General features: G+C 43.4%; 1 long non-coding RNA gene across 1 annotated transcript; it reads left to right on the top strand.

Annotated features, from left to right (window-relative positions):
* The first annotated feature begins 46,162 nt into the window (after window positions 1-46,162).
* LOC131921921 (uncharacterized) lies at window positions 46,163-49,310 on the top strand. The gene is made up of 2 exons (XR_009382148.1): window positions 46,163-46,275; window positions 49,100-49,310. It is a non-coding gene; the product is annotated as an uncharacterized LOC131921921 (long non-coding RNA).
* The last annotated feature ends 22,779 nt before the right edge of the window (window positions 49,311-72,089 follow it).

Raw genomic sequence — 72,089 nt, 5'->3', positions numbered from 1 at the left:
GGACTCAGGTCCTCTGTTAAGAGCGGCAAGTAACCTTAACTGAATCATCTCCAACTCCAAACTGGCCACTTCGGAGCACATCACAGGTCAAGCAGAAAGGGGTCCACACACCTTGATAATCTAACCATAGAAATGATTATATGTCATTGTCCCAGCAGGGGAGGGGTCATGTATGCTAGGAGACTAATGATCCAACATAGACCTTCTCTCACTGTCTAAAGGGAGCTTGATTCATGTCTCGCTGTGACTAATACCAGGCAGATCTATATTCTGCTAGCCAGCTCTGTGATCTTCGGATAATAATGTCACCTCTCCTAAACTATGGCCCCAAGATAAAAGCAGATGCTCTTTCCCAACCTCAGAACCCCCAGCTCCTCCTCCTCCTCCACTCTCTGTTCCCAGGGAGAAAGCCCTCCTGCAGGCTGTTCTAAAGCCAGAATCTAATCCACAGGTCAGACAACGTAGCTTAATTTTTCCACCAGTAAGGGGGATAAAAAGATAATGAAGGCAAAAAGCAAAATCTAGCCGACCGCTGCCCCAGACGTTTTCAGGCAAAGAAGCTTAGTCATACAACTTCCAGAAAGAGAAGTTTCCACACTTTTGGAATGACAACACAGAAAGTTTTTCATGATGAAAATCTGAGACCTGGGATTCCAAGCTGATGTCTCAGCTGCCTGACATTCCTGTGACCTAGTGAGTCATTCAACTGTCAGCACAATGTTTAAGTCACCTTGTAAGGGAGAACATGAAGGGGAGAACCTTGACGGGCAGGCCTTTCCCCATAGCTAGGACAGCCAAGCTCTCCATCCCTCTTCTGCTCCAGTCTCCCAGGGCAGACAGATCGCCTGCACACACTGCCCTGGAGTGAGAAGCACAGTTCACAGAGGGAAAGCTCCTGTGTTGGATGTTCACATCCGGCACATGCATGGTGATGCAGATGTCATGAGAAGCAGCAAGAAAAAAAGCAACTCAAAATATCCCAAAATACCATGACTGATAAATGGAAGAGATAGTAAGAAAATTCCCTGCAGGCATGCGCATTTGATAAAACAACACCAGCTAGGCTGAAAGTTCCCAGCTGGAGAAGGTCAGAGGTGAAAGGCCCTGGAGTTATTGCAAACTGGCTGTGGGTGGAGCCAAGGGAACTTCCCAAAAGAAGGAAGGGTGTGTAGCTTGGCAGACAGCAGAAAGGCAGAGAGAGGGAGGCAGGAGGATGCTTGGAGGGAGCTCATGGGAAAGGAGGCCTAACTCAACATGACCACACACTCAGACAGATGAGGCTCCCTGGAGAATCTGCCTGCAAAGGAGATCCAACCCAGAAAGCTCCAGGGAATCTAATATGAGGCAAAGTCTGGAGCTCAAGGTTTCAAAAGAGCAAGGTGAAGAGAGGAAGTGCCAGCCACCAGGGGAAGACATCTGATGGAATTGGCTATCCCCAGAACCTATAAGAACATTCTAGAATGAGCTGAAGAGCAAGGCCATTCAAGGAAGAAGGAAAATATCTGTTTATTTTCATGGACGATTACAGGCTTAAAAAGCAATCTTGGAGATTTTTAGCCTTAAATAGATAAATAGCATACTATTTTCTAGTCAACCACCAAATATAACCTGGTGTCTGGAGTACAATTTAATATGCAATTCCCAGAATAAATTATATTGCCCTAGCTATATATTTCCAGCCCTGTGAAATGCTGTGTGCCTCCTTCTCGCAGAAGTACATTTAAAGTTTCACTCACTTGTAGTGCCCAGCTTCTCCCCAGGCTGCCTGGGGTCAGGTGATGTCTCCATAGTCCCCCAGTGTAGATCTGGGATCCCATATTCGGGGCCTCACTGTGCTTCCTGGCCGAGTGCTGCCTTCCCATCAACTCGATTCTTCCAGGCCTGGATCTGGTCCCCGTACATGGCTAGTTTTCTTAGCACCTCATGGAAGCTGAACTCTCCCCAACGACCAACACAAAGCACAGTCTACACGAATTCAAGATGGAGCAAAAGCAGAAAAACTCTCAATTTCAGAGACTTCATAATTAAGTTCAAGTTACTGTATGCCTTAATTCTACTGAAAATCACTAATAAAAAGCTTCCTGCTTCAAAAAACAACAAAGGAGCTCTTTATTTCTTCAAACCCGCATTTTTAGCTCTCCCACAGGTTTGCCTTGATGCTTGATAAGAAACCAATACATCAGAGTGATACCTTGTTGTGTTTATCATCATTATCTTTATGAGCTGGCATTAACCCTTGCCCTTTGAGATAATGGAATCCGTTGTCCTCAGATCAAACAAAGCAAACTCCCAACGGCTGAGTCTGAGAAGTTTGTCTCTGAGAAGTCGGTATTTAGCATCCTATGCAGCTTTGCAAAACTCCCCACCTCCACCCCTAAGGCGTTCAGAAACAATGTTATTTGCTTGTATTCACTAGCAAATGAAAAGTAGCAGACCCCAGAACCAATGACTATTCATCCTACCCCACGATAACCCTGACCCTAGTAAAGCCAACATCTGTCTTGTGTTTGAGGTGGCTGACAGCCAACACAGGGATCAGAAAACAATAATTTCCCTGGTCAGATGTAAACCTTGCCCAGCATGTTGACTTTATAAACCACCCTGTAAGCTCGGTAAATTTAATTGGTAGATAGGGTTGTCTTTCCTTGGCTCATTTCCCAGCGATTAATATTACCAGCATGAGTACCCACATGATCAGACAAACACTAACAAGGCTCTGTCTAGACAGAGAAGGCAGAAAGGGCTGGAGGTTTCCTCTCTCTCTCTCTCTCTCTCTCTCTCTCTCTCTCTCTCTCTCTCTCTCTCTCTTCTCTCCCTCCATCTCTCCCTCCCTCCCTCAGAGAATTAAGCATTAATGTTTATATAATCCATGCTAGTAAATAAACACTGTTCTCACATACTTCCAGAGTAGATGCTTCAGTTAGGATTGGTCGAGCATAGGAGCCTACCATCATTGTTCATTTCCTATGAACTTCAAAGTTGGAGGAGCTAACAGGAGGGAGGGTACCACAGTATGTAAGAAATGTGGGCAGAAGACTCATAAATCAACACCTTTAGCAGGTTAAGTCCAGTTTCCCTGCTTTAACCAACACTCTACCTTAATTTACAGCAGAGACGGTCATCAACCATGGTCAACAGTGCTGAGAAAACAGTGTTGGATATCCCCCAATGTATGAAAAACTAGTAAAGGCACTTTTTAAAAATACCTTGAATAGTAATATGTTCATTGTAGAAATACCTATCATCCAAAATCTAAGATTTTTATTGTTCTCTAAAGAGTTTTACTTTGTTTCAGTTTATTTTTACTTTGTTTTTGAGACAAGATCTCAGCATGTGGTTCTTGGCTGGCCTGAAATTCACTGTGTAGACCAGGCTGGCCTGAAACTCACTATGTAGACCAGGCTGGCCTTGAGAGTGCTGGAAATAAAGTCATGAGTATCCTTCCCAGAAAGAAAGGCAACTAATATATATATTATATAATAATATACATACTAATATATATATACATAATATATATATTATGTATATATATACTAATATATATATATATATATTATGTACAGGGCAACTAATTTTCTCCCAACTATCATTTAAATAGCTCACCCACAGCTTCCTCTAATTCCCCTCTTAATGTTGCTTATACTGAACAAATTATTAAACTAAATCTGCCATAGAAAATTAAATTCACATGGTTTAGGGTGAGTAAACTCTAGTACTATTATCGGTTATTAATAAGATGAATCCATCCACTGTCAGAAAGGATCTAACCGAGTCAATACTCAGTGCCTTTTCAAATTTCCCTAAGAGCAGAGGATGAAGAAGTGTGGTAACCTATGGTTTCTGCTCTCAGTGACTTCAGTCGGTTTATCCATTCGAGCCTAATAAGTAAGATTATAGCTGTAGGAAGCAGAAGCCAAGTAAATGTCATCATGAGGGTGTTCATGGAAGGGAGATGTCGTTAGTTGAGTGAACAATATTAATATTTTCCTTAAAGAAAAGCTCACTGCCCTCTCAACACAAGATTCTGTCAGGATTATAAGTCCTAGCCTACATTTCCTCTGGGACATAGAAGGGGACTTGGCGCCAGGTCCTGTCCAAGTCCAGCTCTGAGGGTGTTTTGTTTTGTTTTCTGTTAGTTTGTTTGGTTTTGTTGACACTGGCTCTTTTTATGTAGCTCCAGCTGCCCTCAAGCTTTTCAACTCTCTGTCTCCCAGTGTGAGCCTTCCGGAGCCGACATTACAGGTGTGTGCCCCAATACCCGCACCCTCCCATGGGTAGTGGTGGATGTGGAATGTCTTGGGTGACAAGTTTTGAGAGCCATGATACTGAACAAATAGATCCTGAGCAAATGGAGACAAGACACTGGAAGAAGCAGAGAAGAGACTCTGTAGCACAATGGCTAGTGCTAGACTCCTGAGGCTCACTGGAGCCATGCCCTCCACACATCTGGGCTCTGTTGGCCAAAGACTACATGTTGAGCAAGATAGTTGGAGTTAGAATTCTCTCACAACAAAACCATGTCTTTTCACTTTGTCTGTCTAATTTTGCCTACTGTTTTTGCCGAGTTCTATGTTCTTGGCTAGCTTGTTTTTGAGATGAGATTTTGTAGTTCAGGTTGACCTCAAGTTCACTGTATAACCGAGTGTGACCTTGAATTCCTCATCCTCCTGGGATTACAGGTATGTGTCACACAAAACGTCCTTGACACCCAATGTCTTCCCCTTCCAAGACACTTAATAACAGAGATAGCCTCAAATATAATAATTACATGATGTGGCTAAGACATATTACATATGAATTGTGCTCAAACATTATACATGGTACATCATGTGTATAGGGAACTGTCCTTTATTTTCAAATTATCTCAAACAGTGTCTGGAATAACTTTATATCCAAAACAGAGCCTAGACTAGATGGTTGAAATGATCCGGAGACAACCTGTACGATTCAACAGTATCACTTCCTGTTGCTGCTTCCTAACTTGAAGCACCTTCTCCTTCCTACTTCTGCAGCTCTGTACACAAATATTGTACATAACACACACGTGTGCACACACACGTACACACACTCACACATGTACACATGCATGCACACACACACATGTGCATATACACAAATATACACACGCACATAAGCACCCACCCATGTGCTCATGTGCACACACACACAAACACACACACACACACACACACACACACACACACACACACACTCCTAGACGCAGTCATTCACAAACATAGTGTATTCTGGTGTCATCCACACATTCTCAGCCTTGTCACCAAAGCCTCATTTAGTCTCCATTCTCCGTCCTGGCCATCTGGAAGCCACATCAGTTATACCTCCAGCCCTTCTCTGTCCTGTACTGCTCCATCTCAGACAAGCCCTGGTGTCCCCGAGGCTCACCTTCTACATTGGACAGAAGGACCTTCTAACACCACAATGTCTTTGCACGATAGCACTAACTTTCCTTTCTCTTTTTTTTTGGGGGGAGGAGCAGTTGAGGGGCAGTTTGGAAGCTTCCCTTCTTTATCCTACTGTTACATAAAACAAAAACATGGGCAGTACATGAACCTCAACCAGGAACATTGGTTTTGGGAGCTGCTTCCCTTGGACCTTGGGATTCCCGGATGGAAATGGAGGGGCAGAAGAATTAAGCATGATGCTTGAGAAATTGATTCCTAATAGTTTGTAAGGTGTAAGGTATTTGTCATTTCACCCACTTTTCAAACGTTTCCTCATGGTTTGCTCCCTAGAGAAAAGGGTTCTTGGGAGGCAAATCTGTCTGGAACTATTTTCTCAAAGGCTAACACTATAAAATCAGAAAGACATCAATTGGCCTAATAGTAAAAAGTCAGTGGGTTTCCAAATGCCCTCGGATCATGGAGGTTTTCAGATGCTGAAGAGGCAAGAAGGGCTTACAAATGAATTGTCCTTACAGGAGGAGTGCTGAGCCCCACCCACACTGATGTTTCCTTGTTTCCTTGGCTCTCTCTCAGGGCATCAAATGATTCAAACACAGTGGAGTTTGGGCTTTCCATTCATATTTCCATGGTGTGCCACTCAGGCTGTGGCCCACCCTGCTGTTTCAGAATGATGAATTACTCTGTCTCCAAAGGCTTGGGAAGTCGTATTTCATTGGGGAATAAGCATAATGTCTGCGAGACACATGATACAATCGCCATGCCAGTTTACTGGCATGCCACTCTCCTGAGAGTATTTCATGGTTTAAAAAAAAAAAATGTTCAATAAAATTTTGGAACGACTGGGATAAGATCACTTTCTCCAAATATCCTATTTCCTTGGTGACTGCACGTATCATTAAAATGCAAGTAGTCACAAGGCCAAATGCTGACAAGAAGTGACCATAGTGCAGATGTGCCATGAAGCATGGACCGCTCTCTCTAAGCAAGGCAGGCACCCGTCTCCCCCTTCCATGCCCCACACCTCTCCATCCCAACAAGATTCGTTTTGTTATTCATTGGGGAAACACATGAGGTGGCATCAATTTGTTTGAAAAAAAAAAATCAGAATCCACTTCCAAGAACGAAAGTCTTTGAAGAAGTTAGCTCACATGACGTCCAAGTGCAAAACAGCACAGGGTGAACGAAGTTCTATGTGATAGAAACAAGCTCAGAAAGAATTCAGAAAAATAAGCAAAAAAAAACAAACAAACAAATGCAGGATTACCTACACTTGCCCATCAGGATGTAACTCTACAAAAAGAAAAAAAAATTGTGTATCTGAACTTCAGATTCAACTGGATGGCCTGAAGTTATATTGTTGGCATCCTACTCAGATGGGAAATTGTAACAGTAAGAACATACACACATACACAGGAGCCTAGAGTAGCAAGGTGTGATCACATGGATTATTCCCACAGTGTTGGTTTCAGCCTCTGGGAGCAGAGTATTCTGGCAAGTTCTTTTTCTTTTTTTTGAAGTTGGCTGAGGCTGAGCAGCCATTTCTGACCAAACATCCTATGTAAATATGATGTGTCAACTCTGAGCTGGAATAGTTCACTGTCTGTGTCTGATGTTCCTGTGCTCTCCTCCCTTAATATGACAATCAAGATCCTGGAGTGAGGACTCGACTCGGGGTTGTAGCTCCTCTACAAACAAAATAGACATTTAATACCCCTGCCCCAAAAGAAAAGAAATCCTTATTCTTTTTAGTCACTGAGCCTGAGGAGTTGGGGTGGGGTGGGACCCTAACACTGGCTCTCCTAACCAACTAACCAGGATGATATCATGAAAGTGGGTTAGTTACTTCTTGTTGCTATGGGAAAATGCCTGCTGAAAACAATGTAAGGAAAGAAAAGCTTCCTTGGGCTCACAGTTGGAGAGGATAGCACACCGTGGTAAATAAGGCAGGACAGCAGGAGTGTGAGCTAGCTGTTCACATCGAGTCCACAGGTAAGGAAGCAGAGAGAGAGGAGTCGGGATAGCAGCCCATGGAGCAGCACTGTTCACATAGGGTATCGTCTTCCCACCTCAGTTAGGCTCATCTAGAAACCCCTTCATTAAGCCGGGCGGTGGTGGCGCACGCCTTTAATCCCAGCACTCGGGAGGCAGAGCCAGGTGGATCTCTGTGAGTTCGAGGCCAGCCTGGGCTACCAAGTGAGTTCCAGGAGAGGTGCAAAGCTACACAGAGAAACCCTGTCTCGAAAAACCAAAAAAAAAAAAAAAATCTATATAGAAACCCCTTCACAGATATACCCAGAGATTTGTCCCTTACATAACTCTAGATTCTGTTGACAATTCAGATTAACCATCAGAGCAGGTGAAACACAACTGTGCAGTGGGGAGAAGAGAGAAAAAAGAATAAGGAGAGCCCAGATATACAGACTAGTCTAGAAAAGAAGCCTCCTCGAGTGTGTGACTAGGCGTCAGAGGGTTCTAAAGTCTTTCAGCTGATTAGCATCCTGGGGTTGAAGGCTGAGAACCTTTGGTCTAAAAAAAGCAGAACAGAGTATGAGCGAATGGACGGCCATAGAGGACATAGAGAACTTCGGTAGTTTCCATGTGTTCGGCATGCTCCACATCAGCTTCCAACAACCTCAGCAAAGATACAAAACATTCTAGGTGCCTGCAAGGTAGCTCAGCACTTGCCACATGAGCCTGACAACCTGAATTCAATCCCTGGAAGCCGCATAATTGTCCTCTGACCTTCACTCAAGCTCTATGGCATGCCACCCCCACCCCCACAGCATAGTACTAATAACTAAAAAAAAATAGTCTTGTCAACTTTGGCATATTCAAGAGAAAAATAGTTATCCTTCATGAGATGGTTAGTTAATAAATACCAAGTGTCATTGCTGTGTTGATTTTTCAAAAGTATAAAAATCCTTTTTATTTCAAAGAAAATAGGAATTTTAAGGGCCTACACAAAAATGTATGACCTGGTGATTTAAATGTTAGTCTCTCATACTTATGTGTCCATTCACTATCCACAAAACCAATAAAATTGTAACTAATCTTATGAGTAGCTAGCATTTACTAAATTTATAGTATAAACAAGGGCTGTGATAAGTAATTGCAGTCATAATCTCTGTTAGTCCCTACAGCAACCCTCTTGAATTAGTGGCGATGATTACAGTTTGTAAATGAAAGAACTCAGAGTCAGAAAAGAAGTAAATTTATCAAGAAAATATAGTATCAAAGGAAGGAGATTTTATGAGTCCCAAACCTGCTACTTTGTAACTACTACATCAGACTGATTCACTAAAATTTCACTCCATCATTTCACTGAATAGCTTTCACAAAATGGAATCTGCTTACATTTTGAAGCAGGGGGTATTTGGTAAAGGAAAAGATTACTTATCAAGAAATGCTGTTTCTTCTTGGGAAATAAACACCATGCCCTAAGTAGCACCACTGTTATAAAACAGAATTGGCTGAGAGGGGGAAATTGCTTACCCACACAGTGCCAGCGTGGAAATTCAGATGAGTTCAAACTCAAGGCTAAGTTCCATGTTCTCCACATCACAGAAGTAGACGCACAGGTCACACTCCCATTCCACACTGCACAGGTAACAAATAGGAAATTGTTATAGTGAGGAAACATTTATATTTTGGGAATATTTGGTTTTAGATAAAATCAAGAAACTTTTAGCTCAAGGTGGCTAATATATTTGTGGGAAACCTGAGTGTCTTAGATGATTTTTGTGTCAGTGTGATGAAATTCCTGACAATTACAGCTTAATACTGGCCCACACAGTCCAAGGGTCTGTGGTGGTGGAGACGGTGCAGAACAGGAGTTTGAAGCAGCAGGCCACAAAGAATCTGCAGCCAAGAAGCAGAAAATATTTAGTGCTTGCATTCGGCTTCCTTTGTCTTTTTTATTCAGTCCAAGATCATAACATGTGGAATAGCACCAATAGAGTAGGCCTTCCCAAGTCAATTAACCTAAAATAGAAAACACCTCACAGACCTCTAGAGACGTATTTCCACTGTGATTCTAAATTCTGTCAAGTTGATAAGATAAACCATCACATTACCGATTAATCTGCATATCAAAAGAACACAATAAAATATAACCTACAGAGCCGTGTGTGCACTTCGTGGCTAGTAGGTGAGGTTGGACAGAAACCAGAACACTGCCAATGACCTCTCTCTTTGGAAACCCATGGAGACATCTGAATCCATGCCTTTGTAAACATCATCTGTGCACATTTTCCAGGAATAAAAGGCCACACTAGCCTAGTTACTAAAAAGCTATTTGGACCAGAGCAGTGGTTCTCAACCTGTGGGCCTCGACTCCTTCAGGGGTGGAATGACCCTTTCACATCGGGTTGCATACCACATATTTACATTATGATTCAAAACAGTAGCAAAATTACTATTATGTAGTAGCAACAAAATTAATTTTATGGTTGGGGGTTACTACAATGTGAGGAAACTGTATTAAAGGATCTCAGCTTTAGGAAGGTTGAGAACCACTGGCCCAGAGAGTGAGTGAGAACACATATAAACATATTAGCAAACTAATTCACTTCAAACTGTTTTTCACAGGTCAATCACTCACTAAACAACATGAGTACGAACCATAAAATCCTGGAACCTCTTTAGACCCAACCTTAGAGCAATGTTGCACTCAAGAAATTAAAGTCAAGACACCAAAAGTAATTTTTTTTATTTATTTTTTAAGTCTTTCCATTCCCTCTATTTTTTTCTTTTATTGAAAATAGGGGTTTTTTTCTCACATAATATACCCTGGTTACAACTCATTAGAAAACAAACAGGCTTCTAAGGGAAGAGAGATGGATGGATGGATGGATGAATGGATGGATGGATGGATGACTGGATGGATGGATAGAAAAAAAACTAACACGTCAGAATAGGGCAAAACAAACAGACAGAAGGAAAAAAACATAAATTCCCTGGGAGGAAAATAAATTTTCATTTCAAATGATTATCAATTGGAGATTGTTTATGGATTATGGATGGGGTGTGTGTCCGCTTCTCCTTTCTTCTCTAGGACCCCATCTGGTGCAGACCTGTGCCGGCCCTGTGCATGCTGCCTCAGTCCCTGGGAGTTCATATCTGTGTCTATCTCGTTGATTTAGTGGACCTTGTTTTCTTGAAGTCCTCCGTCCCCTCTGGTTTTCTCTATCTCCTCTTCCAAAGGTTCCCTGAGACCTAAGGGTAGGGATTTGATGGAGACAGTCAGTTTAGGGCTGAATGTCCCAGGTCTCTCACTCTCTACATAACGTCTGGCTATGGGTCTCTGTGTTTGTTCCCATCTGCTACAGGAAGAAGCTTCTCTGATGATGGCTGAGCAAGGCACTGATCTATGATTATAGCAAAATGTCATTAGGAGTTATTTTATTGATTTTTTTGTTGTTGTTTTATTTTTTATTTTAATTATTTTTTTAGAACAGTAGTATTTGGTTTTACCCTAGGTCCATAGGCTCTCTGGTATCTGGTGTGTGGTCACCCTAGCAGTGTTAGGTATGGGTTCCATCTTGTGGAGTGAGCCTTAAGTCAAATGAGATACTGGGTAGCTGCTCCCACAAGCCTTGTGCCGCCACTGCACTAGCCAACCTCGCCTGGGACACCATTGTAGATGAAAGGGTTAGTGGGTGGTTTGGTGTTTGCGTTTCTCCTTTGGTGGTGTGATAAATACACTGCTGCCTCGTAGGGATAAACACTCTATGCAGGCATCAGTTCCATATTCAACCAACTCTGTAGGTGTTCTCTTCAACAACGGGACCTTGCCGTCACTTTGTGGAGAGCATCCCGGAGTCTTGGCAACAGTGTGGGCTGTTTGGGCTTTGACCAATATCTCAATCACATGTAATCAACTCCTGGTAATGGAAGCTTCATTTAGTGACAAGACATGGCCAGCTAGGGCTCTGTCTCTCTTATTATTTAGTAATTTCATTTAGATCACCTTCATGCATGTATACATTATAGGACGCTTCTACTGTATTAGATTTCTGTACTGCTCCTCAAATGAACCTTAACAATTCTATTTCCTTTCCTAGGGAGATCTGTCTGCCTGCCCCCTAGTCCATTACTCTATACCTAACCTCTGTGGGTCTATGCATTATAGCTTGCTTATTGACTTAAAAGCTAATATCCAGAAATAAGAAAATAAATACCATATTTGTTTTTCTGGGTCTGGGTTACCTCACTGTTGTGAGATATTTGATCAGTTCATTCATTTACCTTTGTATTTCATGATTTTGGTTTTTTAATGGATTAATACCTCCAATGCACCACAATCTCTTTATCCATTCATCTCTTGAGAGACATCTAGGTGGTTAGCAATTTCTGGCTGTTAGGAATAGAGCAGCAATGAACATGGTTGAGCAACTGTCTCTGTAGTTGGAAGAAATGTCCTTTGGGTGTATGCCCAGTAGTGGTATAGCTTGATCATGAGGTAGATCATTCCCATCTTCCTGAGGAACTGCCACACTGACTTCCATAGTGACCGCACCAGTTTGCAGTCCCACCAGCAAAGAGTGAGACTTCCCCTTGCTCCCCATCCTCACTAGCATAAGCTGTCATTTGTTTTATTCATCTTTGTCATTCAGACAGGTAGAAGATGAAATCTCAAAGTAATTTAGATTTGCATTTTCCTGATGACTAAGGATGTTGAACATTTCTTTACCTGATTCTCAACCATTTGAGCTTCTTCTTTTAAGAATTCTTTGTTTTGAACTAGACCCCATTTTTCAACAGGGTTATTTGTTTCTTGATATCTAGGATTTTCCCTTATTAGCCCCTCTCTCAGATGTGTAGTTGGTTAAAAAACAAACAAACAAACAAACAAACAAACTTTATCCATTCTGCAGGCTGCCACTTTGTTCAAATGATCGTGTCTTTTGCCATAATGAAGCTTTTTCTATTTCTTAATTGTTGATCTTAGTGTCTGTGCTAATAGTGTTCTATTCAGAAAGTTCTCTTTTCCTATGCCAATGAGTTCAATACTATTCCCCACTTTCTCTTTTGTGAGGTTTAGTGTATTTGGTTTTATGCTGAGGTCTTTGATCAAGTTAAGTTTTGTGCAGGGTCATAAGTATGGATCTATTTGCATTCTTCTACATGTTACACCCAGTTAGACCAGTAGCATTTGTTGAAGATGCTGTCTTTTTCCAAGTGTGTATTTCTGGCTTCAAAATTTAGGCATTGCCTGGCGGTGGTGGCACACATCTTTGATCCCAGCACTAGGGAGGCAAAAGCAGATGAATCTCTGTGAATTTGAGGCCAGCCTGGTCTACAGAGTGAGTTCCGGGACAGTCAGGGCTATACAGAGAAACCCTGTCTCTAAAAGCAAAATTTAAAAAAAAAAAAAAAAAAAAAAGGTACTCATAGGTGTGTGTGTTTATGTCTGGGTCTTCAATTGGAGTTCATTGATCAAGTATCAGTTTATGTGCCAATACCATACTGTGCTTTGTAGCACATTTTGATATCTGGTATGTTGTTATTTCTGGAAGTCCTTTTATTATGCAGGATTGTTTTAGCTATCGTGTGTGTGTGTGTGTGTGTGTGTGTGTGTGTGTGTGTGTGTGTGTTTCCATATGAAACTGAAAAATTGTCCTCTCAAGATCCGTGAAGAATTGTGTTGGAATTCTGATGGGGATTGCATTGAATCTGTAGAATGCTTTTTGTAGGATGGACATTTTTACTATATTAATTCTAATGATCCATGTGCATGGGAGATCTTCCCATTTTCTGATATATTTTTCAGTTCCTTTCTCCAGCATTTGAAAGTGCTTATTATGCAAGTCTTTTACTTTCTTGGTTAGCATTGTCCAAATATGTTATATACTATTTGAGGCTATTGTAGAAGATATTATTTTATTGATTTCCTTCTTAGTCCTTTTGTCATTTGTATATAGGAGGGCTACTGATTTTTGTGAGTTAATTTTGCATCCTTCTACTTTGCTGACAAAGTTTATCAGCTATAGGAGTTTCCTGGTTGGTCACTTATTTATATAATAATATCATCTGCAAATAAAGGTACTTGAACTTTTTCCTTTCTGATTTGTGTATCTTTGATCTCCTACAGTTTTCTTATTGCTCTAGCTGAGACTTTAAGTACTGTGTTGGATAGGTATGAAGAGAGTGAACAACCTTGTCTTATTCCTGATTTTAGTGGAAATGTTTTGAGTTTCTCTCCATTTAAGTTAATGTTAGCTATGGGCTTGCTGTGTACTGCCTTTATTATGTTTGGGTATGTCTCTTGTATCCCTAATGTCTCCAGGACTTTTATCCAGAAGGTGTGTTAGATTTTGTCAAAGGCTTTTCTTCATCTAATGAGATGATCATGTAGCTTCTGTCTTTCAGTTTGTTTATACGGTGGATTACATTTATTGATTTATGTATGTTGAACCATATCTGCATCTCTGGGATGAACGCTACTTGCTCATGGTGAATGATCTTTTAGATGTATTCTTCAATTTGGTTTGCAAGTATTTATTGAGAATTTTTGCATTCATGTTCATAAGAGAAATTATTCTGTACTTATCTTCCCTTGTTGGATCTTTATGTGATTTATGTATCAAGGTAACTGTAGCTATATAAAATGAATTTGGTAATGTTCCTTCTGATTCTATTTTGTGGAACAATTTGAGGAGTATTAGCATTAACTCTTCTTTGAATGTCTAGTATAATTCTACAATAAAACCATCTGGCCATGGGACTTTTTTGGTTGGGAGACTTTTAATGACTGCTTCTATATTACTAGGGGTTATAGGGCTGTTTAAATTGCTTATCTGATATTGATTTAACTTCAGTAAGTGGTATGTATCAAAGAAATTATCCATTTCTTTTAGATATTCCAGTTTGGTGTAACACAGGATTTTAGAGTATGTTCTTATGGTTCCCTGGATTCCCTCAGTGTTTGTTTTTATCCCCCCTCCTTTAAATTCTAATTTTGTTAATTTGGATGTTCTCTCCATCTTTTACTTAATCTGGATTAGGATCTGTCATTGGATTGATTTTCTCAAAGAACCAACTCTTTGTCTTGATCCTTTGTATTGTTTGCTTGCTTCTTCTTTATTGATTTCAACCCTGAGATTATTTCTTGCTATCTACTCCTTTGGGGTGTGATTTCTTCTTTTTTTCTAGATCTTTCAGGTGTGCTGTTAAGTCATGAGTATGAGATCTCCCCTGTTGTCTTATGTAGTTAGCTCATGCTATGAACTTTCCTCTTAGAACCGCCTTCTACATAGCCCATAGGTTTGGTATGTTACATATTCATTGTCATTAATTCTAGAAGGTTTATAATTTCTTCCTTAATTTCTGTCTTAGCCCATTTTTCATTCAGTAGAGTTTGGTTTCCATGAGTTTGTAAGCTTTCTGTTGTTTCTATTATTGTTGATATCCAGCTTTGATCTATGGTGGCCAAACAGGGTGCAGGGTGTTATTTCTATTTTCTTTTTTCTGTCGTGACTTGCTTTATTTCCAAGTGTGTGGTCAATTTTGGACAAGGTTTCATGAGGTGCTGAGAAGAAAGTATATTCCTTCATGTTTGGGTGAACAGTTCTGTAAGTATGTATTAGGTATATTTGGTTTACACTGTCAGTTTGCTCCAGGATTTCTCTGTTTGGTCTTTGTCTGCATGAGCTCTCTAGTGGCAAGAGTGGGGTGTTGAAGTCCCCCACTATCAGTTTTGTGATTTAAACTGAAGCAGTGTTTCTTTTACAAACTTGGGTGATCTTGTGTTTGGTACAAAAATGTTAAGAATTGCAATGTCCTCTTGGCGAATTTTTTTCTGATAACTATGTAGTGTCCTTCCTTATCTTTTCTGATTAGTTTTGGTTTGAAGTCTATATTGTTAGATATTAAAATGACTACATCAGCTTGCTTCATTGGTCCGTTTGCTTGGAATATCTTCTTCCAACCCTTTTCCCTAAGGTGGTATCTATCCTTGATGCAAAGGTTTGTTTCTTGGATGCAGCAGAATGATGGATCCTATTTTCACACCCATTCTGTTAGACTGTGTCCTTTTATTGGGGAATCAATAATATTAATGTTAAGAGATATCAATGGTCAATGTTCGTTGCTTCCTGTTATGGTGGTGGTGTTGGTCATGTATGAGTGTGTGCTAGTGTGTGTGTGTGTGTGTGTGTGTGTGTGTGTGTGTGTGTGTGTGTGTGTATTCCTCTCTTTTGATTTCCTGGCCTAGGATTATTTATTCCTTGTGTTTTCTTAGCTATGGTTAACCTGTTCTGGTTGAAGTTTTTCTTCTAGAGTCTCTGTACAGCTAGATTTATGGATAGATATTGCTTAAATTTGTTTTTTATCATGAAATATCTTATTTTCTCCATCTATTGTGGTTGAAAGTTTTACTGAGAATAATTGTCTGAGCTGGCATCTGTGATCTCTAAGAGACTGTAGAACATTTGTGCAGGTCTTTCTGGCTTTTAGAGTCTTCATTGAGAAGCCAGGCATTATTCTAACAGGTCTGCCTTTATGTTATTTGGTCTTTTTCCCTTACAGGTTTTTAATGTTCTTACTTTGTTCTGTATGGTTAATGTTTTGTTTTGTTTTGTTTTGTTTTCTGAGACAGGGTTTCTCTGTAGCTTTGGTGCCTGTCCTGGACTAGCTCTGTAGACCAGGCTGGCCTCGAACTCACAGAGATCTACCTGCCTCTGCCTCCCGAGTGCTGGGATTACAGGCGTGCGCCACCACCGCCCGGCCTAATGTTTTTATTAATATGTACCAAGGAGAATTTTTTACTGTTCCAGTTGGTGCTTTTGTATGCTTCTTGTATATTGACAAGTACAAGGGAAATTTTCTCCTATGGTTCTGTTGAAAATATTTTCTGAGCCTTTGACCTCAGTTTCTTCTTCTTCTATTCCTATTATTTGTAGATTTTGTTCTTTTCATAGTATCCCAGATTTCCTGGATGTTTTGTGACACAAATTCTTTAGATTTAACATTTTTTTGACCAAACTATCCATTTCTTCTATCATGTCTTCAGTGCCTGAGAATCTCTCTTCCTTCTCTTGTATTCTCCTGGTGTGGCTTGCTTCTGAGGTCCTGTTCAAGTTCCTACAGTTTTCAGTTCCAGATTCTCTTCAGTTCAGGTTTTCTTTATTGAATCTATTTCCACTTTCAGGTTTTGAACTGTTTTGTTCATTTCCTTGCAGGGTTTTGTAGATGTAATCAACCGTCTTATTAAATAAGAAACACAGAACCAATGCAAAGAAAGCCAAGAGATCAGAGCTAAGAGCCTTACCCGCCTGCTACAGCTAGCCTCTTCAGCCAAGAGACCTCTCTGAAAGAGACCTACTTCCTGTCTGTTTGTCTTTATATAGACTTTCTGTTCTGCCTTCTCATTGGTTGTAAAACCAACCACATGACTGCCTCGTCACTGTCTGTTGGCTGTATTCTTGAACACACAGAGATCTAACTAGCTCTGCCTACCAAGTGCTGGGATTAAAGGCGTGCACCACCACCGCCCAGCTTTTGCTATGGCTCTAATAGCTCTGACCCCCGGGCAACTTTATTTATTAACATACAATTAAAATCACATTTCAGTACTAATAAAATACCACCATAGGGTTTGTTTGTGCCTTCACAGATTTCTTTGAGGGATTTTTTAATTTCCTCATTAAGAACCTCTATCATATTCATAAAGGCCATTTTGTTGTCTTGTCTTGTACTTCAGCTATGTTACAATAATCAGGGCCTTCTCTGGTAGGGTTGCTGGACTCTGATGGAGACATATCCTGGATGGTATTGAGTGTGTTTTTGTACTGGTGTCTAGTCATCCAGGTTGGGGATGATTATAATTCTAGGTGCTGATATCTGGTCTTATCTTTGTTGGTTGGTTATTTTGTTCTTTTGTTTCTGTTTCCTGTCTGGTTCTTAGGACAATGTGGTGGCAGTGGTACCTAAGGTACATCTGACTGCTCCCAAATAACCACATGGAGGGTTCCTATTAATTATAAAAGCTCAGCTAATAGCTTAGACTTGCCCCACTAGCTCTTATAACTTAACCCATTTCTATTCATCTACATGTTGCTACATGACCTGTGGCATTTACCTCTCCTCCTGCATATCTTGCTCCCTCTCCATCTAGCTGGCGACTCCACCTTCTTCTTCTCAGCATTCTCTCTGCCCTGAAAGTGGTGCCTAAGGATACTTTCAGGATCTTGATAAATATGGTCACTGTGGGCTCTAGGTAAAACGTGGTTTTAGGTATTGGGAGATGACACTAAGGAATGGACATGGGCTAGAAGGGTTCTGAAGGAGTTCACCAGAGGGAAGAAAGCATGGTGTTCCACCAGGATCTGCTTAGAATTGGGACAGAGAGTGATTAGAGGCCACACATGTCATCTGCTATGGAGCTGTAAATGGGATGGGGGATTGGATTTGGAGGAGAGGAGGGAAAGTGAAGACCTGAGGCTGGTCTACCTGCTTTGCTGGCCTACTTGCTTCTCTAGTAAGCTTAGCTGGCAGGTTCTGTAGGCAGATTTTTCTGATCCATCTGACTGCTCCCAAATAACCACATGGAAGGTTCCTATTAATTATGAAAGCTCAGCCAATAGCTTAGACTTGCCCCACTAGCTCTTATAACTTAACCCATTTCTATTCATCTACATGTTGCCACATGACCTGTGGCATTCATCTCTCCTCCTGCATGTCTTGCTCCCTCTCCATCTAGCTGGCGACTCCACCTTCTTCTTCTCAGCATTCTCTCTGCCCTGAAAATCCTGCCTAGCTATTGGCCATTCAGCCTTTATTAAACCATTCCGAGTGACACATCTTCACAGTGTACAAAAAGATTATTCCACAACAAGGTTCCCAAAGAATGACTGCTGAATTGAGGGGCTGGGATATCAGGATGAGTGGGGAGGAAGCTTGGAGGGAAAAAAATTCTGTGTGATCTTCTGGTGATGGAGACAGAGAGGGCCACAGTAGGTGGTCCCTACAGAGATGGGGGTTAATCTGGGGGGTTCCATTTGGAAGAGAGGATCTCTTGGAGAAGTGAAGATCTGCAGTTAGCCTTCCATCTCCTGGCCTGTAGGTTCACTGTGTTCCCAGGAAATGCCTGCTGGTGTTGGAGACCTAAGATGAGATGAGTTGGTGGTAGGGGACTTTGGAAAGGAAGATCGATGTGGGCCACTGGAAATGGCATCAGAGCAAGAGGGGTGAGGGGGGTCTGCAGCAGGTGGTCTGCTACAAAGACTTGGGGATTGGATTTGGAGGAGAGAAGAGATAGGTGAAGATTGGCAGTCAGCCTACCTACTTCTATATACAGTATGGTCTTTCAGGATAGCCAAGCTTAGGCAGTGAAGGAAACCATTGAAAACAGAAAATTGGTGAAGATATGATTGAACAAAGGGGTCATGTTCCAGCCCCAGTAAGTAGCAGAACTTGGCAGCTTCAGCCACATGGTTCTGGGGTTAAATAAGAAGAAAAGGTTTTGAAATTTGCCTCCATGACTAAGGAAAACCCCTGACACCAGGCATGGGCAGGGGTGTCCCTGCATAGAGGCCTAGAGAGGTCATTGCATGAAGCTGTGAAGGTGAAGCCTGGATTTCCTTGGAGACCCCAAGATGTTGGAGATGCCTTATCCATGGTATACCTGATGAGGAAAGCTGCTAACAGGGAGTGGAATCAGCCCAAGAGAAAGAGGTGTTCTGCAGTCAACAAAATTGAAAGGAGCTGGAGAACTGAAGAGCGTTTAACATTAGACATGGAGATGCAGAGTTTGGAGTTTGCCCAGTTTGTTTTGGGGCTTGCTTTGTTTCAATATTTCCTCACTATGCTCCCTTTCCTATGTTTTGGAATGGTAATGTATATCCTGTGCTATTATATGTTGGAAATATGTGATCTGGCTTTTATTTTGATTTTATAGATGATTATAGTTAAGAGATTAGATATATCTCAGATGAGACTTTGAACTTTAGACTTTAAAACATTGTTGAGACTCTGGTAGACTATGGGGACTTTTGAAGTTGGACTAAATGCATTTGCATTATGATGTTGTTAAAATCTTATGGGGGCCAGGGAGTGGAATATGGTAGTTTGACTGTAATTATCCCCCATAAGCACTATAAAGAGGTGTGGCTTTGTTGGAGTAGGTATGGCCTTGGAGGAGGTGTGTCACTGTGGAGGCAGTCTTTGAGGTCTCATATATAGTCAAGCCACATCCAGTAGTAAATCAGTCCATTTCCTCTTGCCTGCCGATCACAATGTAGGACTCTCCACTTCAGCACTATGTCTACTTGACTTGTCATGTCCCACCATGACGATAATGGACTAAACCTATGAAACTCTAAGCCATCCCATTAAATGTTTTCTGTTATAAGAGTTGCTGTGGTCATGGTGTCTCTTCATGGAAATAGAGACCCTAACTAAGCCACAACATTAAAAGAAACAGCCTCTATGAGGGAAAATAATAACAGGCATCAGAGACCTGAGGTCAGCAAGGAGGGAGGCAGAGACAATGGCATCTAAGGTGCAACTAAAGAACTATAACCACCACACATACGAATATGGGCCACAGCAGCTGACTGCTTCCAAAGAAAATAGGCGTCTCCATCCTGGCACAAGAAATCACTGTTGACCAGGCGTGGTGGTGCACACCTTTAATCCTAGCACTCAGTTGTCAGAGGCAAGGGGATCTCTGAGTTCAAGGCCAGACTGGTCTACAGAATGAGTTTCAGGACTACACAGGGCTATACAGAAAAATGCAGTCTCAAAAACAAAAAAAGAAATCACACTGGCCGGAACTTAAGCCAGTCATACCCATCTTCATGGTCTGAGAACTCTGTTGCTTGTGGCCAGGATTTAATAATAAATGCTGGTCACACCAACTACTTTTGTCCGTCTGTACTGCTGTGCAAGGACCAAGGATTGAGTATTAATGTAGATTTTATCCCACGGCCAGACTACCCTGGACACATGTGATACCTTAACAAATAGTATCTGAGGATGGTAGTAATTTCCTTAAACAATAAAGGTGTCCTTAGAAGTAGAGTATCTCTAACTTCAGACAGAGTAGGGATCATAAGCCTAGGTGATCAGACTAACCGCTTGAAGGCCCGGAGCATCATCACCAAGCAGGGCCCATGAGGGCAGAGACTAGAAGAAACTCTGCTCAGATATGATGTGAAATCTGGATTTCTCTCAGATGTCCTGAAGGTTAGATTCAGTACGGGACAGATACAGGAGACTTCAGTCACAGACAAACAGAAAATCCTGAAGAGCCTTCTGTTTATAGCTTGCTGTGGTGGCGCACACCTGCGGCCCTAGCAGTCAGGAGGAGGAGGCACGGGAATTGAGAGTTTTAGACCCCCAGGCTATACAGCCAGGGAGACAGTGTCAAGAAAGAGAAAGGGGAGACAAGTAAGAGAGAGGGAGGGGAAGAAGGGGGAAGGAGGTAAAGGAAAGGAAAAAGGGGCTTCACTTTGAAAGTGTTTCCCATACTCATTCCACCAAAGAATTGACATAATAAAATAATTAAATTATATATATTTAAAGGACCATGTTTCCCAGCTACTACCTAATGGTGCCCTGTGTAATGCTTTTATTTGTTTTTTTTTTCCTTAGTCCTTTCTTCTTCAAGAATAATGCCACTTTTTCTGACAAATTAATATAACAAGTGATTTTTTTTTAACCTACTTCCAAGTACCAGTATAGGCAGACTCACCGTGAAGAGCTGACAAGGTAAGCCGGAGATGAGGGATGAAGGCGCAACGTTTCTGCTCTGTCTGCACGACTGAGATTTATAACCACCAACCTGCACGTCTCTGGCTTATGTATGCAAATGTGGAGCCAATTAGTGATTCACCTGCAACTGTTAATTAAAAGGCTGAGGGTGATGGATCGCCACGAAACAGGCAGACGGGCTAGCTGACCGGCATCATCTATTCCCACACAGAGGACAGCCCAAGGAGAGAACCTCCAAAGATTTGCTCCCCAAAGGACCATCAGCATTTTTACATCTACTAATTTGAAGGAAGAAAATCATAATCGATCGTGTGGGACATGTAATTACATTACAGCTAGAAAACAAAGGCAGCTAAAGCAAAATGAGAGTTGTGGTGTCGTGAGAGAAGTTGGCCTGCTGGGTATTTTCCCAGGGAATTCAGAAAGAAAGAAAAGAGAGCTGGAAGAGGACTTGGAAGGAAACCGCATGGGATTATTTCCCCTTTAGTTACAACAAATTTCCACAGTTTCCAACTCAGCGAAATGCCTGGACCAAAGCTGAGCAAAGAGCAGAGAATCAAGTTGTTACTAGAACAAAAAAAAAAAAGAAAAAAAATCAAGCCCCAGCCTTCGAAACAGAGCTAGCCTGAACGGGTTCTCATATTGCCTAAGTTTTGAGGAATTTATTGAATTTGTGGCTTTTCAGTTCAGCTGAAACAATGTCATTAAAATTCGTATTAAAATAAAGAAAGAAGCTTGCTTTCACAGTCCCCCAGCAGCAGAACGTATAGAGCTCTGGTTCTCTCCCACAGTGAACTGCCAGGGCATATCTTCCTCTGTCAGTCTCTTTGGCTCAGGCCTGACTTGCCAAACCATGGCTGTGGCCACAGTGTTTTATGATCCACTTAGACCTCAAACCCACACCTCTTCAGGACTCTCATGCCTCAGCCCAGAGAACAACCACAACACTAGCTACTCGGACCAAGGGCCAGGTCTGTGGCTATGCAGCCCTCGCCTTCAAAGGGCTGCTAAGTGCAGGGTCTTGTTTGGTTAGAAGTACTTTTGCCAGGCAGCTCCAGCATGCTTGGGGTGTGTGAGTAGTTATCTGCATGTGGCATCCCCAAGGACCTAATGAGGTTTCCTGAAGACACCCCTTAATTAAATGACCTCACGGGGAAAAAGCAGATGAGCAACGTCAGTGTGATACTGGTAGGCAAGTCTAATAGACATGCATAGATTTACCTCACCCATAAAGATCACTGCCTTGGAGAAGAAGAAATAACACTTAGTGAACGTATGCCTAAACACTGTGCCTTGGGTTTGCACAAAGTCACCACCCAAAATCTCTTATTGGCTTCACTTTATTTATAAACCCATATGTCAAGTTTCTACACTATTTACTTTTATTATCATTGCATATTTGTAGTTGTGGTAAGATGGAATCACATCTTCCTAAATGAAACATAGAAGTTTTTGCTTAGTGCATACTACATGTGCAATGTTTCTAGTTGCATTGTGCCCATGAACCTTTCCACCACCAGGAGTATTGCCCAGAGTCATTAAGTTGTCAAGTGTTGGAGGGAGCATTCATGCTCCAAACCTGGGTTTTCACATTCCATTGCAGCTCCTAACCCTTCCCCTCTGCTCCATATGGTCTGGAGAATGAGCTACAATATCCATGATTTGGGTTCTGAGTGAATAATAAATTTATTGAATATACAAATCAAAGTAAAAGAAATAGTAAGGGATTAGATTAGATAGATGATAGATAGACAGACAGAAAGACAGACAGACAGCTAAAGGTCATCAAATTAGGCACTCAAAACATCCAGTGGAAACTGACTGGGGAAACTGAGGCAGTCAGTCAGCTGGAGTTCCCACTTGAGCTTTCCTCCATGGATGAAGTTTCCATGGCTGAAGATCCTGTGACTTCTCTTTCCCCTACAGACACTTTTCTATCAAGGGACAAACAATAGCAACCTCTGTTGGCCATGGTTCACCTTCTGGCTGTTCTGAAGGACACAGTGTTTTCACTCGGGTTGTTTTGCTTTCCCTGTCATGGAGGGTTTTTTTGGGGGTGAGGGGAGGTGGAGTCACCCCCAGACAAAGAACCTTGGAGGATACCTTAAGAAAACATGCGTGGGCCTGAAATGGAGACAGGAGTTTGGGGACCACAGGGGATGGGATGGGCACAACCCCACTTCTGGAACCAGTTCCTCAGTGAATTCAACAGTACGGGACAACTTGCCAATATAGTGTGTATTACAGTATATTACACCCTCTCCCCAGCTTTGGCTCCCACAAATTTGAATGTGCTCCTTATATTTGTCATATTTTTGAATCTTCAGATTGTGGCTTTTACCAACATGATCCTACTTTCCTTACACTTCTATGTCCTTTTCTCCAACTACAATCCTTTCTTTCTACACTGGATTCTCTATCCTTCCCCTTCCATTTTTTTTTCCCTTTCACACTGAGCCCCTAAACCATCCACGGTAGATAACCTCAGACTCTCCACACCACCTGCCATCCCTGCTTCTACTTAGAGAAACCAAGGGTGAGGGAGGTCAGGCAGCATGGCTAACGGAGAGCTACAGACCAGTAAGATTAGTCAAGACCTTTAGGCTATGATGGATCCAGCGCCTAGGATTCCAATGTAAGCAAACTAAAACTCAACAAACAGTCAAACAAAACAAGTCTAGTTAACCAGAAGCTGCCAGCTAATCTCTACGTGGGGAATTTTTGCCTTACGTAATCTAAAAAGTATATGTTCTTGCTTCTGAAAACGCCTTCTAAAGCCTTTCTTCTGTTGTCCTCTCAGGAGAGACTCAAGTCCCTCACAGTTTGGTACTGCCTAACTTGTGAATCAGTATCTGCTCAAGTAAACTCATTAGAACTTTAATATGTCTAAACTTACCTTAACAGTTCCTTCTGGAAACTACTCCTAATTTGTAATTTGATGTCATTTCCCTCAGATAGTTCCCTCTTGTATCCCTTGGCCGTGATCACACAGCTCCAGTATCACACAGCTCCAGTTCACTCTCCTCACTGAAGGCTCTCCCCAGAACGTCCCAATCTCACCCACACTGGCCTTCCTCGAGCTTTTCCACTCGTGTTCCAGTATAAGCTCTCTAAGGCACATACCTTGTATCATGATCCACACCCACACTGCAAGAGAGCAGGGACTCCATGGGTGATCTTTGGCTACATGCACGAATGTATGTGTTCTAGATTTCCTCATAGGTCCTAGCACACGTCTTCTCCATCCCTACCTACATTATCTGGCAGTTCTCTCTACTTGGAATGATTCACGTTAACCCCTCCCCCCACACACATCCCTGATGTTCTCCCAGCTTATTCCATCTGCCTTTCAAAGATAAATTCAAGTCCTTTGTGATAGAGCATCTGCTGAGCATCCCCGCTTGCTTGGAGCTTTCTAATCCTCATGTGCTGTAGGAACCGATACCTACGTAACCTAGTTTAGGATTTGACTAAGTACCATCTTTGACTCAGTCATATTCATCTTGTCGCTGGGTCACTGGGAATCAGTGCCAACTCTTCTGTTAAGATGCTTCACATTTAGCTGGCAGTCTGGAGGGTCATACACAGTGTTACATTCTCAAACCCTCTCAGCCGCCGAGTGGGTGCTGCACACATCCGCGCCAGTCCACTTCTGCCTTTTCCTGGCTTTTCGAGCTTCAGAAGCCCGAACATTTCATCAGCACACTTCTCCCTGCCATCTGGGGGCCAGAGCCAGCACGCATGCCGCCGCTGAGGAGCTGACACGCACTCAGTAACAGTTCACATCTTCTCTTTCGCCATCTGTCTCTCGAGCAGATACCTTACGGCTTGTCTAATCTGCATTTTATATCTTTCACATTTTATGTCGCTCACTCAGTCTTCAGCCCCCATTTCCCTTCTATCCCTGTCATCACAGTCCAACTGTGGAATCGGAAGTCTGTGTTCCTTTGGTTTGGTCACAAGCACATTACACGGTTAAAATGTTAGGATGCGTAATCTTTTGTTATCAGCCTGACTCTAAAATCACCTAGAAGGTGAGCCTCAGTGTGTCTGGGAGGGTGTCTCCAAGGAGGGAGGCTGAATGAAGTGGGAAGATCTAGCTGAGGTAAGGGCAGAGCCATGCCTTGAACTGCGTGTAGTAAAGGAGAAAGCGGGTTGAGCACCGACATCCTTTTCTGTGTGCCTTCCTGACTGTGCATGCAGTGTGAGCAGCTGCCCCTAGCTCCTGCCACCAGGACTGCCCCCCCATGTGTACCGCCCCCTCAAACTGTGAGCCAAAAGAAACCTGTCATTCCTTGAGTGTCTTTTGTCGGGCGTTTTATCAGAACCATGAAAAACGAGACTGATATAATATATATTATATCATATTATATATAATAACGTTGGATGCCTGACATTATCCTATTATTACCTCGGTGAATTGAAGGCACACATGACTGCTGCACCACCAAGATGGAATGAGGTAAATAGATTGGTTAGAATTCATTCCCAGATAGATATATTTTCTAGTTTTTGAAAGAGTTTGGATCACAGAAGTTCAAAAAGACTCAAAAGGTGTCCTTTTAAAAGACTGTTTAAACCCTCCTGTCAGACTCAAAGCCTAACAATGGGCCATGTTGAAGAGCTCTCTCTCTTGGGCCAACTAAATACACACTAGCATCCTTATTCTGCCCGTGGGTTCATCGCTTGGGGTAACAGCTTTAAATTTCAATATTATTTTCTCAATAATCATATACTTGCAAAACATCCTGGTCTAATTATACTCTGTGTGGTGGGTAATCTTGATTGTTAACTTGGCTAGACCTGGAATCAATTAAGAGACATGCCCCTGGGCAGTATGTGAGGGTATTTCCAGGAATGATTAACTAAAGGAGAAAGCCCAACCCTAGAGCTGGTGACATCTTCTGCCAGCAACCTAGTTATAAAGAGGTCCTAGGGAAAAGCAACACTCTTTGCCTGCCTGCCTCTGAGCTCTGCAGATGAGTTCATCTGTCCTGCTGCTGCTGCTGCTGCTGCTGCTGCTGCTGCTGCTGCTGCTGCTACCATCCTTTGCTGACACTGGAACCCAGCCTCTGCAGCCTACCAATGGGAACTACAGACCAGCTGCTTGTTAAAGACTCTCGGCCTTATGCCACAGGTTGGGACTGTAGTGTAAGTATCATGGATTAAACAGCCATGATCTCCTCAGCCTCCCCAACATGAAGCTAGCCTAAAACAACAAAAGTTATGTAAGAGTTCAGGTCTTTTGAAGTGAAGTCCCGGGAGCTGGAGTTATATTCAGTTGTAGAGTCCTTGGTTAGCATGCATGAAGGACTAGGTTCAATTTTCAACACACACAAGGGATAACTATTCTACATGATAGTCTAAGAGCACACACACATCACTATGCATTTCAAAACCCATAGGCTATACAAAACTGAATCCTCATGCCCTAACATAAACTACGGGCATTGAGGAAGCATGCTGTGGCATTGTTAAGTTCACCAGGGTAGCAAATGCACCTGTCTGGTGTGGGATGTTGATGATGAAGTAGAACACGCATGTGTGGAGGAAGAATATAAGGGAAATCTCTGCATCATCTTTCTGATTTTGACGTGAATTTAGTGTTCCCTAAAGGTCTGTAAAAGAACATCCATTCTAAAAACTGAAATTCAATGCACACGTGTGTACACACACATACATACACCTGTCCTGTCAAACATACCTGTTTGTTTGACAGATGTCACAAGTACTTGTGCACCTTGATTGCATATCATACATACTCTGACATCATGACATTTCAATTTAAAACAAAAACAAAAAAGAACAACAGAGTACCAGTAAAGAAGCCAAGAAAACCACTGAACGACTCCCATCTGATGCCTGATAACTGTGAAAAAATGTCCCCAGAAATTCAGCCAGAGAACAGTCAGGTTTAAACTTAACAAATACATCCTGAGGATTTACTAGCTAGAAAAGGTGAGTTGTAAGAATTGAAGCCTATTCAGCTTTTTCCGATCTTCAGTCATAACTGAGCCTTAGGAAAGAACGCTTTCTTTTTATTTTCTGCCTTTGATCCATATGGGCCCGGACTTCCAATCTGTCAACAGCCTCCTCCACGCAACTGGCAAGTGAAAGCCCCCTGTCGATAAACAGTTCACACGCTTGTCTACAGCACCAGAGCGGCTTCTTTCTTCATTCCCAGGTTTCCACATGGTTCCTTAGGCACTTCCAGGATGTTGTTTCAACAGCCACAGAAAGCAGCTGCACGGGAACCTAGCTAGAGATGTTCCTCTGTGTTACATCTGCTCTCTTCTCCATGCTGGCTCTCTGCAGTTCCCAGTGGTCTCATTTTTTTTTACATTATCTGTCCAATCTAAACTGACCTTGCTGGGTGGTTCCACTGATAAATACATAATGGCTGAACGAAATCTCCCCTGCTTTATTCATTCATGCTGAATTAATTATTAATTCTCCAAGACAATGATCTTCCCGGGGGCCCATTACTTACTCTTTCAGCTCCAGATTGTCAAAGGCCTACAGGTGCATCATCTTTGGAATTATAGCCAGTAAGATGGGGAGGAGGGCAGTTAGGTAGTAAACAAAAAGAAAGGAAACCTGTTATTCATAGAGAAAGGTCAGAGACCATCTCTTACCCAAGACCACTAGAGACTTTATAGGAAAAAACCAAAGAAAAAGAAAAGAAATATAGATAGTCTATAACCCATTGCATAATAAGTTTATCGCAAGCTCCTTTGCTTTCTAATAAAATGTCTTTGCCCAGCAAATTCGGGTCATGACTTCTATCTCATTGCAGTGAGGAATCTTAGGACTGAACAGCATTTAGAATTTGAACTCTGAAGTTGTCCTTATGTACAAGTGGCATGAAAGTGGAATGGAGGTAGGTAGAGAGTAAAAGGGGGTTTCTCAGGGGGTGGGAGAGAAGAGTAAGAAGGAGAATTACCGAAAACGATATCATTGGAAATTCCATATGAAACCTAATACTGTGTATGCTTACTAAACTGTTTTTTTATTTATCTATTTATTTACTCATTTATTTGGTACGGGAGCATGGGTGCCACAGCATGCATGTAGTCAACACTGTTTGGGAGTCAGTTTCTCCTTCCATCATGGAAGTCCCGGGGACTGAACTCAGATTGTCAGCCTTGATGACAAGCACGTCTATCTCCTTAGACACACTGGTCCTATTTTTTTTTTTTAAAGAAATAGTCCTTGCTGGGTGGTGGTGGCACACACCTTTAATCCCAGCACTCTGGAGGCAGAGGCAGGCGGATCTCTGTGAGTTCAAGGCCAGCCTGGTCTACAGAGTGAGCTCCAGGACAGGCTCCAAAGCAACACAGAGAAACCCTGTCTCGGAAAAACAAAAAAAAGAAAAGAAAGAAATAGTCCTTGTTTATGTTCTTTTATGGCTGAGAACGCCTAAAGGAAAGGCCATGATCTATCTTAAGTGTCTCCAAATGTCTGTGAGTTAAGGAGTCGGTCCCAGGACAGCACGACAGTGAGATGGGTACACCTTTGAGAGGCACCATGGTTTGGATATGAAGTATTCCCCAAAAGTTCATGTGTTGAAGAACTGGTCCCCGGGTAGTAGATCCATTGTGGAGAGGTGATTGGATGACAGGACTCTGGCCCAATCAAAACATTAACCCATTGATGAATTCATGATTAAACAGACTATCAGCATGTGCTGGAAACTGTGGAAGGTGGGTCCTGACTGGATGGGTCACTGGGGATGTGCCTTTGAAGGATACGTTTTGACCTTCTCTTCTGTGTGTCTCTCTGATTTCTGGAGGCGAGCTGTTTTGCTCTGCTACCCCCTCCTGCCACCAGAATACCCTGTCTCTCTGCACCTAACAATGGGATCACCTGGCTGTGGGCTCTGAAACTGGAAACCAAAACAAACCCTCTCCCTGTTTTCCTTGGGTATCCATTCAATGTCACTAGAAACCTGACTGACAAGATGGGACCTGTGGGCGGGAGATTGACATTGGGGCCCGCAGTCACCTTCTCTTGCTGTCACTTTCTGGTTGTGAGGTGGCCAGTTTTGCTCCCTAGGCACTCCCCAGAATCACCATCCTACAGCTCCACCACGTCCAAAGGCAGTGGTTCCACGTAGTCATGGACTGGACCCTCTACAGCAAACCTTGACCTCATGAGCTGAAGGTCTTGGGTTTTTACAACAGAACTGATAGACACAGCAGTTCCTTTACAGGACCCTGGGTTATCCCTGCTCTTCTTCCCACCACTAGTTCCTATCTGGGGAAGAGCCGGGGTTCATCAGCTGCAGGTCCTTCAGGGATGAGCGAGGGAATGATGTTTTATTCAGTGGTGTTGCCTCTGATAGGCTGTCTCTGCTCCAGTGAATAAACACACACACACACACACACACACACACACACACACACACACACACACACTCAAGCAAGAAACTCTGAACCCAGTGGGTCACACAAAAAGAATACAGACAGTGGGAGGGGCCTCGCGGGGAAGAAGTGTGCCCGTGGGGAAGGGAGGGCATGAGGAAAGGGGGGGGGGGAGGGACTAAAATTCTTTAGATATAAGTCTGAAGCTGTCAAACAATAAAAATAACAACAACGATAATAAAACAAATACAGTCCCTGTCGTAACGCCCTTCACCTGCCCTCTAAGTGACTCCTGACAGAGCCTAATGAAGGAACGCGATCCATCCAGATCCATCTGTGCCTGCACCCTATCCTGACTTCTCTTGCCGGCACAGCTTTCACCCTTTCCCCATTTAACCACGTCTTCAGTTTCCCCTTCAGTCCCAGGAAAAGTGAGAGGATCATAAACGAGAGCTATTGGCCAGAAGTTAATTATTTAATCCGAGTAGTGATTGTCTAAGGGTTTATACTATTCATCATATACAGGTATACTTTCATACATATTTGAAATTTTCCCTAATAAAATATTTAACCAAGAGCTGGAGATGTGGCTCCATGGTACAGTATCCGTGGAGCATGTACAAAGACCTGGGCATGATCTCTAGCACTGAAAACGACAGAGTTTGACACCCTCCCCCTTTCCAATCAAATATAACATCTTAATAATAGATTCGAAAACGTATCTTCCCAAAAGTACTGTAGTTCTACAACTGTTCTGAATGCTTTCTATAGAATATACAGCAGGCTCCATCTCCATCTCCTCATGCAGGTTATTCTATTCCAAGGCACATTCCTCACCGATGTTCTATTGTTCTCCTATGCTCAAACCCATAGTTGTTTTGACTAGAATATTGTCACTTGTTATTTCTATGCATCTCAAAACCATACAGTTTGAAAGAGGCTAAGAAAAGCCAGCTGTAAAGGAGACAGTTGCCAGCTTATGAGTGCTGGAAAGATAACTTAGGGGTTGGTCTTCTGTAACCCCTGTGGAGTAGATACAGGCGGTACCACTCTGGTTGCCCTTCACCAGCCAGGGCACCATTCCCTAGCTGCCAAGAGTTCTGGGCAGGAGTGTGTCGGCAAGTGTTTACTAACCAGATCCCTGTGGGGTTGCAAAGATGTCCAATATGTGTAGCTTTTGCTGACTTTCATGGTGTAAATGCCTTCTTTCGTCATGGCCAACTGCTTGCTACCAGAATAAGGATGCTGAATGAGGAGCTGGGAGGTCCTTTTCAGCACACCATTGACACCATAGAGCTCACAGCTATTGCCTTCTCTGAACAGATGCCCCCTGCTAGAGTATCGCCTCTGAGATTTCACCCAGAGGTACTTGCAGACCATGATTAACTGATGCAGATGCCCAAAAGCCTGGCTCTTTTGTCTGTGGGTTAGTTGATGCTGTGGTATAATTTATCCATCAGAATCATATGAGGCATGTCACACTCCCTAAGACACACCGTCGCTCCTAACTCTAAAAGTCTGTGTTTTTAAACTAAGCTCCACGATGTTTCTGTTTAACCTAACCATGGCATCCTTTCCTCCAGGGTCCTTGAGTACAGTCAGTGCTCCATGCTGCTGGATTACTTGGTGCTATAGCTCTTCCAACCCTGCCTAGCTGTAGGAAACTTGAGCAACGTGTGAGTGAGTGGGTGAGGCTGTAGCTACTGAAACCCTGAGTACTCCGCTTCCATCACTTGGTCCGTTTGCTATGGCAGATACTCAAAGGCTGTCTCTGCAGCATGCAAGCTCACAGCAAAACTGCTCAAAACACCCTGTCACTGGACCCCAGGAAAAGAGAGAGGGAGAAAGGGGTGGGGTCAAAGAGAAAAGATGTATGAGAGACGGTGGAGGGCGGGAAGGAGGTGGGGGGAACCCATCCACTGGTGGACCTTAAAGTGACCTGCAAGACTTCTTTCTAATCATCATTCTACAAGTGGACAACTGGGATTCGGAGCTCTTTGCTGACTGTTTGAAAAGCAATTGATACTGAAACTAAACTCTTTGTGTCTTCCATTTCCAGGCCGGCTCCTTCTCTGAAACATGTCAGTTGCCTCTTTAACTTCTTCAGACCACACTGGTACCAGCACAGGAGCAGAAAGTCTCAAGTCTGCTTGAGGCTTTTCCTGCCGATGCCCCAGCACTGGGTGGTGGCTTGTTTAGCAGGGAGCCTTCAGACTCTGTGTGTTCCCAAGTGTGTACTGGAAACCATCACGCCATCCAAAAGGAGGCCAGAGTCAGAACTAAGTCTGTTCTTTCCAGCTGTTGTTTTTTTGATCACTGATGGCCCAAGAATGCCCTCTGGTGACTTCCTGCTGTGTGTTCAGGCAGATGTAAGTCTTCTGGAGACAGAGGGTGGCTGTGGGAAAAGGAGGGGGCACTAGACCCCTGGAAGTGGTTTTCTCTCCCAACAAATGTAGTGTGGGTGTTCTGTCAGCAAACTGGCGGGATGTGACCAGGAACTCGGATAAAAGCTCCCTACGTTGTTAAGTCCCAGTTGCATTTGTGTTTTGTTGTCTAATGAGGTCTGTAATTATTTCTAAATTACACAATTATTTCAATACTTACTCAACTCATATTATATTAATACAAGGCAAAGAAACAATAACAAATTGGTAGGCATAAAAATCTCTAACACAATTTTAACTTGGGCATGTCCTTCTGTGGTTTTTCTGCATCATATGACCACCATTTCAAAGAACATGAACAAAAGCATATTCATGGGTGCTCAGAACGGATCTTTGCAAGACTGGTGCTTTTTTAGTTTTGGAGGCATGAGTTTAAGGCAGAAAAAAGATGGCATTTGTGTCCCTAAGCAAATTGAAAGGAGTGGTGATTAGGAAGAGATGGAATCGAAGGTTTTCTGGAGCTATGGCATAAATATACTTATCCCTTTTAATTCTTATACCAATCAAAAATTTTAATGTAAGATTTGAAACAGACAGCATCAGCCCTCATGCATGTCAAGACTAGCAATACCAACACCTCATTTATTGTTTACCTAGGCGGCAGCGAATGGAAGCATTTCACTTGCATTGTTTTATGTGAATTGTCACAACCACCTCTGAGAAGTTGTTGTTTTCCACACATCTCAGATGAGGCGCTTGAGGTGGTCCTGTCAGTTCCTCCAGCTCAAACCCTTCCTTGGGAGCCTTCAGTCAGCCTGAAACAATCAGCTTTCCCAACCAGCTTCTCTGCCCCGCTCCTTGGATTCATCCTCAACTGAAATCTCATTCTCTTGCCTAATGCCTCCCTTGTTTAAGGAACTGTTATCCCATGATTTGTGTCCTTTGGCACGGATTTTGTCAGTGAGAGTGATACAGAAATTGTTTCATTGTTCTGTCTAACGTCTTTTAACTGTTTGGAACCAGGTATCAGAGACTGGTCCCCTTTCCTAACCTCCTTTGCTGTCCAAACAGGCCTTTGTTCATTGTGTGATCTGTTTTTCAGGCTTTTATTTACCCAGGTTCAGTCCAGCTGTGTGTGAACGCCACATCTGGTACTGCGTAGCTGTCTAAATGCAGTCTGACTGCAGCAGAGCACAGTGGGACTACTGCCTCCTTGCTATCCAAACTGACTGTGGTTCAAAGGCAGCCAAAGACCTTGATCCTCGCTGCAGCTGCACCACGCTGACCACCCTTTCAGGGCTCACAAACCACGACAAACCTCTGTCTTTTTCACTCATAAAGTGTGACCATTGGCCAGGCTACACATGAAACCTTTCATGGCCTGATTTCTTAGATTTTTTTTCCCCTCTGTGTTGAGATAGTCCAAACCTCAGGTCAAGATATACAAGAGTGGAGTCCACAAAGAGAGCCCATGGCTTCCTTCTTTGGTGTCCTTTGCCTGTCAGGGTCCCCTCATCCATGAGTCTCCTAGTCCAGCTGTCCCTCAGTTCCTGTATTTTCATCTTCCCATGAGGACGTCATAAGGCATGATCACATGGCTTCCTGAAATCCAGACACGCTTCGTCTGTGGCGTTTCCCCTCCCTACCAGGCTCCCCACTCTATCAAGAGAGGAAATGAAGCTGGTTGTGCATATCTTGTTTTGAAGCACACCCACATTTAGTGACTCCATAGTGATATGTCCTAAAAGGAACAATTGGGTGTTTATTTTAAAAAAAAAAAAAAGACAGTTTCTTTAAAACCCAATTTTGAGCGGATGAGAGAGATGATATTTTAGCTATATTTTTTACACTTTTACAAATCAGCTGAGAAAACGTATTGTCAAGATTATGGCACACATTTAGGGAGTGCACTAGTGTCTCAGCAATGAAAAATTAGAAGTTTTATGCTTAAAATTCAAACAACAAAAACCATACAAGTTTTCCATTCCCTCACTGGCCATCCTCTGAAAGGCCCTACACACTTCTACACTTCTCCTTGGGTCAGGCTGTAATAGATATTCATCTGCACAAAGGACCAGGCTAAAATAGTAAATAAATAAATAAATAAATAAATAAATAAATAAATAAATAAATAAATAAACCAAGTGGCATTGAGGACCACATATGACCAGGCTTAGTTAAACACTCCTACCTTTGAGCAGCAGTTCATTCTTCTTGTGACAGGCTCAAGAGTTACTGTCTTGCCTAACCAGTGGTAGGTCCTGAATTAGTCTCCACTGAATTTAATCAAAGCAATCAAAGCGATTTGTGTGTGTGTGTTTGTTGGGCATCTGCCCCGTGCCAGCTTAGTGACTGCTGCATGTTTGATGGACATGTGCCCCCTGCTAGGTGCTTGCTTTGTTTTTGAGACATTTGCACGCTCACCACATAAAGGTAGTCATGGCAGCCCCAACGGTTCCCTGAAAACACTTCCCAAATCCTATTTGTTCTCCGCATGTAACAAACCAGTTCAAGCAAATTTTCTGCAAGAATTTAGGAGAGTCAACCTGAAGGACTGTTAATATATTACAGTTTGAAAATTAAAGGGACTACCAGACACAACCCGAACCAACTACTCTAATATGGTTCTGTTTTGTGCAAGTTTGAAATACTGTGATAGAAACAATGAAGTCTCTCTGTGTCCAAAAGTTGAAGTAATATAAACCTATTAAGTTTATGCACTTTACATGGAACTGGTAGGCCAAGTGAGTAGTAAAGCTGGGTCTGAGCAAGCCTTGAATCGTGTAGTACTCGGAGTTACATCCTTTTCATAAATGTCACCAAATGTCACTAAAGGGCAATACAAAGTTGACAACTAGCTGCCTGAAGCCTTGGAAGCCAAATAGACTATCTAGAGTGAAACGCCTAATGCCAAATAAGAAGCTGAAAATTACGCTAAAGGGTCCATGCTCAAATTGCACCCACGTGCCCCAACATCCTTGGTTGGGGACAGCCCAGACACAACAGGTTCCTGCTAGCTCAGACAGTGAGTAAACCACCTCCATTTCCAAACTTTGTAGCCCCACATCAGAGGTCCTTGAAGTTCATGTGCAGTAAGAAGCCACAGTGCTCTTAGAACCACATCCTTTAAGGAACAGAGATGCTAGCAGATAACCAAATCACTAAAAAGTGACTAAGGCCTGTGTGCCCTTCAAGTGATGGCTGAAAGTGTTCATGACCAGTTCTACCCAGACAGGGCAACAAGCATTCACATTCAGGGACAGAAAGATCTGTCTCACATTCCCCTGCTCTCATCATGAACTTGAAGAAACGGTCCCTGACTTCAGAAAAGAAAGGGACAGAGACAAAGGTTGTTGGTGACAACAGAGTAGCGGGCCAAGAAGCCTTTGCAGCGCCTATGAATCTGAAGTCACCCTGCTGCTGCTTTTTTCTGGAGTTTCAAGCCTTCCAGCAGCCCTCCTAATAGAGAAAGCTACAGCCAATCGCTTCCACGCCTGCATTCACCTTGTAAGACACACTGAGTCCCCGCTGTAATGATTAACTGCCAGCCTCTCACTCACCTGGAGTGATGTTTCCAATCAAGGCAGACAGGAGGTTTGCTCTGGCTCCCGACTCTACCTCGGAGGCCAGGTCATGAAGAATGAGACTGCAGGTAGTGGCTGACACTTCTCTTGTCACACAAGCTTCTCTTGACAAACAATATTGACTACAAATTTGTCAGGACTTTCTATGGCCATCAGTCATCTGTGTCCCTTTGTCCTCCTGGCAGTACACACCTGTGTTTCCGCTTACTCCCATCCTAAAATGAAACAAAATACAACAAAAGTGTTGAAATTCTCAAAATGAGGGCCAGTGCAAGCCCTGCAGCTCACGGGATGTGGATATTCACTTGTGGCCATGGATTCACCTTTCCTAGGGAAAATAAAATATATAGAACGAAGTGCCGCCTCGGAGACATGCACATTGTAGTTACCTAGAAGAACAATTTGAAATTTGCTTTGTGTTGTCTGGTTGACTTTTCCCCCCACATTCTTACAAAGCTCTCAGAAAATGCAGACTTTAGCTAAAGCAAAGCTTTAATCCACAGGCACCATGACTTCAGTGATCAAATATTATGAATGAGAAAGATTCTTGGTGTAAGAAAAAATGGAGTCATGGACAATTTTGTTTTTCAAATGCTATGCTAAGCAAACTAAGTACATATGAGGGCCAGATTCGTGACACAGGCTCCCAGTTTGCATCAAGCTAGATTGAAGAAGAAGGAGAAAGAAAGGAGAGAGCAGTGGGAAGAAAGAAAAGCCTTGGGTTTACAGCAGGATTGGGGACTTTGGCTTTGGACAAAGGAAGAAGATGTATTGCACCCTCAGCTTTGGTAATAAATCAGGAATCATACAGTACCAAATGGATTGTTAACTCTGCCCCACATCTACTCTGTGAGCCCTGGAGCAGTTCCAGCGTCCAGGACTGCCACCCTGCCTATAGGATCCCTAGACAACCAGGGATGTAATTACTCCAGGTCAGCAAGGGTGGCAACCTGTCCCAAAATGTCTAAGGGGGCCTGTGTTAGCACTGAAGCCTGGTCTGGAACAATTGTCTAAATTGTTCCAATATAATAAAAACTTAGGAGTCAGAAATTGAGATAAAGACCTGATAAGATAAAGACCAAGGAGCAACAGAGTCGATGGGCTGACCCTCACTCCATATCCCACTCCCCAGCCACCAGCCCTGGAAATCCTCTCTCTTCCTGTCCTCTTCCAAGTATCTCTTCCTCTCTAGCTGACCTCCTCAGTCCTCCAAGAATTCTATGGCTAATCCAGATCAGCCAGTCACTGACTCTGTCCTTTGCTTCAAGGTGGCTTTATTGGCAGAGTGGAATGGCTATAAGAACAATTCTCCCGCAACATGGGTCCAACAGCCTGGGGGCTCCAGGGTGTGCCGGTCCAATCTCCTGACTAAACGAACAGCAGAAAGCCCCACAAGAACCACTATTGCAGCTTCTTCCTCTTGACTCTTGAGTGAGAAACAACTGGAGTTTCCATGAAAGCTCACAGATCTCTTCTCTCCCCAAGGTTTATCAGCCCCTACACTGATTACCTGGCAGGGAGAAAACCAGCAGAGATTGCCAAGAAAGGGAACACACGTGTCTCTTTGCTCCTGGCCTGTGCGTCTTCCATGCGTAGACACAATCATCTAAGATGAACCATCAGCGACTTTCCAGGCAACACAGAGAAACGCACATGATTACAGTGCTCTGCTTGCAAGTTTGGTTTATAAGAAAAGTTTAAGCTAAAATGATTCAATATAAAGCAGAACTTCACACTCCACTTGGTTGCCACAGATCTAACTTACCTTTTTCATTTTTCATAATTCATGAAAATAATTTTGGCAATCTGATGTTGATTCAAAGCCGAGTTGGAGAATAGGGAATGAGCCTCAGAAACTGGCCATGTTTGTTGGTTGAGGTAATGGTGGATGACTAAGCCACAGGAAAAGGGAGCTGCCTATAGATGGAGGTGGAGTCATTTCATGGTAAAGGCACCCAATCTGTTTAATGAGGGAGGAATTGGGCTGCCTACAGAAAACCACAGGCCTCACTTCTCAGACTTACAATCGTATCTAGAAAAATTGCTTAAGTCTTTTGCGTTCTGTTCCAAACCTCGCGGCTCCATGAGACTCAACCTTTGCCCAACTTGTACTTTAAATATGGGCAATGGGACCCAACCTTATACAAATACAAAAGTAACCAGGAAGGAAATTTTTCCTTAAAAATAAAAAGATCTCTGGTCCTTGCCCAGAGTTCACATATCAGTGGCTGAGTTAAAATGGGTAGCATGAGGGTGTTTGTGCCAAGTTATGTGAGTGAATCCTAGTGGCCAACCAGATTTTAAAACAACCACTTTTGAGCAAAAAGAGCAAATATATCACATAAGAATTATTTCCCCTACTCCTTTGTTCATGGCAGACATGAATAATCGATACCAGCACTGCCAATGAACCTAGTCCACCACAGAACCCTTCTTGCAGAGCTTCAAGCAGCTCCTACCAGTCAAAGAGAACTGGCTTGAAGATTGAAAACTCCCTGCCATTCTTGAGTGACAGAGAGCAGACTCTAACATTTTGCACTCAGTTGTATGCATCTAGCTGAGCATCTAGAATACTTCATGATCAGATTCTTTCTGTTTTACAGAATCTTGGCTCATGCCTGAACTTTGAGCCTCTCAGGACCTTTGTGAGGTGTGCAGGTCAGGTATTTGGATCCTCTTTTTTGTTTTTAAGGAAGGAAGGGTTTATTTGACTCAGTTTGAGGGGACAGTCCATTGTGGTGGAGAAGTCACAGAGGCAAAGTCTTGAGGCAGCTGGTCACATTGCATCTGTGGTCAGGAAGAGAGAGATGAGTGCTGGCACTCAGTTCCCTGTCTCCTTTTTATTCAGTCCTGTACTCCATCTCATGGAACAGTGCCAACCACAGGCAGGGGTGGGGGAGTCCCACCTCAATCAATCCAGTCTAAAAGATCCCTCACAGACATGCGCTTAAGCAATTCTTGATGGCAATTAATATTAAGCATCACAAGTGTTCGTCAAGTCTCTACCTCACTGTACATTTATTGTTTAGATGTGTTCATCTGTTCTCTGAGGAAAATGTAAAGGAAGCAAGATCCCTCCTTGTTCTCCTCTTCATTTCCAGTGCATCTTACAGAGTCTGGCTGAGAGTAAACACTCTGAACTTTGATGGATACTCAGTGGACTCCTTCAGTGAGACCTAGCACCGCCATGCTAAACCAGGAAATACAGAGTGCATAGAACACAGGGAAACAGTGGAGAGCAGGCAGGAGGAGAATCACTTCCGTTATGGGGAGTTCACAGGTCAGAAACTGGGAGAGGTGAAGGCTGCTGAGCACAGACCCTCTGTGGGGTCCACATGGCCACACCTGTGCCACTCTCTTCTCAGGAGATTAGTAGCATTGCCAGGCACAACAAGTGTCCCTCTCTCCCAAGCTTTGGAGTCATGAAGATCTCTTCTTGTTCTTGGGAACCCCCTTTATAGATGAGGAAGCTGGGGGTCCCCGAAGTAGTCTTCTCTCAAGGTCGGAAAGCTGATATGAACAAAGAAAACTTGTCTTCATTGTCTCCCAGGCCTGTATTCTGCCCTCTAGGAAGCTGAAAATTCCAGATACTTGGACTGAAATTTCTGGCTATTGAGAAAGTGAACATAGACTGAGCCTAGAGCAAACAGAAAAGAGAAGAGAAGGCTGGCCCAAGAGGGTGAGTGGCTTGTCCATGGTCACAAAGCCTCAGAACTGGAAAGTCAGACCTGAGCTACTCCGTGTCAGGCCATGGCTGGGGAGGTGAGCTGGGGGGGTTCAGCACAGAGGAGGAACGTACTCCCCTCCTTTCCCCACACTACCCAGAAGGACCTCTCTCAGGCCCCTTTCTTTCTTCCATGGATGTCATCCTCTCAGCCACACTCACCTCTGCCCAACCCACCCCCTCCCCACCCCTGTAATGTCCCTGCAAGCTGAAGGAAACAGCCTGCTTACTCAGAGCAGCCCCAGCCAACGGCCTTACGATAAGACAAGCACCTTGGCAGGGAGACTTGAATATAAAATTGCAAACAGCTTTTGAAGTTGCAGGTCCAGAAGACTCCAAGCCAAAGAAGAGGGGCTTGCCTCCTCTGTCCCCTGTCTGAATCAACACTCCAAAGGGCTGAAATGGGTCCAGCCAGCCTTCGGATGTGATCTCACAAGCCTGCCTGCCACACACGCGCACCTACAGCCTGTCACCAGAACAAAACCTCCATGAGGCTTGTCCCCACCGCCTGACTCAGGGGACCTAGTTCTGCTGAAACCAAAGCAAAGGGGGTTATGGTTTAATGTCCTTTCATGTGCTCGGATACGTCCTGCTTGGCCTGAATGTGCTCTCACCTCTGCAAGAAATCAAGCGCTCTTCAGATTGTAAGACAGGATGATGGGGGTCTCTGTACACAGGACGGGCCCACCCCTACCACTTGCTTTTGTGTGACGCTGAGCAAGGAATTTAATCCCTCGACTTTTCATCTGCAAAATGGGACTACACCAATACCACTGCAGTACTTCATTGTTTGCAATACCTAGGGCTTTTTAAAAACTACAAAACATTAATTATTAATGTTAAATATTGAAGTAAGTGAGCCATGTGAGGAATCTGGTACAATGACGGGTACCAGATGCTGTCACCGTTTATTTTAAAAACAGAAAATAGAGTCATCAAAACATGTACTAGAGAACTTTTCAATTCGGGGGGCATCTCAATAGATCCCCACTGTATTTTAGATTCCATGTAAATAGGTGCAGACAACCCTGATGTTACAGTCTCATGTTTAATGACATAATTGTCATGCAGAGAAATGAATAATTAGCAAGTCAATAACGCTCTTTTTAGAATTGTCATCTTAAAGCAACAGCAAGATTATACTTATCTTAGCCTGTATGAAGTATGTATATGTATCTTAGCTTATACGTAGTATGTATATGTATGTTAGCCTGTATATAGTATGTATACATATCCTACCTTGTATGAAGTATGTATATGGATCTTAGCCTGTATGTAGTGTGTATGTATGTATGTACGCATCTTAGCCTGTATGCAGTATGAATACATATCTGACTTGTATGTAGTAAATGTATGTATCTTAGCCTGTATGAGGTATATATTTCTATACCTTGCAAAATTCTACCAAAAACTTGATTAAGTTCATAGTAAAAAATAAACAAACAAACCAAACGCACAATAAAGTGAAGTAGCAGCTGGCTTGCTGTTCACCGACAGGGAGGGCTAGCTAAAGGAACCCATGCTCAGAGAGTACTAGACACGGGAGCATTGCATCATGACTTCCCCTGCTGGCACAATCAGACATTTCTTTTGGAAGCTTCTAGAGACCCAAGTTTCAAAATCTAAATGGAAATGGGCCACAGATATTTCTTAGAGATTACCAGCAGAACTTACAGCCCAGAAAAAGGCAAAACCAAGAATTCTTTGACATGTAGAGACCATCACCTGAGAACTGTGTGTGCGCATAAGCTTTGATACACAAGGCTGTTTGAGATTGACCTGGCGAGTGTGCAAAGGCAGATAGACAGACAGACAAAGTGGCACACACACCACACACACACACACACACACACACACACCACACACACACACACCACACACACACCACACACACACACCACACACACACACACACACACCACATACACACACCACACACACACACACACACAACACACATACACATACACCACACACACACACACACCACACACATACCACACACACCACACACACACCACATACACACACACCACACACACACACCACACATACATACACCACACACACACACACACACACACACACCACACATACACACACACACACCACACACATACCACACACACCACACACACACTACACACCACACATACCACACACACACACACACATACACACCACACATACCACACACACACACACACACACACACACACACACACACACACACACACTGTTTGGTTTCTGCTGCTTTGCTTCACATTCTCTTTGGAGGAGTTTGAGGGTTCAGCCTTTGTTTTCCCTCCATTTACATAGAAATGTCCCCAGCTAGGATTTCCCTTCAACTGGTAGAATGTTAGAAAGTTGCTGGTGTCCCGTGAACATGAAAAGTCTGAACGCTGATGTTCCAAGCCCCATCTCTGAAGTATTCATGTGAGGAAGACCGGGAATTACAGCGCGGCTAATCTGTTCTCAGGATCTCTGAGCAGAGGAAGCAGCTGGGTCACTTGGCAGCAGACAAAAGCTTAAGGGACCTCAAAAGCTGGCTGTAACTCAGTGGAGAGTTAGGGGCCTCTCGGAGGCTGAGTGAGTTCCGAACCAATTACATATTTTAAAACCTCCAATATGTTAGAAATTGAATAGATTCCAGAATACTGCTACACACGTTATGGGTTTTTTCATGTTTACATTTAACAAATGAATGCTTTTGACCCAGGAGTGAGATAGCTTCAGATGTCAGGCTTTGGGGCCCTTCGTCAATAAAAAGCCCAACACGAGCTGCCCTCTGTGGCCTGGCCTTGCCTGTCATGAACTAAGGACACAGAGAAGAAGATTCCTGAGGGGCTGGTCTTATGTCACAGCATCATCCATGGCCAGTGGTTATATGGGGAGTGTGGGAGAGGTCAGGAAGAGTGACCTCAAACTGAAGCCCCCACAAGATCTCGTGTGGTTCTTGAGCCTCTCTCTTTGGACAAGACCTTTGGATCCAAATCAAGAAGTCTAACTAAAATGGCCTCTCTGCTCCTCATTGAGCTGCCAAAGGATGGAAATCACGCCTTTCTAGGCCTAATAATTTTCTTCACACACAACAAATGGGTTCTGCCCAAGTCAAGAAATGGCTCTATGAAGGTGCTAGTGGGTATTCTTAACGCCCATGTTTCCAAAGCCCCTTCAGGATAGGAAGCCTAAGATGATATAAATATATTTCAAGAGAATGCTATATTGTTCAATCTTTATGATGATTGCCTGGTATCAGGTCCCCTGGAAAATGGAAAATCAAAGAAAAGGCCACAGAGATTTCTAAATCGTGCTAATAATAAAAGTGAGATGGGACAATTATACAATGACCTGACTGGAGGACTCTCATGGCAGACAAAACTATGTCAAACATGGCAGTGGTCAGTCTCAGGTTTCTGCTTCTCCATAGTCTGGTCTTACAACGCCTGATACACATTGTGACTTTAGTTAATGTCAAATAACTGACTACATCTGAGGACTGAAAGTTGTTAGGGAAAAACCCAATGCCAGTGTGAGAAGCCCTCTTTTGAGTTGTTGGTCAGGGTTGCCCAAGAGACTCCCAAAGCTGAATATAGGCTATTGCTACTGTTCTTGGTTGCCCTTCCCAAGCCCCAGAGGTGGAAGGTAAGTCCTATTGCTGAAGACAGACACCATGAACTTCAGACACAGGATAGAGAGGACCTGAGCCAGATCTGACCTGAACACTTCCTCCCTGACAACCAGCCTTCATGGTACATGAAAGCTTCCAAAAGAAGGGGGCAACCAGTTATGACCCTTTGAGGCACAACAACAGTCAGCATGACATAGTAAGCCTAAGGGTGAAATACCACACATACCTTGGTAGTAACCAAGAGTTCTCTAATTGGACTTGCGGTCCAGGCAACAAGAGGAAAATCATGCCTGGTTCTGAAAACCTACCTAACTACCCAGGGTTAGTGAAGTCATGGGTCTTGTAGGAGAGCCTACAGCCACCACTTTACTAAGCAGCATAATTCCTAACTACACTCTAAACATTCATCCTAATGCCCACAGGTGACTGCAGCTCTCACTCTTCATCAAAGAAATGTCTCTTTGCAACAGATGAAGATTGTTAAAAGCACAACTCATCAAGATGTGAGTTACAGAGACCAGTCCCAGTGGGCACACCTACAACACAGCTCCCGCACCCAAGGCTCAAGGATCATCATAGAGGAGAAGGAGGGGAGACTGTAAGAACCGGAAGTTTGCTGTGAGATGGTGTCTCCTAGAAAAGCCACAGATGCTGCACCCATGACATCTCAACAACATGCTACCTAAACATGACCGGAACAAGGAGGACATCAATACACATGCTAATATGGAAGGGAGAAAGCTCAAGAGGCCTCAGTCCCAGACAAAGAGCTAGAATTAAGAAATGCTGAAAACAGGAGAAAGTCTTCTCCAGGGAAGACCACACTAACTGTTTATCCAACATCAGATGGTCAGCCCTGAAAACACACACACACACACACACACACACACACACACACACACACACGTAACATTACACAAACTAAGCAGGTTGTGCTTATAAATTTAGAAATACATACTATACACATACACAAACCAATTATAGAAAATGAGGCCATAAATTTGAAAGGGGAATCACACAGGAGGGGCTGGAGAGAGGACAGGGAAGGTGGAAAATGACATAGTTTTATTATAATCTCAAAAATTATGAAATTCTTTTACAAAAAGAAAGTTGTTAGATTTTCAATTCTTCACTCCTTTTAGTTCGTTTTTAAGTCTCAGTTGGTGGTTTTACTATAAGTCTTCCTATGAATCCAGCTACCTAATAGTTTATTTTCCCTCCAACTAGATAAATAGCGTCAACACACCTGTTATGTTTACTTCTCAGTCTCGGGAACATTGCTTCCTATTATTTCACTTTGTGGTTTAGAAGTTCAAAAACTTCTTTTCCCCAGGAAGAGTATCAGAGCAAAGAAAACAGAGTTACAAATCCACTTAATAGAGAAGAAACAAGTTTCTCCAAGGAAAACAGAGGATCTGGCATCAGGAGAAGAACATGCCCACCAAACAGAAAGAAGCCAGATGATTAGTCATTATAAATACAGATGTGCCTTTGAACAAAACACAGTAAAAAGTTGAAATTCACCCTTGAGACAAGAGAACTTACTACCAAAGCTATCTGGGTCTGAACGGAAAGAAGTCCCCAGCACACGGCTGGACACTGTCATCCACAGAGGAGTTGGTGAGAACCCTGGGAGGTGGCAAGACTCTACACACCTCCCTGCTTCAAAGGCCAAGCTTTTTCTCCCTGCTTTGATAGACACCCAGTCCACATCTTAGCAGTTCACCTAATTGTCTTGTGAGTCTTCAGGAAAGCGATGGGTGCTGACAGATAGCCACACTCCCCGAGAGGCTGTGGATGTCTAGTGTGAGCATACCTACCCACCATGCAAGGCTGATCCCAGAAGTTCCAAGATGTCTTCTGTGAAAACACACACAGCAGCTTCGGTGGCCACTGGCCTCCCTTGGAAAGGATGAGTATTGACTGCTGTAGAATGGGCTGAAGCGCAGACTGTGGCCACATCGCTTTTCATGTGCTCTGCCCTAACACCCCATGCCCGTGGTTTTCAAATCATTAGGTGCAATTTTTTTCAAAACATGGGAAAACCAGCAGGTGAGTTAGCAAGGAGCATTTTCCCTAAAGAAACAATAATAGGCAGCTGCATTCAGCCTGAGAAAAAGACCTTTAATTCCCCTGGGCTTCTGCCTCAGCATTTTCCCATGAGATCCTGGGCCTATTTCCCAGTCATCTTTGGATCCATAGAGCCTTCGGGGCAAGAACAAAGAGGTAGAATTATAAGGAATGTTTGAAGAATGGACAAGTGCAGGGAAAATCAACGTACATCAGGAAATAACACGCAGAATTCTTGAGATAAAAATGAAATGTAATCAAGGCAAAAATTTCCCACAGCTAATCACCTGGCCGTTAAGGAGGGGACTCCACAGTTTTCCAGGCTTTATCAGTGACTCACCACAAATTAACTATGACCATTTGAAACAATAGATTGTTGAAATGTGTGAGTATCGACATTAACAAAAACGTCAGTCACACCCAAAATACATTCACATTAAATACTCCAGAGGTGACAGTGTCCATGTCCCAGCAAAATCTGGAAGCTGTTGTCTGGAAATGGAGGGTGTAAGGACACTAAGGGCAGGTTTGTTTTCCTTGGCCTCAAAGCTGGCTCAAAAAACCATAGCACTTCCTGAGAGCAGGCTGAGGAATACCCAGGTCAGACCTCCAAAATGGAGCAAAGCAGATGTTTTTGTCTTTGTGTCTCCTTTACTGCCTCCTCCTGTCTCCACTAACCCAAGGAAATAATTTGCATTAGGATAAAAATGACTATGTAAGCCACGCCTGGTGGTACAGGCCTGTAATTGCAGTTACTCAGTAGGCTGAGGCAGGAGGATTGCAATTGCAAGGCCTACCTGGGCTACAGAGTCAGTTCAAAGCCAGCCTGAACAACTTATTGAGAACCTGGCTCAAAATAAAATGTTCAGAAAGGGGCTGGAAATGTAGATCAGTGGTGGACTGCTTGCCCAGTAGGTATGAAGTCCTGGGTTTAGTCACCAGTTAACACACACACACACACACACACACACACACACATGCACGCACGCACGCACGCGCGCACGCGCGCGCACACACACACGCACACACACACACAATCTAAATAAATGTGTTCCATAAAATTTTTCTTTTTCAGTAGAAGCAATGCTGTTGTTCTACAACATAGTAGGATTCCTCCCTCTTCCTCCTCCCCCACATCCCAACCCCAACTCCTAGGGAGGTGTGTCTGGTGTGCAAGCATGCTCTCAAGCGTGAATGACGTGTGTGTCGCAGGACAATCTTGGGTGCCAGCATTTGCCTCCCACCCTGTTTGTGACAGATCTCTTTGATGTTCACCACTGTGGATACCGAGATAGTGGGACCCAGCACCACTCCCCTACCCCAAGTGTCCAGGCATTCTCTCGTCTCCACCTCCGTGTTGCCGGAGGAGTGCTGGGTTACAGGTGGGTGCGTCTGTATCCAATTCTACAGGGATCCTGGGAATCCTGACTCGGGTCTTCATAATTACGGAGCCGGTTCTTTAACCCAACAGCAGAATTTCTCCTGTCAAGGCAGCCAGGGGCATCTTTGGAAAACTATGAAGCCGGCTTCACAGTGAGTAGGTAATGTGTGGTGAGATGGCTGTATCCATGTTTTGATCTTTGCGACTTAAGGCTCTGTCCTCGCCTCTCCTGTGATTATGAAACTGTTCACATTTTGAAAACTAAGCATTTCCTGCATGGTGGACATGGGTTGTCGCTCAGGCTTCAGACACTGATCAGTGGTTCTCTGGCGACCTCTAGTGGTCCAATGGGGAACATATTCCGTCAGGGAATGAGAGGACAATGAATGTGAAGCCCTAAGGAACCGTGAAAACCGTAAATCAGGGAAGGTGTAACTCACTCCCTTCTCCATATACCTGTGTGCTCCCCTTCCTCGTCTTTATCCTTCTTAATCCCTTTTGCTCTAAGTGCCCTCTCCCAGGACAGCGTTTCTTCAGAGGAATTAAGACAGGCTGTTTCCAGTGTTGCTATATTCTAGCTATTGTTAAAGTTTGTTTTTTGTTTGTTTGGGGAGGTTTTTTCGTTGTTCAGCGTTTTTGTTTTGGTTTGGTTTGGTTTTTGGTTTTGGTTGGTGCTGGCAGTGAGGGTGAAGGGGGCCGGGGAGGTTCATTGTGAAGTCCCAGAAACAGAAAGAGCCAGGTTTTTAATACATGTTTAAAAGGATAGAGCCAACAAAGGATACCAAACTTTCCATGAACTTCGGAGACTACCCTTCCCAACAAATAAAATTCACCCCACAGCTCTGGACAGTGGAAGAGTCTGTTTGAACCTGGATCTTTACTGTATATTGTTGGGTTATAATTTTTATTTTCCTCTCCACCACGTCTTCACACAATTACTGAACAAATGTCATATGTTTAAGTAGACGCTTACCAACATGTAAATAGAAGGACATTTATCAAAAAAATAGAAGATAATTCCTCTTGGCATCGAATAAATCCTTATCTCAGTAGAAAGTAGAACCCCGAGTCCACCTTCGTATATGATGTACATGCATCGAAATGTCACTGTCCCTCAGAAACATATGCAACTGAAAAAGACTAACATATGCTGCGTTCTTGTCTTTCTTTTTTTTCCTTCTTTCCTTTCTTTCTTGGTTGTTTTGGTTTGGGTTGGGTTGGGTTGGGTTTTTCAAGACAGCTCTGTGTAACAGCCCTGGCTGTCCTAGAATTGGCTTTGTAGACCAGGCTGGCCTCGAACTTACACAGATTCACCTGCTTCTGCCTCCCGCGTGCTGGAATTGCAGGCATGCGCCACCATGCCTTTTCAGCAATGGCTGTGTTAGTTCAAAATAGTAATGTGCTCTTAAAACATAGTAAAAACAGAATATACCAACAGAAACAGGGATGGAATTCAAGGACAACGTCATAAATTTTATATACGTTCCCACTTTGCCTCAAAGTTCTATTCCAAGACTAAGAAAATGTCTCTCTGATCCAGTAAAAGCAACCCTTACTACAGATCTGAGATTAAGCCCTTTCTTCCTTCTGGTGACTTCTGGCCGGTGAGGCCAATGGCAGAAGCAGTAAGCCCAGAATGGCCTACTTCTGCATCCACACGTGGGTAGCTTTCTGTCATCTGTAGGAGCATAGAATTTCCCAGAAACCATATCAAAGCAAGGGTTGGCCCACAAAATAAATGGGTACACACTGATACATGGCTGATCACGGTCGTACTGTGTTCCGGTGGCTTGTGGCATCAGAGAGCTTTTCAATCAAACGTTTAAAGGAATCGGGGAGGAGGAAGCCTGTCTTTTGGCTGCTTTCTGAGTTGACCTAACCTGGAAGGAGCAGACACTGACGAGCAACACTTGACAATAGTCTACTGACTTGTCACAATCAAAGACTGTGGTCTTAGCATAAGTTAGTTTTCTGTCTCACGTCTTCTATCTATTTCAGGATGAGATTCATTATAAAAATCAGTCACTCTTGCTCTCCGGAATACTACATGAAGATTGTCACACCAAGTTTATAAAAGTTTGGTTTTGTGTTTCTTTATTTTCCAAAATCAAAAGTCTATCTGTGTGGGGGAAAAAAATTAATGATGATACTTGAATAGCTGGTACCATAATACCCTTAGGAAAGAAAAGAAGGCATACAATATCTGTGTGTGAGTGTATGTGTGTGTGTATGTGTGTGTGACCCCCCCCCACCCCTGTCCATCCCTCCCTCCCAGCTTTCCTCCTCCCCTTCCTTCTCTCTTCTCTCTCTGGATAATCTATACTCTATTGTGGTAGAAGGCGACACTGTGATTGTGATAACATGATGAGGAACAAAATCAGCTAAAGTCGTGGTTCTCAACCTTCCTAATGCTAGGACTTTTTCATACAGTTCCTCGTGTTGTGCCGACCCTGAAGCATAAAATTATTTTTCTTGCTACTTCATAACTGTAATTCTGCTTCTTTATGAATCATAATGGAAATACTTTTGGAGATAGAAGGTTGTCCGTGGAGTCGTGGACCATAGGTTGAGAATCACTGTAGGACAGTTAACCTGCTCTGATGTGTTCTGTGGGTGACACTGGGAAGAGTTCGGTGTCACTTCAGTGGGACAGGCAAGAACAAGATGAACAGCCAATGAATCATGTAGTGTAAGCCACATAGTCAGAGAGGAAGACTTCCCCTGGATGAGCTGAATTTTAAAAAGAGGATCAAAAAGAAAAAGGAAATAAAAAGAAATTGGTATACAAATAATAACTGAATATTTAAAAATGTTTGTCTCTGCAGTAATGACTTTACCACCGACCTGTCTGCCCTGTGTGGGGCTTTCTGGCAAACAGCACCCTGGAGCCTCCTGCCTGAGCCCTGGGGTCTTTCACAGAAACTATTGTTCCTGACGCTTCAAAGCCCTTTCAGGCCCTTCCAACCCAGCCCAAGCCCATTGCCAAAGTCTTTACAAATGCACAAAAGAAATAAAGTACTTTGTTAACTTAGTAAATTCAGCAAATTGACTATTAACAATTGTTGAGATGGTTTTTTGGGAAACTGGACCAAATATGCTTGAAAAATGGAATCATTCCAAGTTGGGAAAAGTCTTCCCACAGGTCCATTCTGTCCCTTCACCCTCTGTCTACTTTCCCCAGCAAACGGAGAAGCACCTGAAACTCAAGGAGCTTCCCTCATTCTCCAGGAGAGGGTAATGGGGGTAGACTTGGTCCTGGAGAGATAATTGCTGAGAAGAGCCCATAGCCACAGGTCTCCTTAAACAAAAGTTCAGAGAAAATTACTAACTAGAGTTACCAACCAGAAGAAACTTCCACAAATGGAAAAGGCTGCTCTCAGAGTTCAGAGGCACAGATCAGTGGCGATAATTCATCAACCTAGAGGTTTGGTGGTGCTCAGACATCTTTTCAGCACAGAGACCCTCTGTCTTCAGAGAGACACCCTCCACTCAGCCACTCAATGGAAGACCACGATGCTCCCCTGGGGGATGAATGCTCTTCAAACATAGTCCACAGCCAAGCTTAGAAGCACACCCTCTGAAGTGATGGCCAGACTGCAACCCACAACTCCAGAGAGGCTAGCTAACAGAGAAAGACCCTAAGAGGGACACATGGATGATCCTGTGAAGGAGAAGTGGATGAGATCTACATGAATGGACTGGTGGGGGGGGGCAGAGGGCGAGGAGTGGGGGATGAGAACATAGGGAAATGGGAGGGTCAAACTGGAACAGGGACAGAGTGGGAGGGCAGAGAGGAAGATACCATGATATATGAGGACATCATGGGAATAGGAAGAGGCAGGGTGCTGGGGAGACTCTCAGAAATCCACAAGATTGACCTCATCTTGGTCTGCTGGCAGTAGTCCAGAGGGTGCCTAGACTGGTCTACTCTGGTGACCAGCCTAGCAAATAACCTAGCTGTCATCATAGAGCCTTTGTCCAGTGAGAGATGGAGGCAGATACAGAGATCCATGGCCAGGCACCAAGCTAAGTTCTGGGAATCCAATTGATGAGAGAAAGCAGAGATACTGCAGGCGAGGGACGTCGAGATCATGATGGGAGGACGTTCAGAGATGACCGGCCACACTAGTGGAAGCCCATGAACTGTGGACTGGTGTCTGTGGAGCCTCCATGGGACTGGTCTAGGCCCTCTGGACACGGAAGACGGTTGTTTGGCTTGAACTGTTTGGGGGGCACCCAGGCAGAGGGATCGGGATCTGTCCCTGGTCTATGGGCAGGCTTCTGGAACCCGGTGCCTGTGGTGTGACACCTTGCACAGCCTTGGTGCAGTGGAAAAGGGCTTAGACCTGCCTAGGCTCAGTGTGCTGGGCTTTGCTGACTCCCCATGGGAGACCTCAGTTTGGGGGATGTGGGGATGTGGGTGGCTTGGGAAAGAGGGTTAGGGAGTGGAAGGAAGGAGGAGGGGGGATCTGTGGATAGTAGGTGGAGTGAGTAGAAAAATTCTTAATAAAGAAAAATGGAAGAAAAAAAAGAAGCACACCCTCCATGCGTGGGGTTACATGGTTGGAATCCAGAGAGGGGATTCACCAGGAAAAGCGAAGCAAGGAGAACATTATGGTGAAGGAGAGGAAAAGAGGCCCTTTTGGACCTACTTACGGCTATCTTTTACTAGGAAAGACTGAAGAAAGCTAGATCAAAAATAGATTTTATTACATTGAACTCTCTCTGGAAGGATAACTATCTCATGAAAACACAGAGAAAGCACACAGTTCTCCCAGCACAACCCCAGCCTGTGACCAGGTAACACTCTGCATCTTGACAGTCAGATATGTAAAGAAATGCATGGCAGCCAGGAGCGTTAGTGTTTTGCAGGGGAAGAAGCAGTAGGTAGGTATATATCTCTCCACCAGTTCACACCCAGGTCCCAAGAGCCAACCTGGCACTAAGCTATCAGGAAGTTTCAGCCTGTACCCTGGCAATGGGATGACCAAGGTACCCAGCATTAAGCCTGGCATCCATTGTGTGGAAACTGAGCAGTGAACGGTGACTCTCATTCAGAGTCAGACTTTCGTGAATGACGTTCTAACAGCTCTGTTCTCAGGTCTAAAAAGGACCCACACACTCTCTCGGTCTCCTTAACCAAAGCTGCAGAGGAGGTAATTTTGTACAATTGAACAAATAGGGGAACTTGAAGCAAAGGACAGACCAGTCCATGGCTAGCTCTCTCAGCAGCACTTGGAGAAACACAACTTACAACTAATGATATCTTTTAGTCTGCCTGATTCAGGCCAACACATGGGGTGCAGGACCAAATGCTCGGCACAGAGCTGTGATGGATCTCAGCACATCATCTGCAGCTGTATGTGCACATCTCAGAAACCACAAAATCAATACCCCAAACAGCCAAGCTGAATCTTCTGGAAGAGGTCGATTCAGCCTGCAGTTATTCACGCTTGATGTATCGCTCTGAGTGTAAGAAGATGTCTGACACTCCTGACACTGAATGGGGCAGGGGGAGCAGCCTGACAGGGGTCAGCAGAAAAGACCCTCGGTCCTGCAGTGAGCCACACAGACCTTTGAAACAGCTTGTTCAACTGTCTCCCCAGCCCTTAGCTCATGCATGCCACTTCCTGGGCTTAGATGAGAACAAGGCAAGGAAACAGAAATAGTTCATATTTCATCCTCCAGTCCCTAGGCTACAAAAGCCCTCTCAGTCTTCAGCTTCCTCCTGGAGTTCACAGACATAGCAGCTCTGGGATGGGCATGAATTGCCACTCTGTGGTCCCTGGCGAGGCTACACTGTGGTGTGCCGTGAGAGTTCACACTATCCCCTTGTTGCACAGGCAACCCCAGAATAGAGTGCTTCTGTGCTGGTGGCACATTGAGTTTCAAATCAAAGTCACAGGAACTGAAAATGACCTCTTCCCTGGGAACTAAGAGTTTGTGTTTGAGGGGAAATTGGGGTTTCCACTAGCCTTGCCTCTCTCCACGTTGGAGGAGACTCTTACAGGGACTCCCTCTTTGGCTGTCAAGTCCCACATGTCCGCATTACTGGTCTCAGAATTCCCAAGTCCCTGCTCCCGGAAAGGAGAATGACTAGCGTACTGGGTTCCAGAAGTCTCTCTCTACTCAGCTTAAAACACCAAACACAGGGCCTGAAACATCGAAACCAAGGTGATAGCACACAGGGAGCTGCCATGGTGCCCATCTGTCCTCTCCCTATGAACGGCCAAGCAATGAGTGGGAGGGAAGATGGCGGAGAACTGGACCCTAGCCTAACCTCCCTTCTCTTTGCCAAATCACGTCAGGTGAAGCCAGGGCTAAGCAGCCAGGCTCCCTCAGGAGAAGGCCAGTTCCTGTGAGGCCAGCAAATCAGCCAAGGTGTCAAGTGACCTCCGCTGATGCCCCCACTAAGTGAAGAAGATGGGCTCAAAGCCCCAGATGTGCAGAGGGGAGCATCTGCCAGCGCAGCACAGTGAGACAGGGTGCTAGGATAAGGGGATCACTATGAAGCCAGGCTGCCTCGGCTTCACTCCAGATCCCAGCACCTACTGGATGGGATCGAGGGCAGGTTGTTTCTGTCATCCTTTTCTCAATTCCAAAATAAGACAGCAGGACCAACATTATAATAATTACGAGAATTAAATAAGCCAGAGTATATAAAGAGCTAATATAAATGTCAACTATTAATGGAAAAATGGGGTTTGTGTGTGTGTGTGTATGTTTTACTTTGGTGTTTTGTCTTATTTTCTTTCTTTTTTAAGTATATTTTGTTTTTTATTTTCTTTTATCTTGTTTTGGGGGTTTTTTGAGAGAGAGAGAAAGAACATGACATTCGGTAGATAGAGAGGCAAGATCTGGGAGGAGCTGGGGGAGGAGAAAACAGTTTTAAATCTCAAATACAAAGCACAAAAATTACCAGAAGAGACATAAATCTTAGTTTTCAAAGCTAGATGGGTGAGATGGATTCACCTTTTCCATTTTCTTGAAATTAATTTGAGTGAACCAGAAGCAGCCAGGGCATGGAATCACGGGGCCCTGGCTCCTGGGCTGAGGATCACACAGCCTTAGGTCATACATCCATCATGTGCCATTATTCTGGCTTCTGCTGTGGGCCCTAATGTGGAGGCACACCTGATCTCTTCAGGATCCTTCTCGATACGGGTCAAAGGCCTCCTTTGATACACCCTGGATCCTTTGCCAGCCCAGAGCAGTTCTCATATTATTTTGTTCCTTCACCTTTGGGGATGCTCTCCCTAACTTTTCTGTTTGTCCACGAAGGTCACCCTCACCCCCACCTGTTTCTCTCCAACCCTTTACATAGCAGTAGGCAAAAGAGCAAGAAGATTTAACTTTCCTCTCAGAGGCAAAGATTCAAAGGGTGTGCCTGCCCACCTACTTAAGGGGGGAAATGGGAACATGAAGAAAATTATTAATAGCCCAACATAGTATTCTACTGCAGTAACACATCATAGTGTGTTAATGACGCCAGCTGAGGGCAGGGTCACCAGGAACCATGACTTAAAAGTTGCCTGGCGAAAGGTAATGAAGTTATCAGGAAACATCAGTGGATAGAGAGGTTCAGGGAAGCTTCAGGTCCTCATAGGGGAAGGGGAAGGTAATCATTCCAACAGGGAGCTGAGCTCAATCTCAGGAGGAAGGGTCAGTCTGGAGAAGGCTAACACCCCAGCCAGATGCTAACATGAAGGAAGGCCAGTAGCAAGTCCTAGTGTCATTTCTGTTGCTATGACAACATACCCTGACAAAAGAAGCAGGAGGGGAGGGGTTCTTTGGCTGAAAAGCCCAGGCTACAGTCTATCGCAGCAGGGAGTGAAGGCGGGATCTGGAAGCAGCCAGTCACATGCTCAGTCAAGGGCAGAGGGAAATGGATGTTCATGTGCTTCCCTGCCCTCATTCCCCTCTCCACATTCAACACAGTTAAAGACTCCACCCCTGGCATGGGTGCCACCTATAATGATCTTCCGACCTCAATTAAAAAAACAAACAAACAAACAAACAAACAAACATGCCCACAGGCCAACCTGAGCTAGAGAGTCCTTCACTGAGACGTTCTTCTGGGATGATTCCAGATTGTGTTTAGTTGGCAGTTAAAAGTAATCATCACAAGAGTTGGAGAAACAAGCTGGGCATTTCCAAAACCCAAAACACCAGTCACTGGCGGGCCACAAACAAGACCCTGTGCCACATGCGACCATTACCATTTGGGTCTGGTTTCTGAGAAGTGGGGGAAGAAGGAAGACAAGGAACAGAGGATAAATGTAAAGATAGATAAAGACATTTAAACTATTGTATTTATAACAGGAAATTGTAGATTAATAAGAGGAATGGACGTTTTAAGTGAGTCAAAGACATACATGGTAGAATGATTTCATTTAGAAACATGATACACCATGCTCTTGTGGACTGCCTCAACCTTCTCAGTCCAAAGAGCATGTCTGAAGCAAATTTAGAGTTCTCTTTGTAAACCATTTTTAACATCAGGATACTAGTTAAGAATAAAAGGCAGCTTATTTTATTGCTGTTAAATACACACACACACACACACACACACACACACACACACACACACACACACACCCCTGCAACAAGTTTTAGAATATCCCTTACTCTCAGTAGATAACAATCCTTTTTTTTCTAATCTATGTTCTTCCAATGTCTCATTTTACATCATTTGAAGCTCTGATCCCAACGGACTAATTTCCTGATCCACTTGCCGTGGTCCAGGTAGAAGCACTGAAGGGTCTGGAGAAGGAATGCCCTGGCTCAGTTAGTGACTCTATGGCTTGCTATTCTCTGACTTCGAGGAGGAAATAAAGCAGGAGGAAGAAGGTTCCCTTGATTCTCAAGTGACCTGCACTGAGGTCCTCCACTGTAGCAGAGCTAATAAGGACCAAGAGAAAGTGAGGGGCTTGATTAAGGAAGTCTCGACAGTGAATTGGATGAGGATCAGATGAAATGGAGAATGTTTCTTCCTCAGTACTAGGTACACCATTAACTAAAAAGAGAGGGAGATGTTTAGATCCAGACTGACGACAAATAGGTCTCTTGGAGTCGATGTATTACTTCTGAGTCACTATGACCAAAATACCCAGCAGAAATGACATGGAGACAGAACTTCTGGGTCTCCTTCCATGGCAATGGAGAACCCATGCAGCCAGAAGCTGTGAACGTCTTATTCACATGGCATCAGAAGGGAGCACAGACTGACTAGGACCAGGGCAGTTGGTATCTTCAAAGGCCTGGCCTAGTGTCTTAGTTCCACCAGCCAGGGCCTTACCTCCTAATGGTTCCCATACCTTCAAAATAGCACTGCAAGCTGAGGACAAAGTATTTAAAAATGAACCTGAGAGGGACATTTCGGATTTGAATGTAACAATTACCCTTGAATTCGAGATTTCTGAGAGGTATCTGTGTAGCCGGGCAGTGGTAGTACATGCCTTTAATCCTAGCTACTTGGAAGGCAGAGGCAGATAGATCTCTGAATTCAAAGGCCAGCCTGGTCTACAGAGCGAGTTCCAGAACAGCCAGGGCTACACAGAGAAACCTTGTCTTGGAAAAAAAAAAAAAGAGAGAGAAAGAGAGAGAGGTATCCACATGAAAATATTCAGTGGGAATCTGTATGTTAGAGTTGGAAGTTCCAAAGAATGATTAGCACTACACTGATAGTTTAGGATCATCAGTATTGGAGTAGCAATTAAAAACTTGAGAGTGGGTATTACACCCCAGGGAAACGTCTTTAGAGCTAACCATATTTGAGATTGTTTTACCTTGTTTCTGTGTATGCAATAGTATATATATATGATATTTTCATACATACTAAATTAGCTGCTGTGATCTTACACAAACACACACACACACTTGCATGCATTCATGCATGCGTGCATGCCCATGCAACTTGTGCACGCAGGAACACCCTAAAAATGAAGTGAGCAAAACAACTGCAGACCTCCCAGTGAAGCTGAAGTGGGAAGGTACAAGAGGAAGCACACATGTCTTCTATACCTTTCTCTGCCCCGACGTCACTTCCTGGCATTAAAGGCATGTGTCCTTCCCAGGACATGGGATCTCAAGTGCTGGGATTAAAGGCGTGTGAAAACACTGCCTGGCTCTGCTTCCTTGAACTCACAGAGATCAGACGGATCTCTGCTTCCGAGTGATAGGATTAAAGATGTGTGCCACCACTGTCTGGCCTCTATGTCTAATCTAGTGGCTGGCTCTGTCCTCCGATCCCCAGGCAAGTTTATTAGGGTACACAATATATCACTACTACAAGAACATTTGGCTCTTTTTTTTCTGTATTCTGTTATTTTTTTTTTTTTAGTAAAAATTTTTTTCTGAAAATAAAGGAACATATTGATAGAGTAAAAGAATAGAAAACAACAAACAGATATATACAGAACAGCAGCAACAAAAAGACGGCCATTTGGCCCATGACACCAATGTACATCTGTCTCTTTTCAATGTCACTGCAGCTTGATGAGCAGAGATAACACGGATGGCAGCTGAGTGCTGCACCCGAACATCCAACCCTGTGCTCGCTGGAGCCCCTGGCACATAGCAGCCACTCTGAGAGACCTGGGGGGTGGGGGAAAGAAGCCATCATCTGTCTTCACATGTGACTACCACATCCACAACTTCTAGGCACTCTGAGGTGCGGATTTATGTGTCCCTGATAAAAGACAGACCTCTGATGATACAAAACCTGCTGAAGTCATGAATAAACCACTTGAATTCCTTGGAAGCAGGGCAGTGACTTTGGCACTATATCACAGAATCAGTTCTGTGCCTGAAACTGCAATGTGTGGTGACAGAGTAAAACAGCCTCCTACTATAGGAATGCAATTACTGCATGGCTAATAAATGTGAGCGTCACACTTGAGTGAGGGAGATGGACAAGCCCCTGCTGTGACTCAAATGCACTTCCTTCTACAAACACATGAATTCCCAAAAGTGTCATGTTATATAATTTTTAGTGATATCAAAATTACTTATTCAAATGTATCTCAATTTAGTAATTTTTAGGTAGTGAATAATAAACTCATTATGTCAATAAATTACTTCATTTCTAAAAGCAATAATTCTCTTTTTCATATAAAATAAGCACATTCCGAATGAAGATGTGTGGTCTTTTGTATGTTTCTTAATACTAAGTTAAAGAATGATGTGAAAACTTCTAGCCTACATTCAAAAGTGTTTCGGTTTTAGTTTGGCATTTTAGTCTTTTCGGAGTGTAATAGAAAGAGACTAATCATATTTATTGTTATTATTTTATTGTGTGTGTTTGTGTACATGTACATACACATGCATGTGCCAAGGTGTGCATTTGAAGGTCCATCAGAGGACAGTTTTCAAGAGTCATTCTCTGCTTCCTCTATTTGGGTCCCAAGGACTAAACTCGGGTCATAAGCTTGGTGGCAAGCACCTTTACCTGCTGAGCCAACTTTTGGCCCATAGTCGTATTTTTGTTGATAAAAATAAAGAGCACAAGTTTTTAATATTGTGCTTTAATGTCTTTAATATAACCAGGCATATTTCTATATAAAAAGTGAAACGTGAATACTTTGAGTTTTAAGTTGTGCAAAATCTGTAGTATGATGACCTACACTGTCCTCCCATCTTGCTTTGGATATAAATCATCCCTTTGTCCAGTACATCCATTCTGCATAAGCTACCTGTCCATTAGTCATTCAACAGCTTAAACCGTTCCCCCAAAGAGCCCTGTTTGAGTATAACACTCGAGGTGACACTGCATTTTCAAATGAAAATCTTTCAAGTATGTTTGCATTTTCATTCTCTGTGACCTTTAATGAAGAGGTTCTGGCCCCCAAAGTACCTTTAGCATCCTCCAAGTGCAAAGTCCACAGTTTATGGGTTTCTCCTTAATGGAATTAATCTGATCACTTAGCTCCTGTTTCACTAATGAAAATTCACCTAAAATCCTTTATGCTAATTACATCTTAAGGTACAACACAAAAAATTTGGGGGCAGAGGGTTGCAGGGAGAAGATATTCACATATTTTTAATTAAAGCACATGGCTATAATTATTCTATTTTATTATTAGTTATTATCATTATTCTCATACTGTACCTAACATAATCATAGGGAGAGTCTTTTTTCCCACCTGCCAGTTCCCAAATAACCTAAACAGAGACTTAATAATAATTATAATTGCTCAGCTCATAGCTCAGGTTTATTACTAACTAGCTCTTACATTTTAAATTAACCCATTTCCATTGATCTACATCCTGCCACGTGACAGTTCCTTCTTTCAACACAGGATGTTCATCTTGCTTCTTTCCGTGTCTCTCTCAACCCCTCTGACTCTGCCCTTCTTCTTCCCAGGGTCTCTAGTCTGAGTCTCCCACCTAACCTCATCCTGTCCAGCTATTAGCCAGTCAGCTTCTGTATTAAAGTGATCACAGCAACAAATCTTCACAGTGTACAAAGGGATTATTCCACAGCACTTAATCTTAGGAACAGATACAAATATAAGTTCAATACAGTCTGTAAGTTCAGTATTCACTGGGATTCCTGGGATGTATGCCTCACAGGTGAGAAAGAACTATCGTATTGTTTTCCAACTCTGTACATCTTAAGATGTAATTAGCACAAAGGATTTTAGGTGAATTTTCATTAGTAAAACAGGAGCTAAGTGATCAGATTAATTCCATTAAGGAGAAACCCATAAACTGTGGACTTGGCACTTGAAGGATGCTGAAGGTGCTTTGGGGGATCTCCTCACCAAAGGTCACAGAGAATGAAAATGCAAACATACTTGAAAGATTTTCATTTGAAAACGCAGTGTTACCTCGAGTGTTATACTCAAACAGGGCTCTCTGGGGAAACGGTTTCCCAAGTTCAGACACACAGACACTTGGAACCACCACAGTCATGGTCCAAGGAGCCCAGGCTAGCCGCAGAATTTGGTGTCATCCAAGTGATGCTGTTTTCACAAGCGTGTCAAATGTAAGAGTCCCAAAGCCATCAAGGCTCACACCAATGTTCCGGGGGAGAAGCCTATGAAGCCAGGCCATGGATAGACGGGTTACTTCCCTACGTGGAATTATTGATAAGGTTGTCCGTGACGCTGTGAAGGTTAAGCCTGAGTTACAATGGAGACCCCAGGGTATTGGAGACACCAAGAATATGGAACTCCTGTGAAAGAAAGTTCCAGACGCCAAAGGCAGTCAGCCAAAGTCACATGTACTACAGATAGCAACACCAGGCACACAAGTCCACAGAGCCCAGACGGTGAAATGACAACTTAAGGCCCCAGACAGGAGACTTCAAATATTTGCTCTGCTGTGTTTTAGATTTCTTTTGGAGCATTATTTCTTTACCATATCTCATTTCTCCCTTTTAGAATTAGGATGTTCATTCTGTGACATATTATATTGGAAGTATATAATTAACTATTGAGGGTTTTTTTGTTTGTTGTTGTCATTGTTACTTATTTGTTTCCTTCTCAATTTTACTGGAGCTCATAGCTCAAAAGAAATACGGGACTTAGAAGTTTTTAATTGGAACTGTTAAGACTATGGGAGCTTTTGAAGTTGGATTGGAGGCATTTTGCATTCTGAGACGACAATGAGGCTACAGGGGCTAGGGATGTAATATAACAGTTTAATGTGACGTGTTTCCCACATGTTCACTGTTTTAACTCTTGGTCCCCAACTGGTGATTGTTTGGGAAAGTTGTAGAACTTTGGGAACAAGAGGTATTGCAGCTATCTGGGAGCATGGCACCTCGAGGCTATTTCTGGACTCCCTGCTGGTCTCCACCAGTTTTGAGAACTCATGCAAACCAACATGATCACATTTGTTTGGCAATTATGGGTAGCATCTATTAGTTAGCAGGGAGTAGGAATGGGGTACCCCTCCCCCTCGGTCACTAAGTACATGATATCAATGAAGGCAAGTCCCAGATGAAATTCTACCATACAGCCTCTATTCACCAGCAAGCATGCTCCCAGGATACTCTAAAAGATTTTTGCTCTTTTAGGTTTTGGAGCAAATGCTTTGATGTGTGGATTAGTTATCTCTTCTTGAGACTGTGATCAAATATCAGACAGAACAAGAGAATAAAGGTGTATTCAGCAGGGGTGTCCAGACACAGCCTAGCTGTGTCACTGTCCCAAATAGCTGTAATCCTGAGCCTTCCTAAGGACTTAACAGCTTAGAAGGTGCAAAAGGCCCAGAACATCTGAACCAATATATATTCATTGCTTTTCTAGCCAGGAGACAGAACAATCACAAACACAATTACATCATGACAGCGAAAGCATGGTGTCAGGGAGTTCTGTCGTGGCAAGTGCATGCTGCTGGCATTCCTCACACCCCCACCCCTGACACACGCACACATGTAGAACAGGAAGTAGACACTAGACAAGAAGAGGGACTAGACTATAAACCTCATGATCTGGCCCCAGTGACACATTTCTTCCCATAAGGTGTCACCTCCCAGTGTAGTGCCACGAACTGGGGTCCAAGTGTTCAAACTCATGAGCTTGTAGAGGACATTTCACATTTAGCTTGTAACATAGTCTAACCCTCACATTATAAAGAAGAAATATTGTAGTCGGAATTTTCTTGGGACTGCCAACAAACCCCCAGATCTAGACATAGAGACATTATTAATTATGAAAGCTTGGCCTTAGTTTAGGCTTGTCCCACTAGCTCTTTTAACTTAATTTAACCTGTTCATATTCCCTAGGTTTTGCCTCAGGGTTTTTTTTTCCTTTCTTTCATTCTGTATGTCCTGCTTCCTCCGTGTCTGACTAGCTGGCCCCTGGTGTCTCCCTGGCATCTCTTTTTCTTTCTTTCCCTGAGCCTAAATTCCTCCTCCTACTTACTCTCCCTGCCTGAAAGTCCCACCTATACCTCCTCCCTCACTATTGGCTGTTCAGCTTTTCATTAGACCAATCAGGTGCCTTAGGGAGGCAAGGTAAAATAGCAGCACATCTTTACATAGTTAAACAAATGCAACACATCTTTACATAGTTAAACCAATATTTTGCAACATTAACAAATGCAACACATCTTTGCATAGTTAAACAAATATTCTGCAACATAAATGTAACACATCTTTACATAGTTAAACAAATGCAACACATCTTTACATAGTTAAGCAAATGCAACACATCTTTGCATAGTTAAACAAATATTCCACAACAAAATATCACTCCATAAAGAAAAGACAAGACTACCACAGGAAGTGGATAATGGTACTACACACTGCCTTCATGCAAGTTTACCAGTCTGCAGATAAAGGCCAATCTCATTCTGTCCTCAGTAAATGGGGTGACCAGACTGCAGTGTAAAAACTTTCACTTAAAATTATTAGTCCATGGGCTGTCGTTAGTTAATGTACATGCTAGTGTGGAGTCGGGATTTAAAAGGTAAAATAATTAGAAGAAATAAAAAAAGCCAAGAGTATTGAAGCTCAATCTACAACTGATATTTCATGATTGAGTTTCAGCCTTTTACAATCGGCTCTGCTCTTTCATGGACACAGATACTACATTTATTCAGTAAACATTACAATACTTGCACAACAATAGAATGTCAGGCACTGTTGTAGGCACTAGGGACATGCAAAGAAATGTAAGAGACATGTTCTACCTCTAGCTGTCAACAATGTTTAAGAAACAGTATGTTCTCAATAAGCACTCCATAGAACTAAATTTATCACCTGTTTCCTCAATGACAGGAAGATTTAGGATGCTTTGTGAGCAGAAAAGGTAAAGAGAAAGAGATCATGGGAAATGCCAAATGAAAATAAGGAGGCAAAATTCAAAAGAAGTTCCTTAAGGAGGCAGCCACAGTATCCTGGAACCAGACCCAACCCAAGTAATAGAAGTTGTTATTGAAATGGGGGCCAGGGACTGATAGTTCTAGCTAGACAGAATACCTACACCAAGCAGATCTGCAATCTCTATTTACTAACAGACTACTGGACTCTTGCAGACTGTGGGACTTAAGGACTGTTGGTGAATCCTATAGTAGAGTAACTCCCAGCCTGGAAGAACACAGATGTAATTCTCCTTCTCTGAGCATTCATGTTCTTTAATATGTTGACCCCCAAATCCTTCCCACGAGACCAGGTTCCTTCCTTCTGTTACCATAGACCAGATGAATATAGAATATTCTGGTGTTTGCAGAACACAATGCCTTCAGTGAGTAGAGGTAAATGAAAGGAAAAGACATCCTGTGCCCCCTGCCAAGTTAGAAAACAGGCCCTGAAGGCCCCCCATCAATCGGGGCCAGATGTGGAAATCACCCTGTATCACATTGTCCTCTTCCACAGCTCAACTGCCTTCAGGCATTTTGAAACAGAGGCAGGTAAATGTGAATTTGCGAAAGAACTTTTCCCAGAGAGGAGGCAAAGGAGTTGAGCGTCAAAGAGGAAACCTGCATTTTCTACTGTTGAGGATTAGGACTGCCCTTGGCAAGGCACTGAGAACTGCTTGGAAAAAGTCAAAAGACTTGTCAGACATCAAAAGCTCAGAACAATGCTTTAGTGATTTAAGTGTAAATGAATCTTTGACACATATGGATTAAATTTCCCTTACGGGGCACACACTAGCGCACTGAGGAAAATGTTTCTGACAAGCCCCATGCTCAGTTTACCAAAGGACTGCAGACTGTGTGACGGATCATCTGTGAGGTCTAATTGCGTGCCATCCCAGCGGACGTATACTTCTCAAGCTCACCAAGCTCTACATCAGAGGACCTCAGAGTGGGCAAAATTGACACAAAAGCATTGACCACGGGGAGTCCTTGTCTGTGCCCTCTTTGTCCTCATCTTCTTCCAGTACTTGAAGCTGGGAGGCTCTGACTAACATCAAATTCATTGCTTGTACAAACCCAAAACTCAACATATGCCAAACCCAAGATTTTAAAAATGACTCAACTATAATAAAATGTCAAGTCATCTCTAAGGATTCCTAAATTATCAGCAACTGGCAGGTATTGTCCTTAATCGAAGAGACTGGGTTCTAGGTTTATGCCTTTCTAAAGGTGTTGCCAATCAGTGAAGGCAGGAAGAAGTGAAGCTGGTTGTCATATTTCCTTCATGTCATACACAGCTTGTTGTGATGGGCACAAATACTGTGCCCCTTGGAGCATACACGAGACAGTGATGATACAAGACAGTCCCCATGCCAGAGGAAGCTGGACAGACTTCCCTGGAAGTACAAGCATGCTTGTCTTTGCCACAGCTGGATGTGCTAATGACATTTCTGCTCAAGAAAGTCCCAGTGACAATACCTCGGAAATCTACAGACCACCACCCGCATCTGTATCTGCTGGGAAAGGGTTGGCAGCATAATCTACTAACTTGGAATTGTTTCTGAAGATTTCACAGCTCCTCCCAGTGCCTGGAAGAGCACTAAGGATAATAAAATGGGGAATTTGTCCACAAGGTCATCTGCGGCTTGCAACCAAGCTAGCCAGTGGAGAATGTCAGCACAGGTGTCTGGGCTTACCAGAGGTCATAGAGCAGGCATACTCATACATACTCATATTTTTATGAAAATTTTACTTGAATTTCACCTTCATCCTGACACGATTAAGAATGGGAAGAATGAATAGGAATCAAGCGAATGTGCAGAAACTATGAGAATTTTAAAGATAATTGTTTCTGTCATATTAGCAAGATTGCATGAGTTCTTGTCTCTTTGAAATAAATCAAATAGTAAGAGCCTAATGGGACAAAAGAGCAAATATTGGACTTTGACTCACAAGAACTGAGTCCTCCTTTTTGATTCACTGGGTCCAACAGGGTCGGTCTACTTGGTGAAAGAAAAGTCACCATTTTGAAAACTGATAAAGGTCAACCTGGGAAACTTCTAAGACTATGTTATTGAAAATGCCAATATATTTTAACTGATTTACATAAATGTGAAAGTCATAACTCTGAGTTGGCATGTAGTTCAATGTATAGACCATGTGTTTTGTATGAGCAAGGGCCTTGGTTCTGTGACCAGCATCACAAAATCAAAGCTACAGCTTTGGATATCATAAACTATGAACCCAAAAAAGGCCCTACAAGAAATACCTGGGTCCTAAAGACATCGAGCAAAGTCATTCTGGATAAAAATAAGTTTTTTATGTCTGTGTGAATCTATAGTAATCTTCATCAGACAAGATAGTCAAGAAAGTAAGAAACTAAAATTTCTTTTAGAAAAAGCGCAATAAGGCTGACACATTCCAAACCTGGGTGTTTAACTAAACCCGTTAACCTAAATCTAAATATGCTCAAAGGTGTAAAATAGCATTTACAGACTATTGAGGAAAGAGAACACTACAGAATTGTCCTGATTTTTTTTTTTTTTTTTTTTTTTTGGTCGGTGTTACTTATTAGGAGCAAGAAAACACGAGGTACAACAGAACCCACTATAAGAGTTTTTATCAGGGAAGGGAAAGGGTGGAGGGGGGCTTACTAAAAAGAAAAGTGTGGTAGGGGAAGGAAAGAGAGAGGTGTGTGTGCTACCTCTGGAGAGAGGGAGAGAGCGGGGAGTGGGTAGAGCCTGCTTTTATAGGTCACCTCGAGCATGTGTATATGGGCTTACGCAGCTATGCCATGCATGCACGTAGATCACGTGACCATGCTGCATGCAGATTAGCAATCACACTTTGCCTGGATTAAGTACGATGTTAGGCCCTGGAGTAACTAAGCATTTTGTCTGACTGCTGACAGCACTTATGCAGTCATGTGACTCCAGAAAAGGCTAGGGATAATAACATTCCACCCTTTCTGTTATTATGAAAAGTAAGGGGTTAGAGGTGGAGGGTGACCAGGAATGGGGGCACTGAGTCTCTCAGAACTGTTTCCAGCTGACTTGGTAGGCGTCAGTTAATTTGAGGGTGGGGGGCTTTTCTTGAGTTAGCCAGACATTCTGAGGTAACGATTGTCTTCACTGCTGTTTTGAGCCCTGTGGAATTGTCCAGTGCTGCTTGGATCTGACAGTTTGGATCTGACCTGTCTGGGTGAGTCCAAGTCAACTCCCACATGAGTATATTTGACGGTCCTTGTGCCTCCGGCTCTGTGGCTGATGGTGGTCCTGTAACAGTCAGCTGAGTAGTCAATTAGAAACTTGAATATGTTATTAGAGACACAGAGGGAAACTAATGAAGCAGAATGTGGTCAGTAGAGACAGAAGAACATGGAGAGGGAATCAGGAAGAAAAATATATGGGGTTCCCAATCCAGTGGGGTTGAGTATGGTTGTGGGATGAAGCCTCATTCTTCTGGAATTGGAGACAAGGCAGTTGATCTCAGTGTCCTCTGGAACTTAAGAGAGCAGGGCCATGTTTGTGTCACTGTGTATGAGGAGGAATTCCCCTAGGTTGGCGGTGGGGTAAAAGGCTAGGAGCGGGAGGAGAGGAGCTGCTGGCGAGTCTGGGGTCAGGTGAATGGGGGGAGCAAATGAAATGGAAGCTCCTACCTTGGCTAAAAAAAATCTCTTCCCATTAGGGGCCCAGGGCAAGTTGGCATGACCAAAAATGTGTGGGTAAGAAAGATACTCCTGAAAATACAATTAAGTGGTGGGGTCTGATGAGATAGGTAAGGCTGTCCTCCTACCCCGATAATAGGGAGATGAGAAGGAAGGGTGGGTCCCCAAAACTCCCTCAGGACCAAGTAAGTGGCCCTGGTGTCCACGAGGAAGGAGATGTGTAGCTAGAGTTTTCCTGCCTGGCCCACAGTCAGGACAATTCTCTCTTACCTGCCAGTCCCACAGCCGCTCAGACCCGACCAAGTAAACACAGAGACTTATATTGGTTACAAACTGTATGGCCATGGCAGGCTTCTTGCTAACTGTTCTTACAGCTTAAATTAATCCATTTCTATAAATCTATACCTTGCCACGTGGCTCGTGGCTTACCGGCATCTTCACATGCTGTTTCTCATCGTGGTGGCTGGCAGTGTCTCTGACGCAGCCTTCCACTTCCCAGCTTTATTCTCCTCCTTGTCCCGCCTACACTTCCTGCCTAGCCAATAGCCAATCAGTGATTTATTTATTGACCAATCAGCGACACACTTGACATACAGACCATCCCACAGCAGAAATGGATCACGCCGATACTGTAATGGCTACCCGAGGCTTCCCGTGGGAGATGGACAGTCATTGAGCAAAGAGTGAGGGTGGGGGTGGTAGCCCGAGGACGAGGATGAGGGTCCCAGAAACGAGAAATGAACAAAACAAGGCTTCAGCTGCCGTCATGGGGAGTAGCCAGGGGTGCCAGTCAGCAATGGGGGCTGACCGTAGCAGCTGAAGACCATGGATGGGGGTACCCCCAGTTCCAAGGACACTAGAGGGATGCCGGACAATTGACAGTCGTTCCCCTGGGTCCAGGGAACTGCCTATGCTGACTGGTGAAGGGGAAACTCACCCATCGAAGTAGCTGGGGTTGTGCAAAGTGATTCAGCGGCCTGGCGGATGGAAAGTGGGCAGTTGCAGATGAACCATCCTGGGCTCAGGATCCCGGCACAGGGTGCTGAGAAAGCCTGTTTGGTGTCAGCACCAATGCTATTTATATGTCTGCGTTATTCACCTGGGTGTGAGAAAACGTGAGGTACAACGGAACCCACTATAAGAGTTTTTATTAGGGAAGGGAAAGGGCAGAGGTGGGTAGGCCTACCGAAAGAAAGGTGTGGTGAGTGGTGGAGAGAGTGAGAGAGAGACAGAGACAGAGAGACAGAGAGAGTTGCACTACCTCTGGCGAAAGGGAGAGAGAGCAGGGAGTGAGTAGAGTAGAGAGGTGCACTACCTCTGGCGAAAGGAAGAGAGAGCAGGGAGTGAGTAGAGCTTGCTTTTATAGGTCACTTCACACACTCATATATGGGCTTATGTAGTTACGCCACACACTCACATAGAATACGTGACCATTCTGCACATAGATTATGTAGGATGTAAGGCCCTGGAGTGACTAAGCATTTTGCCTTACTGCTGACAGTGCATGGGCAGTCATGGGCCTCCAGAAGTGGCTAGGAATAAAAACAGTTACTCTAAAGATTGAAGACCTGTGACATTTCTCCAACTACATGTAAACTTTGTAAGTATAATTTAATAAAGAAGTCAGGAATCATCGTCTGTTAAATAGTGTGCTATCGGATGTGCTGGTGCAACCCTTTAATCCCAGCACTGGGGAGGCAGAGACAGGCGGATCTCTGGGAGTTCAAAGCCAGCTTTGCCTACAGAGTGAGTTCCAGGATGCCAAAGATACACAGAGAAACCTTGTCTTGGAAAACAAAAAACAAAACAAACAAAGTGCTGTCTTGTCATTGGATGAAGTATATTTTTATTTTTTCCATATCCCAGAAAAAGTTCCTGTATCTATCACTAGTACTTAACATCCTGCCCTAGAAGCTGTCTGTGATAGTTCATGTGTTCACAAGAAGACAAAGAAGGAAGACAGAAAAGGAAGGATGGTGGGAAGGAGGAGGAGTGAGAAGAATGATTAATAGCATACTAGGTCTGGAACATTTGAGAAAGTCTAAGACTGGACTGGTTAGAGAGTTTCACAAGTAGACCATGGCCTTGAAACTCAGAAAAATGAAAAATAGATAGAAATGCTGAGTACGGATTAATAAACAGCAAATAAGAATGATTTATTTTAGGAAATAATCATTCTTGTAAAGTGAGCTGGAAGAGTTTTTGGTAGAAGAATGGGAGGAGGGGTGATCCCAAGTAATTAATTCTGAATTTATTTATTTTACAATGTCCATACTAAATTTCAAACAAATTTTAAACTGCCCACACCATTCCCAAACTATTTTGTTTCATGTTGCATCATTTGGTGAGTTTAATCAGTTCCATAGAGAAGGCAACAAATGATGGCCAGCAGATCATATAAACTTCAAAAACTTGGGAACCATTAGTGAGGAGCTTGCTCACAGTGCATTACAAGCTCCGAGTGAAACAGAACCCTGTCTGAACTGACATGACCTTCAGCAAAGAACGAAAAATGGTTAATACGGAAGCTGGATGAAAAGGAATGGGTACAGGAACAGCACCCACACGCTCTTGCCTAGAATAGGACTTACCAAATTCCAGTAAAAACACATGGAAAGATTTCTTTCTGGGCATTAACTTAAATCTCTTTTTCAATTCTTATTTTTAGACACCAAGTCCTGTGGTTAACATTACAGAAGTGTTTCTGGAGGATGGCCATGTTGCCGATGATTTTTAATGGATGCCAAAGAAGGAAAAACATTCTAACTTGGAAAGAATAATTTAGGCCAGAGCAGACAGCACCAGGCAGTCTAAATGCAAACCATGTATGTTCAGTGGTGGAACGATAGAGGTACTGCTGTGGAAGAAAGGCTATCACAATATTCTCCTGACTGTAGAGAGTCATGTGAGAACAATTATCAATATGACCGGTCCTTCTAAGTCCTGGGGAAACTTCACATGTTTGCCTCAAATACTGCGCTGTAAACTGAGACTCTTTTATAGCCTCAAAGACTTCTTTTCTTTGCTAAATGAAAACAAATATACATGAGAAAGAACAGCTGAGGGGATGAAGGCTTGGACATGGAGTCACGGGCACAAAGCCGCTGTGGAACAGTGGGGAAAAGAACAGACGTACAGTAGCTACATCCAGAGCTGTCATGTACCAAATCTAAACCCAAGAGGGCACTCATCTGTGCCTCTGCTTGCCACCAATGGAAATGGGATGATGATTCTTGCTATCTCAAGGTCTTCAGGTGGGGAAATCAAGGATAGTATCAATGGCAAAATTATAGCAAGTTTAGGGGCAAATTTTATAAATTGAACCTATTAAGAAAGCATGGGTGAGGGCAAGTTATGGGGAGCACGCTTAAGTAGGACAAAGGAGGGCTCAAAGGTTGAGTGAGATGAAGGGATGGAAAATAACTTAAAAATGCTTTGTTCAAAACTGCCAGATGCCGGGTGGTGGTGGCACACACCTTTAATCCCAGCACTCGGGAGGCAGAGGCAGGCGGATCTTTGTGAGTTCAAGGCCAGCCTGGTCTACGGAGCGAGCTTGAGGAAAGGCACAAAGCTACACAGCTACACAGAGAAACCCTGTCTCCGGGGGAAAAAAAAAATTGCCAATCATATTCTTATTTTAAAAGAAAATAATAAAATTAATTATAGCTAAAGAAAGTATAACTTTGTGGCTGAAGACTTGAGACTGAACTTTAACTTTCCAAGATATTTTAGTAGAACACGTGACAGAGATATCGGCGTCTCTTATTTGGCATCTAACAAGTGGTGAGACGTTAGTGGGAATTTTTCATCTGGTCGCTGGGCACAGTTTTCATCAGGGTTTTCCCGATCCCTGAGGTCCTGACAGGCAGCCCTTCAGCAGCATATCAAAGGCACTTTCCAGTCTGGTCCAGCATCCGGCAAAGCTGACTGCACTTAGACTCACTCCATCTGGCTCCGTCCTCTGCGGTCTCACTTGGACGTCGCTCTCAGAACAAGTTCTGCTTATCTGACTCCAACAGGGTGTTGAGTTTCTCATGTGGAGGGTCTAGAAATAAGACACTATTCTTAGCCGAGCTTATTTGTGGACTACTTAGCGGTGGCTGCCTCGCTGTTCCAGGAATGACACCAGCGTGGGAGGGGATCAGGTTGGCACATCCATCATACAAATGTCTGCTCTGGTAAGGATGGGGGCATGGAAATTGTAGCCTCAGTGCAAATGTTTTAACTACCTTGTGGGTAAACAGAGGTCCATGCAAACCTATTCCTCGCTGTAAGTCACCCCCTGGCTCTGCTTACCAGTGAAAGATGAGGAATATACCTCATCATGAGTGCAACCACCATGTTGCTTGGCTGACTGCATTCCATCTTCCACTGATGAAAGACAAAACCTTAGGCTCCAGAAACGTCACTAGACATCTCCCAGAACATGCTCCAAATTCTCCACACCAGCTCACATCATTCTTGGCACCCAACACATGACCTGCTCCGGTGTCGTGGAAGGCTCATGCAGCTAAAACCAATCAGAAAGTCAGAGTGAGGGGCATTAAAACATAAGAATGAAAACATCAGCTGGCATCTGAAGATGATACACAGGCCACCTGCGCAGCTAAGATATATAGGGTGCACTCAGGGCATGGTCACAATATCCCATGAAAACAGTGACTACAGCCACTTCTCGACTTTCATCTTCACGGTCCGTGTCCAGTCTCTTACTTCCTCTGCCCTCTATAAAACTCCTTTATAAATAAATTTCCTATCGTTGAGTCATTTGGCCTAGATGAACGTACAGGTTGTATATACTAAATGCTTAGTGAAGTCTTTGCTAATGTAATCTCTATGTAATTGTTACATACAAAACTAAAGAATTTAGTTCATCAAATTTTAAACATTTGGTGTGTGTGTGTGTATGTGTGTGTGTGTGTGTGTGTGTGTGTGTGTGTGTGTGTACCACATAATTGTGAATGCCCACAGGGTTCAGAAGAGGATGTTGGATGCTCTGGAACTGGTGCTACAAATAAATGGTTGTGAGCCAACTGACGGGGATATTGGAAACTGAACTCAGGTCCTCTGGAAGAGCAAGACACACTCTTTACTACTGAGTCACTTCTCCAGACTTCATTGCGTCACATTTTAAAATAAGTTGGCAAAATTACACACTCCTTAGGGCAATTGAAAATCCCTCTAACTCTATCAGAGTTCTGAGAAGAAAGTAATTGTGGTGCTTTATCTCGAGTGGAATTTGATGGCATTTAGAGTACTATGGAAACAAATCTCTGGACATGTCTGTGAGGGAGTTTCTATGCTAAGTTAATAGACATGGAAAGATCTTCCCTAAATATGGGCAGCCCCACTGGGCAGCAGTGGCACACGCTTTTAATCCTAGCACTCAGAAGGGAGAGCCAGGCAGATCTCTGTGAATTTGAGGCCAGCCTGGTCTACAGAGTGAGAGCCAGTACAGGCACTAAAACTACACAGAAAAACCCTGTCTCAAAACAAAACAAAACAAAACAAAACAAAACAAAAATATATGGGCATCCCCTTGGGGTCCTGTACTCAATAAAAAGAGAAGAAGGAGGTGTACACCAGCATTCTGCTTCCTGACTGCTGATGAATGTGACCAGCAGCCTCAGACTCCTGCGGCCCGGCCTTCTCAGACATGAGGTACAGCATCTTCAAGCTGTGAGTCAAATCAGACTCTTCCTTCTTTAAATGGTTTTCATTGTTGCAGTGATGAGAAAAGCAACATAAAATCATGTAACTGAACACTACTTTGTAACTGACTCATGCTATCAAATAACTGTAGATTTATTCAAAAGAACTGAATGTTTTTCCATTTTATTGTTCAATATATACACCACAATGTATGTGAGCATGACAGAGACACACATGCTCATTTTGCACCCTTCATGGAACCTGGAAGAGCTCAGTATTAAAGAGAACAGCCTAGACCTTTATAGTACATGCCAACCATGGTGGAAAGGCAGGTTTGGTGTGGTCCATCATAGCCTCTGATCCGACAGGTTGATGTGTTAGAGTACAATCTTCTTTACCTACTCTTGCCAAAGATAGTCAGAGGACCACTGAACCCAAGTACAATCAAGGCTCTATCTTCAGGGCCACACGCTAGATTCATTGAGCACTGGGAGTGTTATCTGTTATATGGTCTAAAACAGTCCACCTCTTTAAGGACATTTCATCTGCATCTTGAACATCATTTCTCTTTCTCTTTGTCAACATTCTTATCTTAAAGTATAATATCCATAAACAGCATAACATATACATATATGCATGTGAGACACACACACACACACACACACACACACACACACACACACACA

Source organism: Peromyscus eremicus, chromosome 11 (assembly GCF_949786415.1).
Source record: "Peromyscus eremicus chromosome 11, PerEre_H2_v1, whole genome shotgun sequence".
Classification (NCBI taxonomy): domain Eukaryota; kingdom Metazoa; phylum Chordata; class Mammalia; order Rodentia; family Cricetidae; genus Peromyscus; species Peromyscus eremicus.
The sequence above is the reverse complement of the archived record's forward strand: the minus strand, read 5'-3'. Positions and strand labels throughout refer to the sequence as shown.